This window comes from Eleutherodactylus coqui, chromosome 12 (assembly GCF_035609145.1).
Source record: "Eleutherodactylus coqui strain aEleCoq1 chromosome 12, aEleCoq1.hap1, whole genome shotgun sequence".
Lineage (NCBI taxonomy): Eukaryota > Metazoa > Chordata > Amphibia > Anura > Eleutherodactylidae > Eleutherodactylus > Eleutherodactylus coqui.
This window is the reverse complement of record NC_089848.1, coordinates 106,695,792-106,767,880: the sequence shown is the minus strand read 5'-3', so window position 1 is coordinate 106,767,880 and position 72,089 is coordinate 106,695,792. Positions and strand designations below refer to the sequence as shown.

Here is a 72,089-nt window from a genome sequence, read left to right as displayed (position 1 = left end):
ATGGCGGCTGTCCCGCACTATTCTGTCCCCAGTCGCCACTATTTTTCCCCGTGCGCCATCCCCGCCCTACACCAGCACGTCTCCGGCACCATAAACCGTGCCCTCACCAACGCAGTTACTGGGAAGGTCCACTTAACGACGGACACGTGGACAAGTACTGGCGGGCAGGGACACTATATCTCCCTGACCGCACATTGGGTGAACTTGGTGGAGGCTGGGACAGAGTCAGAGCCTGGGACCGCTCACGTACTACCCACACCAAGGATAGCAGGTCCCACCTCGGTGATGGTTTCTGCGGCATATTATGCCACTTCCTCCAACCCCCCCCCCCCCTCCCTCTTCCGTCACCTCCACCTCTCAATTAAGAAGTGTGAGCACATCGCCAGATGTCTGTAGTGCGCGGCAGCACAGTGGTGGGGAAGCGTCAGCAAGCCGTGCTGAAACTAATCAGCTTAGGTGACAAGAGGCACATGGCCCCTGAGCTGTTACATGGTCTAACGGAGCAGACCGACCACTGGCTTTTGCCGCTGAGCCTCCAACCGGGTATGGTCGTATGTGACAACGGCCGTAACCTGATGGCTGCTCTGCAGCCTCACACATGTTCCATGCCTGGCCCACGTGTTCAATCTGGTGGTTCAGTGGTTTCTGAAAAACTACCCCCACTTGTCTGACCTGCTCGGCAAGGTGCGCTGCATGTGAGCACATTTCCGCAAGTCCACCACGGATGCTGCCACCCTCAGGACACTGCAATGTTGGGTCCAGCTGCCAGAGCACCGACTGCTGTGTGACGTGCCCACGCGCTGGAATTTTACGCTGCACAGGCTTTACGAGCAGCATAGAGCAATTGTGGATTACTAGCTGCAACATGGTCGGCGGAGTGGTAGTCAGCCCTCGCAGTTCTTCACTGAGGAGTGGGCATGGATGGCAGACATCTGTCAGGTCCTCAAAAACTTTGAGGAGTCTACCCAAATGGTGAGCAGCAATGCGGCCATAATTAGAGTTACCATCCCGATGCTTTGTGGTTAGGCCGACACTTTGCGGTTATAAGAGCAGATGGGGGATGACAGTATGTCGCTTGATAGCCAGACCACCCTTACGTCTATATCTCAGCGCGTTTTGGAGGAGGAGGAGGAGGAGACTGCTGCCCACACTGCAGAGGGTACCCATGCTGCTTCCTTCTGATCTGTTCAGCATGTATGGGCGGAGGAGGAGCATCCTCCTAGTGAGGACAGTGATGTGTTGCGTACTGGGATTCTGGCACACATGGCTCACTTCATGTTAGGCTTCCTTTCCCGTGACCCTCGCGTTAGACGCATTCTGGTCAACATGGATTACTGGGAGTACACCCTTCTTGACCCATGGTATAAGGAGAACCTTTCCACTCTCATTCTCGAAGAGGAAAGGGGTATGAGATTGAGGCAATACCACAGGGCCCTGGTGGAAAAAGTGATGCTAAAGTTCCCATCTGACAGCGCTAGTGGTAGAAGATGCAGTTCAGAGGGCCAACTAGCAAGGGAGGCGCAGGGATCAGGCAGCATGTCCAGTGCAGGCAAGGGAACACTCTCCAAGGCCTTTGCCAGTTTTATGGCTCCCCAGCAAGGCTGTGTCACCACTCCCCAGTCAAGGCTGAGTCGGAGGGAGCACTGTAAAAAGATGGTGAGGGAGTGTGTAGCCGATCGTACCACAGTCCTCCGTGACCCTCTGCTCCATACAACTATTGGGTGTCAAAGCTGGACATGTGGTGCGAACTTGCACTGTATGCCCTGGAGATGCTGGCCTGCCCTGCCGCTAGCGTCTTATCAGAGAGGGTGTTTAGTGTTGCTGGGGGGGGATCATCACGGATAAGCGCACCCGCTGTCAACTGACAGCGCCAACATGCTTACACTCATTAAGATGAACAAATGCTGGATTTCCCCAGACTTCTCTTCTCCACCGGTGGAAAGCAGCGGATCATAAAGATTCTTTTAGCTGCAACAGGAGAAAACTGCATCCTCTATCACCCCCCAAAAAAGGGGAGAAGTAGCTTGATATATTTCTCTCGGATCTTACTCCTCGTCCTCGTCCTCCTCCTCCTCCTCCTCCTCCTAAAACAGCATGTCATCACGCTAAACTGCCAATTTTTCTGCGGGCCAAAAAGCTGTTAAAACCAATTTTTTTGGAGGGCTGCCTCCAGGCTCTGTTACACATTAAGCAACAACAAGCTGTATCTTTAAAAATGTTTATGGGTTTCAACTACCCTCAGGGTAAAGCAATTTTTCAGGGGTACACTTGTACTCTTGGTACACAAATTTTTGAGGCCCTCGCATATACTGTCAGTAAACTAATTTTCCATAGCGCCCATCCTGACAGAACACATGGAGGTTGCTTCGCCTCTGCTCCTTGGGACAGGAAGGAGAGTTCTTAAGGACACCTCCCACCACAATCTCCAGTGTTTTCTTCCTGTCTCAGGGGACACAGGGGAGTTCTCTCCGTGCCGGGGAACGCTATGGCGGTACCTGGCCAGCGCCGGCCGGGGGCTTTCCTGCAGGCAGCGAAGGGATCCAAAGCATCCGGAGCCGGCTTCCATCCAGGGCAGTCTGGGGACCACGGGACCCGCAGCAAGTGCAACCACACTTCGGTCCCGACGTCAAGCGCCAGCGCGGCGCCCAGCTCTCAGTGATGACGTAGCACCATGCCGAGCGTGATGACATCAGATGCCTTCCCCTATGAAATAGCGCCAAATTCAAAATAAGAACACCATCGGAGCTACCAGACTCCATCTTCACCACTGAGACACCATGGAGAGTGCAGAAGGTGACAAGGGTATGGCACCATGCGCGAGTAGTCCACTTGGACAACAAAAAAACTGTCAGTATTTTATCTGTATGCCAGATTACGTGGCAATAGCTTCTCCTCTTGCAGGAAGAAGCATTAAAAATAAAAAGTGAAAAGAAGCAGATAAAGAGGTGCACCCTATGCTCAAGGAGGCTGGATGACAGTGTTAAAAAAACAAATTTGTCAAGAATGAACCGCAAAAATTATTAAGGATTAACAGCGGAATCTGCTGAAAGGGATCCGCACCATGGTTTCCGGATCCTCAACCTGGACCATCCAGGAAAAGGGCTCGTGCACTAGTGTACGAGATTTCATCTTCTGAAGCCTCAGATATAGAGGACTCAGATGACGAATCGTCAGAATTCTTGCTACCAGTCCCGATAGAGGACAGCGAGAGAAAATATTATTTTTCTAATCAAGATCTAGACGAACTGATCACAGCGGTAAGAAACACCATGGAGGTGGTAGATGTCCCGCACATGAGATTGGTGCAATATGAAATGTTTGGAGGGCTTAGGGCCAAGCCCAGAAAATGCTTTCCAATTAATGATAACCTTAAAAAATTGGTGACGGATGAATGGCACAAGATAAAACGAGGGTCAGCCATTCCTACAGAACTTGGAGAGAGATTATTATTCTCTTCAGAAGATACTACGCTCTGGCATAACATTCCAAAAGTCGATGTGCAGGTGGCAAAGCTTATTAAGAAGACCTCGTTACCCTTCGAGGATAGCTCCCAGTTAAAAGATCCCATGGATCGAAAAATTGAGGGGTTCTTAAAAGGCACCTGGGATTCAGCGACCACTATACTTGAGGCTAATATAGTGGCAACTTCGGTGGCAAGATCAATGCACATCTGGTTAGAGAAGTTGGAATCCCATCTCCAACAAAAAACTTCAAAAGAAGAAATTTTAGAATGCATCCCGCTAATTAAAAAGGCTACAGCATTCATGGCAGACGCCTCGGCCGAATCCATCAGATTCGCGGCAAGAAATGCGGGACTGGGAAACTCAGCCAGATGAGCATTATGGCTTAGAGAATGGTTGGGGGATACCCTATTTAAAAATGAATTATGCGCAATCCCTTTTCAAGGGGAATACCTATTACCTACCCAAAAGCACTTCATCTTCCCGGAGGGAATCATCACCATCTAGAGGGAGGAGTAAAGGAAAGATGGTTAGGTGGTCATACCAAAAATGGGGGAAGGGGAAAAATTCTGTTTTCCTTCAAGCCCAAACCCAGGTAGACATTGTACGGTCGGAGGCAGACTTGCCCATTATGCAGGGAAATGGCACCAGGTTATTGGTAGTCCCTTGGTTTTGGGGATAATTTCATCAGATTGATCTTCGTATCGGATTGAATTATCTTCCCCCCCCCCACCCCTACGAGATACCAAATCACGTTAATGCAATCCTCTCTCCTTCAACAAAATTTGGAGGAAGGAATCTATAAGTTAAAAAAAACTAGGAGCCATTGCTCCTGTCCCTGTGGAGGAACAGGGTCAGGGATTCTATTCTACTTTATTTTTAGTACCAAAACCTAATGGATCATTTAGGATAATTATTATATTTAAAAGCATTTAACAAATGTCAAAAACTCTGTTTTAAAATGGAAACAATCAGGTCAACAATTCCTCTGATAGGGGCCGCTCATGTGGGGTGTACGGTAGACTTGAAGGATGCCTACTAGAGGTGAGCGAGCATACTCAATAAGGACAATTACTCGAGCGAGTATTGTCCTTAGCGAGTAGCTGCCCGCTCGGAAGAAAAGATTCAGGTGCCGGCGCGGGTGAGCGGTGAGTTGCGGGAGTTCCCCCCTGCTCTCCCCCGCCGGTACCTGAATCTTTTCTTCTGAGCAGGCAGGTACTCGCTAAGAACAATGCTCGTTCAAGTAATTGTCCTTAGTGAGTATGCTCGCTCAACTATCACATACAAATTCATACTTCGTCACAAAAATATCTTAGGTTCGTGGTCCAAATAAAAGGGTTTACGTGTCATTTTCAATTTATCTGTCTACCTTTCGGCATCTCCTCGCCCCTAGGATATTCTCAAAAGTGATGATCAAACCGATCAGCCTATTGCGAGAAAGGGGTATTAATATCATCCCTTATTTGGATGACCTTCTGATAATAGCGGAAGACAAAGACATGATGGGGTCCCACTTAAACCAGTCTCTTAACCTCCTCGCGCATCTAGGTTGGATCATTAATTTTGAAAAATCCAGTCTCATCCCAGACACCTGAAAACTATTTCTAGGAGTTCTCCTGGACTCAGTAAAAGGGGTTTCCTTTCTGCCAGAAACAAAAATTTCAGAAATAATTCTCTCAATCTCAAAATTTATGTTTAATATGCTTTTATTAGGACTTTTGTAGAAATTCTTTACATAAAAATAAACAATACAGACATAACAAGTAGCTAGTCTCGCAGGACTGCTCCATTAAACTAAGAGCTATAAAACTGTTCGATCATACCAAAGTCTATTGAAACTCACATATACTCGGTGCCTAGCTGGCGCCCCATCAGTAGTTATACATTTGACGTGGGTCTTTCCATAACCGGACCCGCCAATGTGCTTAGCCCTTGTAAACAAAAGAAAAAACAAAAAAACAAAAAAAAAAGGAAAACAAAGACAAAACACCACAGATTGAGTAGTTAAGACCACAAAAAAAAGGGAAGAAAAAGCACCAAAAAGAAAAAACACAGGAGCGTACAGACCTAGAATACAAGCAGATGGGAAGGGAGATAGTATGGGGGATAAGGGGGAAAGAGGAAAGAGAAAAAAACATTAATAAATAATGATAAAAATAAAAGGGGGGTGGGGGGAGTTACCAAGGGTAGGTAATAGAGATGAGCGAACGTGTCCGTTACGGACACATCCGCACCCGGACACCGGCTTTAGCGAACACTGCAGTGTTCGCGCGTAAGTGTCCGGGTGCCGCCGGGGGGCGGGGAGATGCGCGGCGGCGCGGGCGGCAGTAGCGGGGAACAGGGGGGAGCCCTCTCTCTCTCCCTCTCCCCCCCACTCCCCGCCGCACCCCCCCGCGCTGCCACGGCGGCCCCCGAACTTTTTCGCCCGAACACCGAGGTGTTCGCAAAGTTCGGTGTTCGGGCGAAAAAGGGGCGGGGCCGAACGTGTTCGCTCATCTCTAGTAGGTAACCAAACAAGCAGGGAGGTGGCCCTTACGTGGCATGCAGGATAAATGTATGACCGCTCTACTCCAATCAGCTGTCAATCCAGGAACCGTGTTTGCGGCCTGACTTCGGGGGAGCCCTGGGGAGGCTTGTCTCCTCACCACCCTGTGATATTCTGAAACTCCGCTGAGTCGCAAAATTCGTTCCATATTGACCAGGCCCGCCTGCCTGGGCTCTCGACACCAGAGCCCTCATCTCCCAATTCCTCCATGTACATTAGCTGATTCAGCTCTTGTATAAATTCCAGAATCGAGGGGGTGATGCCGCTTCGCCAATGGCGTGGAATAACGGCCCTGGCTGCAGTGAGGAAATGACGTAGGAGACCCTTCTTGATCGTAGCAAACGGACCAGGAATAACAGAGAGCAGCGCCAGTTGTGGGGTGACCTCCACCGTGCTGTGGGACACCCCCTCAAACAGTTCAAAAACGGTCCTCCAAAAGGACTGGATGGGCGGGCACTCCCACCAGATGTGCAGCATGGTTCCACGCGCAAACCCGCATCTCCAGCAAGTGTCTGGCACTGATGGGAATATGCGATGGAGCAGATCTGGGCATCTATACCACCTGGAGAGTAGCTTGAAGTTTTTCTCTTGCGCCACACAGGCCAGGGGTAGTTTGTGAGCAAACGTGAATGCTCTCTCCCAATCAGAGCCCTGCAGCTCCAGTGACAGGTCCCTCTCCCACCCCTTGGTGTATTGGGGAAGACCCTGGGTGAGCTTCCCTAGTATAATGCCGTGGATCCTTGAGAGAGCACGGGTGGGGGGGTAGTTTGTAGAAACAATTTTTCAATGGGTTCCATGGGATCCCGGAGGCGACACGACCCCATCCGAGTCCTCCAGAAGGAGGACAACTGGAGGTATTCCAACCATCGTAATTTTGTGTCAGGTCGGGACGCCTGTAGATCATTAAATGATGGGAGGCCCGCTGGTCCCATTATCTGACAGCACCGTGTGTCCTCTTCCTCTCTCCAGCAAAGGAAGCTCTGCTTGTCCTGCCCTGGGGGGAATGCAGGATTGTGGAACAGGGGGGTCATTGCTCCTCTACGGATCACAACATCTCCTCTTGCTGTCAGTCTATCCCATACGTCAAGGCAGTTCATGGTCAGGGGTGTATGAGGAAGAGCCATGGGCCTGTCCTCTGAGGAGATCCATGGCAGCAGGTGTATGTGTGGCCATACCATCGCTTTTTCTAGGTCCACCCATTGTTTCGCACCGGCGTGGTAATGCCAGTCCAGTAATCTAGTAAGAACTGCGGCTGAGTAGTAAATTTTAAGGTCGGGTAAGCCCACTCCCCCCCTCGTCTTTGGGCGAGACATGGTCCGATAGCGGATACGACTATTCCGGCCCCCCCACACAAATCTGCGAAACACACGTTGAACCAGTTTGAAAAACTGTGCCGGGAGTTTAATTGGCAGAGCCTGGAAGAGGTATAAAAATTTGGGGGCCACGTCCATCTTCAAGACGTTAACTCGTCCGAACCAACTCAATTGCTTGGCAGCATAGCCATCCAGCTCACGTGTCACTTTCTCCAATAAGGGAACATAGTTAAGGTGGTATAAGGAAGAGATATCTGCCGCAATATATGCCCCTAAATACTTGATGGAGGTTGCTCGCCATTTGAATTCGAATTGGTCAGCTAGATGGGCTACCTCAGTAGCCGGGAGGGATACATTCATGGCTTCAGATTTGTGGAAATTTACTTTAAAATTACTTAAACGCCCAAATTTAGAAAACTCCTGAAGGATCGCCGGGAATGAGACGCGTGGCTGAGAGGCAAACAATAAGAGGTCATCTGCGTACAGAGCCGTCTTACAAGTCTGGGTCCCGACCTGCAAGCCGTGTATGTTGGGGTTGTCTCGCAGTGCCACAGCCAAGTGCTCCATAACGATGGCGTAGAGAAGGGGGGACAGCGGGCATCCCTGTCTCGTTCCGTTCCTAATAGGAACGGGATCGGACAGGAGGCCATTCACACGAATCTTTGCCGACGGGTTCCGGTACAATGCGAACACCCTGTTCAGGAACTTAGGCCCCAACTCCAACCCCGTCAGTGAGGAACGTAAGAAGTCCCAACTAACGCGGTCGAAGGCCTTCTCCGCGTCCACCGAGAGGAGGCAAAACGGCTGTGATAGTTGTTTGGCCTGACTAATCAGCAGGAGAGTCTTATTGGTGTTGTCTCTTGCTTCCCGACCTTTTATGAAACCCACTTGATCGTTATGTATATGGGCTGGCAAGATTGGAGTCAGCCTATTCGCCAGAATTTTGGAAAACAACTTAATGTCTAGATTAATGAGCGAGATAGGGCGGTAACTGGGGCATAGCCCCGGATCTTTGCCCGGTTTGGGAAGCACGGTAATATGGGCTGTGAGTGATTGTGCAGGGAATGGGGTCGACGGAGAAATTTGGTTGAATGTATCTCTCAGAATAGGAGTTAAGATTTCCCGAAACTGCTTAAAAAAACGGGAGGTAAACCCATCCGGCCCAGGGGCCTTCCCCGATGGCGAGGTCTTTATGGCTTCACTAATCTCCTCCACGGTAAAGTCTGTCTCTAAAGCTTCCCTGTCCTCTTCTAATATGCTTGGTAGGGCCGTCTCGACGATGTATTCGTCGATCTTATTTTCCCGGTTGTTATGGGCCATATCCGCCAAGTGACCTCTTATATTGTAGAGCCCGTGATAGTAATCCCGGAATGCCTCTGTAATCTCTTTGGGGTCGTGTTTCTTGTGGCCTGTACTGTCTAGGATGTGGGGGATGTATGTGTGATTCGACCTGCCGCGAAGATATCGCGCCAGGGAACGTCCACATTTGTTGGCATGTTCGTACGAGTACCGTTTCAAACAGTCACGAAATCGCAGGTATTTCTGGTCAAGGATATGCCTCAACTCTTCTCTGGCATTTAACAGCTCGTTTTGAATGGCTTCTGTGTTCGAACGGCGGAATGTCGTCTCTAGGGACTCGATCTTGGCCAGCAGGGAGACCACCTTGGCGGCCCTCTCGCGTTTAAGGCGCGCCCCGTGTTTTATAAGGACCCCTCTCAGGACGCACTTTAGGGCCTCCCACTGGATTGGTCTGGGTGTGGAGTCCGCAGCATGGTCTTTGAGGAAATTGTCTATGGTGCTGCGCAGGTCATCACAACACACAGAGTTCTTCAGGAGATTATCGTTCAGTCTCCAGGACCCAGACCTCTCCGGGGCCCCTGGGACAGATAATGTGAGGAGGACAGGGGCGTGGTCCGACCATATTGCTGACCCAATGGAGGCAATCGGGTCCCACATTAGGGCATGGTGGCTAGTAAGGATCAGGTCAATACGGCTATGTGTGTGGTGGGCGGGGGAGTAGTAAGAATAGTCCCGGTCTGCTGGGTGAATCCCCCTCCAGACGTCCACCAGTTGTAACTGTCTGAGAGCCTTGTGGAACCTACGTAGCTGTGTGGCTGAGACTGTCGCCCGCCTCGACGTACTATCCTTTTCAGGGTCCAAAGGGAAATTGAAATCGCCCCCTAGTACTACCACCCCCTCTGCGAAGTCCGCCAGCTTACCGAGCAAAACTCTACCCATCTGTGCAGGGCTCTGATTGGGGAGGTACCACGCCGCAAGGGTGAAAAGTTTGCCCCACATTCTGACCTTTACGAAGACAAAGCGTCCCTCCGGGTCGATCACTGTACCCAAGACCTCATGAGGTACTGTTCGGTGAATGGCGATCGACACTCCTCTGGATTTAGTTGTCGGGTTTGTACTGTGAAACCATGCCGCATAGTGCCTATCTCAATCTCAAAATTTAAAAAGAAAAATTATGTATCCATCAGAGAGGCAATGCGGGTTTTAGGGCAAATGACAGCATGCCTTCCCACAGTACCATGGGCACACTTTAGGCCCCTGCAACAAAAAATTTTGCTAACTTGGGATCGAAAGCAATCCTCTCTGGATAAGAAATTTAAGTTGACTGAAACGGTGAAGAGATCCTTAACTTGGTGGCTATCTCCATCTATGCTCAAGAAGGGAGTAAAGTGGTCCCTTTCCCCTTCCATTTCTGTCCATACGGATGCCAGCAGATCCGGATGGGGAGTTGAGGTAGAAGGCAGAATGCTACAGGGTTCCTGGTCAGGTCATACCAGCGCCCGGTCGTCCAATTACAAGGAGCTCAGGGCAGTCTGGGAAACTCTGATCCAAGCAGGGGATGTGTTGAAGGGAAAACACGTAAAAATTCTGTCCGATAACGTAACAACCGTTTCTTTTATCCACCACCAGGGAGGCACACGCCATCCTCCTTTACAACAGATGGCTCAAAAGATCCTATCTTTGGCAGAAAAGAACCTAAAGTCAATGTCCACAATCCATCTGAAGGAGTCCTTAAACTGCGTGGCGGACTTTTTAAGCAGAAAGAAACTAGATCCCGGAAATTGGGCATTGAACACAGAAGTATACCAACACCTCACGAGGACCTATTCACAGTGAGGAAGAATGCAAAATGCCGAGACTTCTTTTCCCTAAATCCAGGGGACCACCCAGTGGCGCTGGATGCTCTATCCCAAACATGGGATATGACCCTGGCGTATGTCTTTCATCCTCTTCCCTTGATATCCAGGTGCCTAGGGAAAATATGGAGGAGTCGGACCACAGAGATTTTCATCGCACCAGCCTGGCTGAGGAGGCCATGGTATCCAATATTGAATTCGCTGGCGATTCAATCCCCCATAAAACTGCCTCTCAGAGAGGACCTTTTGTCTCAGGGTCTAGTGTTCTTTCAAAATATCCGCTGGCTAAGACTAACAGCATGGTTGCTGAAAGGCAGAGATTGAAAAAACGGGGTTTCTCCCATAAGGTTATTAATACCCTCCTAAAAAGTCGCAAAGCGGTTACATCCAATATCTTAAGTTTTACTCTGGGTATAAACCAGATTGTCCTGACGTGAACAATCCAGACTATATAAAAATCCTAGAGTTTTTCCAATCAGGTCTAGAAAAAGGCCTTAGTTCTAGGACCTTGCGGGTGCATACGGCAGCTCTCAGCTCTTTGTTTGACGTTCGCCTTATTGAAAACAAATGGGTCAAAAGATTCTTAAAAGGGGCAAATAAGCTCAAACCCTTTATAAGAAGACCAGTGGCGGCATAGGACCTTAACATCGTACTAGACAGTCTATGTGATCCCTCCCTTCGAACCAATCCGGGATATCTCCCTAAGAAATTTATCCATTAAAGTCGCATTCCTGATAGCCATAACATCAGCAAGGAGAGTCGGGGAAATTCAGGCCCTATCGTGTAAAGAGCCTTTCCTACAAAATACCAGAAGATCGGGTAATATTAAAAACAAGCGGGGATTTTTTACCAAAACTAGTATCCTCTTTTCATAGGGAACAAGAGATAGTATTGCCCTCTTTTTGCCAAAACATTAGTAATACAAAAGAATAGCGACTACACAACCTGGATGTGCGGCGGGCAGTTCTAATCTACCAAAGGCCCCTCAGAGATTTTGGCAGTCAGAGAAATTCTTTGTGCAGTTTCAGAGCTGCAACAAAGGAAAACCCGTGTCAAAAGACACAATAGCAAGATGGATTAAGTTAACAATCTAGGAGTGCTATAAAAACAAAGATTTGACAGTACCAGAAGGGATAAGAGCCCATTCTACCAGGGCTCTTGCCTCAATCTGGGCCAAACGAGGGGGTGCGTCGACGGAACAAATCTGCAGGGCAGCAACCTGGTCAAATATCCATACATTTGCAAAGCATTACAGGTTAGACCTTCAGGCGGGTAGAGATCTAGCCTTCAGACGAAAGGTCCTCCAGGCAGTAGCCTCCCCTTAAAAAGTTGGTAATTTGGTATACCTCCATGTGTGTCAGGATGGACGCTATGGAGACTAGAATTAGACTTTTACCGTTAATTCCTTTTCCATGAGTCCATCATGACAGCACATACTTATTCCCACCCATAAATTGTATATTATACATGTGCACGTAACATGTTCTTCATATTTTCAGCAATAAAGGAATTGGGCCACGTGTCCGTTGGATTGATTTGAAGTCACTGGAGATTGTGGTAGGAGGTTGTCTTAAGGATTCTCCTTCTTCCTGTCCCAAGGAGCAGAGGCGGAGCAACCTCCATGTGTGCTGTCATGATGGACTCATGGAAAAGGAATTAACGGTAAAAGCCTAATTCTAGTCTTTTCTGGGCTTCGTCTATACTATTGGTAAACACATTTTTCAGGTGTTCGCCTATACTCCTGGTGCACCAATATTTCAGGCCTTCGCCTATATTCTTGGCCAAGTAATTTTTCCGGGCTTCTGCTATACTCTTGGTAAACAAATCTTTTCAGGTGTTTGCCTATACTGTTTGGTACACCAATGTTTCAGGGGTTCGCCTACACTCTTGCTACAGAGATTTTTCAGAGGTTCGCCTACACTCTTGCTACAGAAATGTTTCAGGGGTCCGCCTATAACCTTGCTACAGAATGGTTTGAGGGGTTCGCCTATACACTTGCTACAGAAATGTTTCAGGGGTCCGCCTATACACTTGCTACTAAAAGGTTTGAGGGGTTCGCCTATACACTTGCTACAGAAATGTTTCAGGGGTCCGCCTATACACTTGCTACTAAAAGGTTTGAGGGGTTCGCCTATACACTTGCTACAGAAATGTTTCAGGGGTCTGCCTATACTGTGGGTGCACAAAGGCTTTTCCATTGCGTTGTTCAGCTATCTGACATATACACAGAATGAATTGGGCAGAAGTGTGGGCCGACGCCGAGGTCCTGGGTGGGGTGCAACTCTGCCATGTTTGGGCAATCTCTTTTCTTGCTGTTTAATACTGTCCTTGAGTTTCGTGGGCTCGCCTATGCTGTGGGTGCACAAAGGTTTCCCAGCACGGTGCCCAGCTGTCTGGCACAAATACACTGTATGACTTGGGTAGGGTGCAGACGGCTTCCCCATTGCATTGTTCAGCTATCTGACACATACACAGAATGAATTGTGTGGGGACACATGGGTTTCCCATAGCTATGTAACTCACGGCACCTTGGGTCACACAAGGTGGAGGCTGGGACCAAGCCTGGCCCTGCTCACTTGCTTCCCATATAGAGGATTGTGGGTCCTAACTCGGTAACGGTTCCTCGGGCGTATTATGCCACCTCCCCCTCCTGCTTGGCGTCTGGGGATCATTGCTGGTCAACATGTATTTGCTCTCGTGTTACCACAGTTATCTAATACACTGGTTTGGAGCAATCAAAAGAAGCATAACTGAATTAATGAGATATTCACAGCAGTACTAGCATCCGAGTCCACTTTATACCCACAATTGCTGAGGGTGTGGGCAGAGGCCGAGGTCCTGGGAAGGGGGGGGGGGGTGCAACTATGCCAGGTTTGGCCTGTGGAATTACTTCTTTGTGGTTTATGCAGTCTTTGGAGCGATGAAAGGAAGCATAACTGACGGCACATTGGGTCAACCAAGTGGAAGTTGGGACCGAGTCTGACCCTGGGCCAGCATGTGGCATGAGGGCAGCTGAACATTGCAATGGAAAATTTTGTGTGCGCTGTGAACGCAGAGTCGTGCAGAGAGTCGGACAGCAATGCCAGCATGTAACACAGGAGAAGAGGCAGCGGTGTCACCCGACGGCGGTAATTGTCCTTGGTTGCAGCTAGTGTGGTGCTTAGCTAAGATGTGCCAGCGTGTATGCCTTTCTGCTTATGGTCTGTCCCAAGTAAATTGTTAGGAGGGTGACTGCCAGGCTCTTGCCCCTAATTTGGCTTAATAGTGAGACATGGGAGCCTCAGATGCACCCATGCATGCTGCTCCTGCCATTCCCTATCCGTTTCTGTGGTGTTTCCATGACTTTCTGATGTTTTAAGGTGTTTCACACCACCTCCCCTATGCGGAGCATGGGTCATCTTGAAAAATGCTCGAGTTTCCCATTGACTTCAATGGGCTTCGTTACTCAAAAAGAGCTCTTGAGCATTACAAAAAGTTTGACTCGAGTAACCAGCACCCGAGCATTTTGGTGCTCTCTCATCTCTAGTCTGGTCCTTTAAAAGTGAGTGTTCTGGCTAATCAGTCACATCACATACAGCTCTACCATATGTACATCACACACACAAAGAGCTCTACCATATGTACATCGCACACACACACACACACACACACACACACACACACACACACACACACACACACACACACACACAGAGCTCTACCATATGTACATCGCGCGCACACACACAGAGCTCTACCAGATGTACATCGCGCGCACACACACAGAGCTCTACCATACGTACATCGCGCGCGCACACGCGCACGCACACACACACACACACACACACACACACACACACACACAGAGCTCTAGCATATGTACATCGCGCGCGCACACACACACACACAGAGCTCTACCATATGTACATCGCGTGCACACACACACACAGAGCTCTACCATATGTACATCGCGCGCACACACACACACAGAGCTCTACCATATGTACATCGCGCGCACACACACACAGAGCTCTACCATATGTATATCGCGCACGCACGCACACACACACAGAGCTCTACCATATGTATATCGCGCGCGCGCACACACACACAGCTCTACCATAGGTACATCGCGCACACACACAGCTCTACTATATGTTCATCGCACACACACAGCTCTACTATATGTTCATCGCACACACACAGCTCTACTATATGTTCATCGCACACACACAGCTCTACTATATGTTCATCGCACACACACAGCTCTACTATATGTTCATCGCACACACACAGCTCTACTATATGTTCATCGCACACACACAGCTCTACTATATGTACATCGCACACACACAGCTCTACTATATGTACATCACTCACACACACACACAGCTCTACTATATGTACATCATTCACACACACACACAGCTCTACTATATGTACATCACTCACACACACACACAGCTCTACTATATGTACATCACTCACACACACACACACACACACACACAGCTCTACTATATGTACAACACACACACACACACAGCTCTACTATATGTACAACACACACACACACAGCTCTACTATATGTACAACACACACACACACACAGCTCTACTATATGTACAACACACACACACACAGCTCTACTATATGTACATCACACACACACACAGCTCTACTATATGTACATCACAAAGAATAGGTTTTAAGTAAAAACAGTTATGCGCTCGTGGAAAGAGCAAAATGGGGTAAGTCAAATGTAAATGCTGTCCCTCCCGCAAGAAACGGAAAGCATAAATAAAAGTATAAAATGGCACTTACTCCGAAGGAGGGGGGTGTATAAAACAAGAAGCCCCCTCCTCTGTGTGCCGACTCCTCACGGTTCTCACTGTCGTCAATGGAAGTCGCAGGAACCAAGTAGATTAATCCAGTTTTAATATAATAAAAACAGGTTTACAGAAAGGCAACGCGTTTCGGTGCAATATGCACCTTTTTCAAGCCTATTAAAACATATACTGACAGCCAGATTAACTCACATTTATATATGTCAGGATAACATTTTGCTTCTGTGTGCAGCGCCATATTCTGGGTGGAGCTACATAATCCGGAGGGGAGGAGTTTGTGATGATAGGTAGGTTTGTACCACGTGTTCCGTTGGGTGATGTGGCCGTATAGGCCGGAAGTGTTACGTGGCGTTTGTGTGTTTCTAACTTTTATTTTCCTGTGGCGTGGTCACGTGAATCCGGCGTGCCACGTCAACACGAAGGGATTACAGTCAAGGGACTTGGTGACGCGATCACGCTGTTAGTGCGTGTCGCGTCGTTCTGAACGAATCTGTGTAGAGATGGCGCCGGCACGTCTGATGTACGTGCCCCGTCATCACGGAAGGTCCTTGGTCATGTGACCTGATGACGCAACCACGCTGTCAGAGCGTGCTGCGTCATTCTCAAAGGCACTGTATATCGATGTTGCCGGCACGTCAAGCGAACGCGCCGCGCGTGATGGGGGGCCATGTGATTGGAGGTTGCAGTTACGCAATCTCGGCGTCATGCGTTACTATGGTAAGCAGTACGTGGGTTACTTCCCCTGCCTGTTACGTCCCCTACACGTCACATGAATGTTAAATGTGCTCATATTGTTATTGCATTATCTGTCAGTAAGCAGCCTGGGTAATAAACATGTCTAACAAATGTGTTTACAATAAATATGTATAACAATAAATATACAAATGTATAACAGATATTTTTACCATGAATACGTGTCATATACAAACAAGACGCAGGGTAATTTAGAAGAAAGTATACATCAGTGAAGCTGCATCATTCTTGTTCCAATTACTGCATTAAAGGAAAAACAAAAATGGCTATAGGTATAGATTAAAAAGTTACATATAGGGGACCTATTAATCAATAAGTATATAGAATTATAAGATATATCCCTCCTGCAAAAATAGTCACTTATTTGCATGGAAAAGGATATTCTTTTAAAGTGAGTCTAATCCTTCTGATTGGACTTAGAATTATAGCGCATTCTATTTATAAAACGAAAAATCTGAAGAAAGCCACGTTTATGTTGTCACATTCATAAAACCAATCACTATACACCTATACTACTCCGTAAATAAATAGAGACTTATCGGTCATTAAAAACGCATATATTTTATTTATGCTTTCCGTTTCCGTGTGTGTGTGATGTACCATATGTACATCACACACACACACAGCGCTCTACCATATGTACATCACACACACAGCGCTCTACCATATGTACATCACACACACACAGCGCTCTACCATATGTACATCACACACACACAGCGCTCTACCATATGTACATCACACACACACAGCACTCTACCATATGTACATCACACACACACAGCACTCTACCATATGTACATCACACACACACACACAGCACTCTACCATATGTACATCACACACACACACAGCGCTCTACCATATGTACATCTCACACACACAGAGCTCTACCATATGTACATCACACACACACACAGAGCTCTACCATATGTACATCACACACACACACACACACAGCGCTCTACCATATGTACATCTCACACACACAGAGCTCTACCATATGTACATCTCACACACACAGAGCTCTACCATATGTACATCACACACACACACAGCGCTCTACCATATGTACATCACACACACATACACACAGAGCTCTACCATATGTACATTGTGCACACAGCGCTCTACCATATGTACATCACACACACACACACACAGAGCTCTACCATATGTACATCACACACACACACAGCGCTCTACCATATGTACATCACACACACACACACAGAGCTCTACTATATGTACATCACACACACAGAGCTCTACTATATGTACATCACACACACACACACACACACAGCTCTACTATATGTACATCACACACACACACACAGCTCTACTATATGTACATCACACACACACACAGCACTCTACCATATGTACATCACACACACACACAGCGCTCTACCATATGTACATCACACACACACAGCGCTCTACCATATGTACATCACACACACACAGCGCTCTACCATATGTACATCACACACACACAGCGCTCTACCATATGTACATCACACACACAGCGCTCTGCCATATGTAAATCACACACACACAGTGCTCTACCATATGTACATCACACACACACAGCGCTCTACCATATGTACATCTCACACACAGCGCTCTACCGTATGTACATCTCACACACACACACAGCGCTCCACCGTATGTACATCTCACACACAGCGCTCTACCGTATGTACATCTCACACACACAGCGCTCTACCTTATGTACATCTCACACACACAGCGCTCTACCATATGTACATCACACACACACAGCACTCTACCGTATGTACATCACACACACAGAGCTCTACCGTATGTACATCTCACACACACAGAGCTCTACCATATGTACATCTCACACACACAGCACTCTACCGTATGTACATCACACACACAGCGCTCTACCATATGTACATCACACACACACACACACACAGCGCTCTACCATATGTACATCACACACACACAGCGCTCTACCATATGTACATCACACACACACAGCGCTCTACCATATGTACATCACACACACACAGCGCTCTACCATATGTACATCACACACACACAGCGCTCTACCATATGTACATCACACACACACAGCGCTCTACCATATGTACATCACACACACACACAGCGCTCTACCATATGTACATCACACACACACACAGCGCTCTACCATATGTACATCACACACACACAGCACTCTACCATATGTACATCACACACACACAGCACTCTACCATATGTACATCACACACACACACAGCGCTCTACCATATGTACATCACACACACACAGCACTCTACCATATGTACATCACACACACACACAGCGCTCTACCATATGTACATCTCACACACACAGAGCTCTACCATATGTACATCTCACACACACAGAGCTCTACCATATGTACATCTCACACACACAGAGCTCTACCATATGTACATCACACACACACACAGCGCTCTACCATATGTACATCACACACACATACACACAGAGCTCTACCATATGTACATTGTGCACACAGCGCTCTACCATATGTACATCACACACACACACACACACAGAGCTCTACCATATGTACATCACACACACACAGAGCTCTACCATATGTACATCACACACACACAGAGCTCTACCATATGTACATCACACACACACAGCGCTCTACCATATGTACATCACACACACACAGCGCTCTACCATATGTACATCACACACACACAGAGCTCTACCATATGTACATCACACACACACAGAGCTCTACCATATGTACATCACACACACACAGCGCTCTACCATATGTACATCTCACACACACAGAGCTCTACCATATGTACATCACACACACACACAGAGCTCTACCATATGTACATCACACACACACACACAGCGCTCTACCATATGTACATCTCACACACACAGAGCTCTACCATATGTACATCACACACACACACAGCGCTCTACCATATGTACATCACACACACATACACACAGAGCTCTACCATATGTACATTGTGCACACAGCGCTCTACCATATGTACATCACACACACACACAGAGCTCTACCATATGTACATCACACACACACACAGCGCTCTACCATATGTACATCACACACACACAGAGCTCTACTATATGTACATCACACACACAGAGCTCTACTATATGTACATCACACACACACACCCACACACACAGAGCTCTACTATATGTACATCACACACACACACACACACAGAGCTCTACTATATGTACATCACACACACACACACAGCTCTACTATATGTACATCACACACACACACAGCACTCTACCATATGTACATCACACACACACACAGCGCTCTACCATATGTACATCACACACACACAGCGCTCTACCATATGTACATCACACACACACAGCGCTCTACCATATGTACATCACACACACAGCGCTCTGCCATATGTAAATCACACACACACAGTGCTCTACCATATGTACATCACACACACACAGCGCTCTACCATATGTACATCTCACACACACAGCGCTCTACCGTATGTACATCTCACACACACACACAGCGCTCCACCGTATGTACATCTCACACACACACACAGCGCTCTACCATATGTACATCTCACACACACAGAGCTCTACCGTATGTACATCTCACACACACAGCGCTCTACCGTATGTACATCTCACACACACAGCGCTCTACCGTATGTACATCTCACACACACAGCGCTCTACCATATGTACATCACACACACACACAGCACTCTACCGTATGTACATCACACACACAGAGCTCTACCGTATGTACATCTCACACACACAGAGCTCTACCATATGTACATCACACACACACAGCGCTCTACCATATGTACATCACACACACACAGCGCTCTACCATATGTACATCACACACACACAGCGCTCTACCATATGTACATCACACACACACAGCGCTCTACCATATGTACATCACACACACACAGCGCTCTACCATATGTACATCACACACACACAGCGCTCTACCATATGTACATCACACACACACAGCGCTCTACCATATGTACATCACACACACACAGCGCTCTACCATATGTACATCACACACACACAGCGCTCTACCATATGTACATCACACACACACAGCGCTCTACCATATGTACATCACACACACACACAGCGCTCTTGCATATGTACATCACACACACACACAGCACTCTACCATATGTACATCACACACACACAGCACTCTACCATATGTACATCACACACACACAGCACTCTACCATATGTACATCACACACACACAGCGCTCTACCATATGTACATCACACACACACAGCGCTCTACCATATGTACATCACACACACACAGCGCTCTACCATATGTACATCTCACACACACAGAGCTCTACCATATGTACATCTCACACACACAGAGCTCTACCATATGTACATCACACACACACACAGCGCTCTACCATATGTACATCACACACACATACACACAGAGCTCTACCATATGTACATTGTGCACACAGCGCTCTACCATATGTACATCACACACACACACACACAGCACTCTACCATATGTACATCACACACACACAGCACTCTACCATATGTACATCACACACACACACACACAGCGCTCTACCATATGTACATCACACACACAGCGCTCTACCATATGTACATCTCACACACACAGCACTCTACCGTATGTACATCACACACACACACACAGCGCTCTACCATATGTACATCACACACACACAGCGCTCTACCATATGTACATCACACACAGCGCTCTACCATATGTACATCACACACACACAGCGCTCTACCATATGTATATCACACACACACAGCGCTCTACCATATGTACATCTCACACACACACAGCGCTCTACCATATGTACATCTCACACACACACAGCGCTCTACCATATGTACATCTCACACACACAGCGCTCTACCATATGTACATCTCACACACACAGCGCTCTACCATATGTACATCTCACACACACAGAGCTCTACCATATGTACATCTCACACACACAGAGCTCTACCATATGTACATCTCACACACACAGAGCTCTACCATATGTACATCTCACACACACAGAGCTCTACCATATGTACATCACACACACACACAGCGCTCTACCATATGTACATCACACACACACACAGCGCTCTACCATATGTACATCACACACACATACACACAGAGCTCTACCATATGTACATTGTGCACACAGCGCTCTACCATATGTACATCACACACACACACACACACACACACACACAGAGCTCTACCATATGTACATCACACACACAGCGCTCTACCATATGTACATCACACACACACGGCGCTCTACCATATGTACATCACACACACACAGCGCTCTACCATATGTACATCACACACACACACACACACACACACCGAGCTCTACTATATGTACATCACACACACAGAGCTCTACTATATGTACATCACACACACACACACACAGAGCTCTACTATATGTACATCACACACACACACACAGCTCTACTATATGTACATCACACACACACAGCTCTACTATATGTACATCTCTCACACACACACAGCTCTACTATATGTACATCTCACACACACACACAGCTCTACTATATGTACATCTCACACACACACACAGCTCTACTATATGTACATCTCACACACACACAGAGCTCTACCATATGTACATCACACACAGAGCTCTACCATATGTACATCACACACACACAGCTCTACTATATGTACATCACACACACACACACAGCGCTCTACCATATGTACATCTCACACACACAGCACTCTACCGTATGTACATCACACACACAGCGCTCTACCATATGTACATCACACACACACACACAGCGCTCTACCATATGTACATCACACACACACAGCGCTCTACCATATGTACATCACACACACACAGCGCTCTACCATATGTACATCACACACACACAGCGCTCTACCATATGTACATCACACACACACAGCGCTCTACCATATGTACATCACACACACACAGCACTCTACCATATGTACATCACACACAGCACTCTACCATATGTACATCACACACACACACAGCGCTCTACCATATGTACATCACACACACACACAGCACTCTACCATATGTACATCACACACACACAGAGCTCTACCATATGTACATCTCACACACACAGAGCTCTACCATATGTACATCACACACACACACAGCGCTCTACCATATGTACATCACACACACATACACACAGAGCTCTACCATATGTACATTGTGCACACAGCGCTCTACCATATGTACATCACACACACACACACACAGAGCTCTACCATATGTACATCACACACACACACACACACAGAGCTCTACCATATGTACATCACACACACACAGCGCTCTACCATATGTACATCACACACACACACAGCGCTCTACCATATGTACATCACACACACACAGCGCTCTACCATATGTACATCACACACACACACACAGAGCTCTACTATATGTACATCACACACACAGAGCTCTACTATATGTACATCTCACACACACACACACACACACAGAGCTCTACTATATGTACATCACACACACACACACACACAGCTCTACTATATGTACATCACACACACACAGCTCTACTATATGTACATCTCTCACACACAGCTCTACTATATGTACATCTCACACACACAAACAGCTCTACTATATGTACATCTCACACACACACACAGCTCTACTATATGTACATCTCACACACACACACAGCTCTACTATATGTACATCTCACACACACAGCTCTACTATATGTACATCTCACACACCCACACAGCTCTACTATATGTACATCTCACACACACACACAGCTCTACTATATGTACATCTCACACACACACAGAGCTCTACCATATGTACATCACACACACACACAGAGCTCTACCATATGTACATCACACACACACACACAGCTCTACTATATGTACATCACACACACACACACACACAGCTCTACTATATGTACATCACACACACACACAGCTCTACTATATGTACATCTCACACACACACACACACACAGAGCTCTACCATATGTACATCACACACACACAGCGCTCTACCATATGTACATTGTGCACACAGAGCTCTACCACATGTACATCACAAACAGAGCTCTACTATATATACACATCACACACATAGCGCTCTACCATATGTACATCACACACATACAGAGCTCTACTATATATATACACACCACACATACTGCTCTACTATATGTACATCACACACACAGCGCTCTACCATATGTACATCACACACACAGCGCTCTACCATATGTACATCACACACACAGCTCTACCATATGTACATTATGTACAACACACACACACCTCTTCCGTTATCTTCCTGTCACGTGACTTCGCAGCCCGCCCACTTAGGCACGTGGCCGGTCATATGGTGGCGACGTCACGCAGGTCCTTCACCACCCTTGCTTGGGTGATTCACAGTGATTGGTTGTTTGGGTTGGCTGATTCACCAAACAACCAATCGGGTTGCGAATCGAGCAGGAGTCTTGTGGAAAACGTTAATATGCGCCCCCCTCAGGATATAGACGTTCCGCTTCCGTCGTTTCTTCTGTGGAGGAAGTAGAAGCTATGCTTCATGTCCGGGAAGCGGCGGCGCCTGCAGGTATGTACCGGCTGCTGTGTGCTGCTCCTCGGTCTCTGTTGTCCATAGCAACTAATCACATCGCTGTTCTCAGTTTGTACGCGCAGAAGAGGAGATGAAAGCTGTGCTACGATTGGTCGCTATGGGTCACATGTCGAGCTTGTCCCTCCAGTAGTGTCCGCCCGTCAGGCTGCCGGCATTTAGTTCCCTGCAGCAGATATGGCGCCGACGTGACCAGAGGCTTCATGGTGACAGGGCTCGCGGGTCAGAAGTCTGTCACCCGGGGGCACGGCACTGTGTAGTGGCGGCGTGCGGTATTACAGCTCCGTATGCCTCCTGTGACTAGGACTGACGGCGAGCGGCGAATCGTAGCAGCGCCCCACGGCGGAGGGGAGTATTACTGACCGTCTGGCGGTGTTAACCCTTCACTGACCACAGATCAGTGTAGCAGTACAAGCGGCCCGTGGGAGTCCTCCGATCCCCAGGATGTGCTCAGGGGGTCCCCTGGGGTACCTCAGCCCTCACAGGCCAGTAGAGGGGAGCCGCAGATCCCTCCGCCACTAGCAGCCTCACCACCCTAAGGCCTCCTTCCCACGAACGGATTTCCGCCGCGTAATTCGCGGCGAAAATCCGCTGCGTTGCCCGCAGCTATTAGGTTCTATTGAACCTAATAGCTCCATGCTCACGATGCGTAATTCCACCGCGGAATTACGCACCGCGATTTCTCCCGTCCTCACCCGCAGCATGCTCTATTTTCTGCGGGTGAGGACGGGCTGTACGCACTGACGGCTTCCATTGCAGTCAATGGAAGCCGTCCATTCACGCTATCTCCCGCTGTAACCAGCGGGAGATAGCGTGAAAAAACGCTTTCCCGCCCACCGCCGAGCGTCATATGACGCCAAATGACGCGGTCCGGCCGCGTCACGTGACACGGCCGGCCGTGCACGTGACACGGCTGGTGACGCGAGGGCGGTGGGTGGTGACGGGCGGTGACGCGCGGCGGTGGGCGGGGAAGCGATTTCACGCTATCTCCCGCAGGTAAGTATAGGGGCTCTGGGGGGCGCCGTGACGGGCTTCACAGCGGAATATTACGCTGCGGAGCCCGTCACGCTCGTGGGAAGGAGGCCTAAGGGCTCATGTCCACGGGCAAAATGTGATTTAAAATCCGCAGCGGATCTCCCGCGCGCGGATCCGCACCCCATAGGGTGGCTCACAAGTTAAAAAAGGTTGGGCCTCTGACCTACAGTATCTTTTCTGTGATCTGGTCTGTAATAACCTAGATATGATCTAGATGCCCTTTTATGAATGGGGGCATTACATCTGCTTTATGACAATCCATTGGCACAGTGACTAGATGACCTTTAAATGTAAACACGGGTATGGACCTGATTAAACTTGGCTCTTTGAGGGCACATGGGTGTAAGCTAATTTGTTGTCCCAGTGCTCTGTTGTTCGTTTACTTTAAAGTGTTGCGTTACCTCTGAGTTTCTGCTCGATCTTACGGATAGACACAGGTTGCACTCTTGAGATGATGCCCATAGCATCTCCTGCACTATCCTAATTAGGAAAACCCCGACACGAGACTCGCCATGCTTTGTGAAGTAGCCTTGGCAATTCTACCGCCCACCAAGCACCATGAGTCTTTCCCTGTCTGATAGAGGATTGGCTGAAGATCAAAAGTAATATGAGGCTTTATAGGAAAAAAATCCCTAGAACAAGACGTCTTACACCCATGAAACCTCAACGTCTAAGGGCTCATGTCCACGGGGAAAATAAGAAATAAAATCCGCAGCAGATTTTAACTCTTCTCCCGCATGCGGATCCGCACCCCATAGGGATGCATTGACCACCTGCGGGGTAGATAAATACCCGCGGATCGTCAATAAAAGGCATTTTTAAAAAAATGGAGCATGAAAAAATCTGGACCATGCTCCATTTTCGTGCGGGTCTCCCGCGGGCTTCTATTGAAGCCTATGGAAGCCGTCCGGATCCGCGGGAGACCTAAAATAGGAATTAAAAGCATTTACTCACCCGCAGCGGGCCGCGAAGCTCTGCTCTTCCTCACGGCTGCATCTCCCTTGCTTCGGCTCGGCGGATGTGCCCGGCGCATGCGCGCGGCACGTCGACGACGTGCCGGCGATGTGCCGCCGGCGTCAGGAATTCATCCGCCGGCCGAAAATGAAGATCCGTCCGTGAGGAAGAGCAGAGCTTCGCCGCCCGCTACGGATAGGTAAATGCTTTTAAATTGCTATTTTCAGCGCTCATGTCCGCGGGGCAGGAGGGACCCGCTGCAGATTCTACATGGAGAATCTGCAGCGGATCTGATTTTCCCCGTGGACATGAGGCCTAAGGGCACTGCGCTGAGGCCCGCCCGCGGATCAACCAGTAGGGAGAAACTGATGTCAACAAGGCGAAAATAGTCGATTTAGTATCTTTCACCTCAAAAAAGGTGGTTGGATAAAAAAACGAAAATGTCAGCAATAAAAATTACCATCATCCCTCAAACCTGTAGTGACACCGGAGGAGACCTGCAAGCACCCCAAAACTACCGGGGCGTACCAGTACTGCGCCTCCATAACCCCTTCCCACTGATACTCCCCAATACTTGTATCTAAGCAGGGTGTATCCTTAGAACAACCTCTATACAATATGCTAACCAATACACTTGTAGCTAAGCAGGGTGTATCCCCAGAACAACCCCATACAGTATACCAATACACATGTATCTAAGCAGGGTGTATCTGAGAACAATCCCAATACTTGTATCTAAGCAGGGTGTATCTCCACAACAACCCCTATACACCATACTCACCAATACACTTGTATCTAAGCATGATGCATAGCCAGAACAATCCCTACACACGATTTTCAGCAATACACTTGTATCTAAGCAGGGGTATCCCCAAAATAACCCTATGATACTCACCAATACACTTGTATCTAAGCATGATGTATCCCCAGAACAATCCCTATACACTATACTCTGCAATATACTTGTATCTAAGCAGGTGTATCCCCAGAACAACCCCTATACACGATACTCACCAATACACTTGTATCTAAGCAGGGCGTATCCCCAGAACAGGGCGGGGGGGGGGGGGGGTGCATATCGCACCGCACGATTTTACCTCTGTTGTCAGCAACCTCCCCCAACAGTGGCCCTAGTAGTGATAGTGCCCCCCACCACCACACACAGTGGCCCTAGTAGTGATAGTGCCCCCCACCACCACCACACACAGTGGCCCTAGTAGTGATAGTGCCCCCCACCACCACCACACACAGTGGCCCTAGTAGTGATAGTGCCCCCCACCACCACCACACACAGTGGCCCTAGTAGTGATAGTGCCCCCCACCACCACCACACACAGTGGCCCTAGTAGTGATAGTGCCCCCCACCACCACCACACACAGTGGCCCTAGTAGTGATAGTGCCCCCCACCACCACCACACACAGTGGCCCTAGTAGTGATAGTGCCCCCCACCACCACCACACACAGTGGCCCTAGTAGTGATAGTGCCCCCCACCACCACACACAAACACAGTGGCTCTAGTAGTGATAGTGACCAAGCCCCCAGTAGTAATAATGACTTCCCCTCCCCCCAGAGCGGCCCTAACGCACAAGTTTTGTATGATTTTATTGGCAGTGGGAAGTCGCCCTGAGGCGAAGGCAGAGCCCAATCCCTTAGTATAATTGCTGTCTGGACTGGCTGGAGATCCTCTCCGATTAGCGGTGAGACAGGTGTGGCCCCCAGCAGCGCACACCTGCCGAAGAAGCACCTGATAGAACCTCGGATACAGGAGGAGGATCCCACCAGAGACAGGGAGCACAGCATCTGCTGCGGGGGTCGAGAGGAGGGCCTACACCCGACGGGTGACCTCTCGTGGCCCTGCAGTCCGCCACCAGTGGAGATCTGGAGAAATCCCTGGAAGAGCTGAAACGGCCACCTCCTCCAACCCGTCTGACGGATGGGAGGGAGGAACGGGTGTTTCCACCTTCACTGAGATCGGGGAGGGTCCCGCCTCCTGTCCTGAGGGAGGCGGGCTGTCATGGGAGGAAGGGAAAGCTTTACAAAAAAAGTGTGAAAAAGTGACATGATATTAAACCTATATAAGGGTGCATTCAGACGACCGTATGTTGGCTGGTTTTCATGCCCAGCCGATTCACGGCGTGTCTCTCTGCAGGGGGAGGAGGCTGGAAGGGTCGGGAGCAGTGCTCTGAGCTCTCCACCCCCCTGCACTATTTTCAATGAGGAGAGGCGGGACGGAGGTGGAGCTAATTCCCAAAACTTAGACCTGCCTCCTCTCATTGCAAATAGTGCAGAGGGGCGGAGAGGAGGCAGAGAGGGGGCGGGAGCTCAGTGCACTGCGCCCGGCTCTTCCAGCCTCCTCCCCCCTGCAGAGAGAGACGCAGTATATCGGCCGGCGTGAATACCCGGCCGGTATATAGTCGTCTGAATGCTCCCTAAATGTGGTATTGACGTGATCGTATCAGCCCGCAGAATTAGCGGCACTTATTACTTAGACCTCACGGCGAACGGCATAAAAAGAGAAAAAAAAACATGCAAGAATTGCAGATTTTGTTAATCATGTATGTAGAAAAAACTGCATAAAAGCAATCAAAATGTTATGTGTTCCCAGAAACGGGATAAATGAGGACTGGCGCTCACCTCGCGATAAAACGAGCAGCCCTCATAGAGCTCCGTGCGGAGAAACATTAGGAATCTGTAAAATTGGTTGGTCATTAGGGCATAAAACGGGCCGGCCACTACGGGGTTAAGCTGCAGACGGTCGCTCAGCGGCCGATCACATCTTTTATGCAGCCAAAATAGAATCTTGGTTGCTGGCAGTGCGTCTCTCCGTGTGAACGAGGTGCCGCCACCTGGACAACCATAGTAACATAGTATGTGAGACCGTTCATCCAATGAGGCCTATTACCCCCACCCCATGTTGATCCAGAGGAAAGCAAAAAAAAAAAAGAGGTAGAAGCCATGAAATGTCCATCTGGACTCCAATCTGGCAATGGGAATAATCCCCGGATCACCGACCCTCCTGAGTAATCAGCGATATAACATGTAATATTGTAACAATCAAGAAAGACGTCCAGAACCGCTTATACTCTTATATCGTATCACCATATCGTTCTACAGTCTCACTGCTCTTACAGTAAAGAACCCCCTTCTATGTTGTAGAAACCTATCCTCTAGATGTAGAGAGCGCCCCCTTGTTACAGTCCTGGGTATAATAGATGATGGGAGAGATCTCTGTACTGACTCCTACTATATTATACCTCTCTGGGTATTGTAGTCCGCCCATTCCATTTATTACTTTAGTTGTCACCTCTGTACTCGCTCAAGCTCTGATATGTCCTTCTTGAGTTCCGGTGCCCCAAACTGTCCACAATATCCCATGTGTGGTCTGACCAGTGACTTGTAGAGAGGAAGAACAATGTTCTCATCATGCGCCCCTAGACCTCTTCTGGTGCTGAGGGCATATCTCCCCGCTCTATTTGCAGTTGTCTATTTGCGTTTTATATCAAATATTGGTTCAGCCAATCCATTCTGCTCCATTGTCTTCTCTTCCTCCGGGGTGTATACATTGTGCCGAGGGGGTAGATTGGTGGCTTATACTAAGAAGCACATCTAGTCTGCTTGGGGGTTGCGGTCTCCACTGCTTGCTCATGTGGGTAATAAGGGGCGGTGACCCAACCAGGGTCTTATAAATTGCCCCTTATTGCATTGCTTATTTTATGGCCTTTGCAGTAGGATTTTATACTTAAAAGTTGCACCACACAAACGCGTTTTCGTGCAGTGCGATTCATAGGCGGGCTCCATAGGGAAACATGGGCTACAAAACCTCGTAAATCGCAGTAATATTTAGCAGCCCGCATTTTTTTCCCCTCGCAATGTAGCAGCCTACAAAACCTCGCTAATGTGAAGGATCCCATTGGAAAGCATCAGCTTCACATACATGCGATTCGTAGTGCTGTCGCATCGCGAGAAACATCGCACGATTTTGTCACCCGTGTGAAACCGGCCTTAGAGTATAAACAATAAATGTGAAACATTCAAAAACATGCTAATTACTTACTGTGAGCGGCTCATATCATATAGGAATAAAAGACTGAAGGCCCTAGATCTCCACTCACTGGCCCAGAAACACCGAGGAGAATTTATGATGGGGGGGGGGGGGGGGAGTAGAGGCACTGTTTCCACAACTCCCATAGAAGTCAATGGATTAAGTGAGCAGTGCTGTTCCCTCAGTTACAGGAACCGTACAGATTGCTGTGCTTGACTTCTATGGGAGGTGTGGAAAAGCTGTAGCCATGCTGCACTTGGCTATTACCATCCTTTCAACCACTCCTTGCAGGCACTTTCAGGCCCCTCTTCATCTACAGTGCGCTGGAGTGAAGTTTCTTAAGACCAACATTTAAAATGCCGTCCATGTAAACTTCCCCCAAAGTATTTAGAAAGTTTCCGAACTTTTACATTATACCGAAAATATGATTTCCACACAGAACCCATTTCGTCTACAAGCTGCCCGTTTTACTTGGCACCATGGCGGCATTATCTTAGGAGTCGGTGTTTTCTGGAATCACAGCGGATTAGTTAATTGTAAGTTAATGAAATTCCTCAGGAATCCCCATATTACTGCAGGAATTAATTTGTGGACTTTGATCATATAAGTAAAACGTACGATTTCACTGAATATTAATGTGTTACTTCCCTTGCAGCGTTGATAGGTTTGCAGCGCATGGCTTCAAAGAGTCTTCTGGTGAGCCGCATACATACATTAATCAGCGTGTTAACGCCACGTGGCGGCTTCTGGGTCTGTATGATACCGATGTCCATTTATTTGCCTATTTTGGTACGCTTGTTACATAATTCCATCCCCCAGCCTGGGCCAGTTGTTGTCCCAATCATCATGTGTATTCAGATGACTATATTTTGTTGACTTTAACCCCTTCCCGTGCCAGCACGTACATTTACGTCCTGGAGCGTCGGGGTATGTATACAGAGAGGTCGCGGGGCGACCTCTCTGCATACAGCGCGGGCGTCAGCTGTTTACTACAGCTGATTACCGCGGGCAATAGCTGCAATCGACCGTTCAGACGACCATGGCTATTAACCCTTTAAATGCCGCTGTCAATTCTGATGTTCGGGGGGTCCCGTACGTAAAATAAAACTACAAGTTTGGTATCACAGCAATCGTACTGACCCATAGAATAAAGTTATCATGTCGTTTTTGTTGCAGTTTTGTGCGCCGTAGAAACAGGACGCACTAAAAGATGGCGGAAGGTTGTTTTTTCTTTTTTCATTTTACTCCACTTAGAATTTTTTTAAAAAGTTTTTCAGTACATTATATGTTACTTTAAATAGCACCATTAAAAACTACAACTCAGCCCACAAAAAACAAGCCCTCATACAGCGACGTTGATGGATAAATAAAGGAGTTATGATTTTTTTTTTCAAGGGGGGGGGGGGGGATGAAAAACGAAAAGGGGGGTGGAGGGCCGCGTCATTAAGGGCTTAAAGCATGTCTGAGTTTTCACCAAGTTTTCTACAATACCCCACATCCGCCTCTCATTCACTGCTGTTTGCACTGTTTCGGGTCTGTAAGTTCTGATTTTCAGGTGCTCGTCCCCCAGTTTTCTGTTGCTTTATTGTTTGCAATTCACAACCAGGGAAGGACATGTAGCAAGCCTAGAATTCTGCCAGTAGTTCACTGTCTTGACTTCCCATGCCGCAGTGCATAATCTGTGATACCATTAGCAGGGAGGCAGCCTCTGAATGCCCTAATATAACTGAATGTGGCTGTGTTGTGACTAACAGGATGTCACGACTCAACAAACGCAAGAAATCTGTCAGGTTTAACTTTCTTCAGATTGTCTATTCGCAGCAACTTGTGAGTTGCAATGCAACTGCATTCACTTACAGTGTAATGAGACAGACATAGGAGGGCCATGCTGCATTTTTTTGGAAGTGCAACACAAGTTGTGCCAAATTTTGTGTAGTCACAGCCTATACATTTCTCTCCTCCTCCATTTTTTTAGTTGAATGCGGCTCACAACCATCACTCAGAGTTTAATGTGGCTCACAAGTTAAAAAAGGTTGGGCCTCTGACCTACAGTATCTTTTCTGTGATCTGGTCTGTAATAACCTAGATATGATCTAGATGCCCTTTTATGAATGGGGGCATTACATCTGCTTTATGACAATCCATTGGCACAGTGACTAGATGACCTGTAAATGTAAACACGGGTATGGACCTAATTAAACTTGGCTCTTTGAGGGCTCGGGTGTAAGCTAATTTGTTGTCCCAGTGCTCTGTTGTTCGTTTACTTTAAAGTGTTGCGTTACCTCTGAGTTTCTGCTCGATCTTACGGATAGACACAGGTTGCACTCTTGAGATGATGCCCATAGCGCCTCCTGCACTATCCTAATTAGGAAAACCCCGACACGAGACTCGCCATGCTTTGTGAAGTAGCCTTGGCAATTCTACCGCCCACCAAGCACCATGAGTCTTTCCCTGTCTGATAGAGGATTGGCTGAAGATCAAAAGTAATATGAGGCTTTATAGGAAAAAAATCCCTAGAACAAGATGTCTTACACCCGTGAAACCTCAAAGTCTAAGGCCTCATGTCCACGGGGAAAATAAGAATTAAAATCCGCAGCAGATTTTAACTCTTCTCCCGCGCGCGGATCCGCACCCCATAGGGATGCATTGACCACCCGCGGGTAGATAAATACCCGCGGATCGTCAATAAAAGTGATTTTAAAAAAAATGGAGCATGAAAAAATCTGGACCATGCTCCATTTTCGTGCGGGTCTCCCGCGGGCTTCTATTGAAGCCTATGGAAGCCGTCCGGATCCGCGGGAGACCTAAAATAGGAATTTAAAAGAATTTACTCATCCGGAGCGGGCGGGGAAGGTCTCCTCTTCCTCACGGCCGCATCTTTCTTGCTTCGGCTCGGTGGATGTGCCCGGCGCATGCGCGCGGCACGTCGGCGACGTGCCGCCGGCGTGAGGAATTCATCCGCCGGCCGAAAAAGAAGATCCGGCCGTGAGGAAGAGCAGAGCTTCCCGCCCGCTACGGATAGGTAAATTCTTATAAATTCCTATTTTCAGCGCTCATGTTCGCAGGGCAGGAGGGACCCGCTGCGGATTCTACATGTAGAATCCGTAGCGGGCCCGATTTTCCCCGTGGACATGAGGCCTAAGTGTATTTACTTCTGCATCCCAGAATCCGCGGGACGCCCTGAAATATAGCCTGTAATAAGAGATAACTAAAAACTAGGGCTGATCTAATGTAAATATCAATCCAGAGCACCTCTAGAAGGTCGGGGCGATCAGCCGGATAGTCCCAGAGCAGTTAGTCATAAAATACCCTGCTGGGAGGCGGCACTGATGCCACAGATTCCCCACTGCTAACTGCTGGAAAGGTACAACCCCAGAGCAGTAACGTGGCGACGCTGCAGGTAAATCTCCGAACCTATGATATTGTTCCTAATAATGGCGGACGAGGGGATGCGAATGAGGTTATTGCTGAAGGAGGCTGCCTGATCTTCAGACTACATTGTTGTCGTGCACACAGGACTAATGAGACTGTCTTTTGCCCCATTTATCTGGTCTTGTGTGCGTTCCCTGATATACAAATACTGCCTATTTTCACCGTGCGTTCTGGCATTTCTGGTCTACTCGCTTCTTTCCGATTCCATTGTGGATTATGGATATTTATCTAATCTGTCCTTTCTTTTTAGAGGTAGTGATTTGCTCTTCTCCTTCGAGTCAAACGCAATTTGATGATATCGCCACCAGGGGCAGAAGTTCTGGTGTTTGCTCTCTTTTGCTTGAGGTTCTCTAGAGTCGAGCTGTCCTACTGAGTTATCTACCCTTAGGCTGTATATCCAGCTTGAGGTTGCAATTATGGAACTATCCTACTTTAGTCATAGCTGATTTAGGCTACTTCATATGGGCCTGTGAACCCCGCCCCCATATCGCGCTCCCCACTAATTCCCCGTGGATGCGAGGCATTCACCAGCAGCTTCTCCCCGTTACTCCTCTGGGGTTGCGCGTTTCCAGCAGTTAGCAGCGGGGAAGCTGTGGCTTTTTGTGTGGGATCAGTGTAGCCTCCCAGGAGGGTGATTTTTGACTAATTGCTCTGGGACTATCCGGCTGATCGCCCCAACCTTCTAGAGGTGGTCTGGATTTTCTGTTATATACACGATATCAGCCCTAGGTTTTAGTTAGGTTATATTTTAGGGTGTCCCGGTGATTGTGTCTACATTTTGACTCTTCTCTTGGCAGTTCTGTGATACTTCTGTACCTCTGCTTGCATTTAGAAGTGGGGGAACACATTAAAGAAGCCCTCTGTCATTCTTTTCTTTGCGTAGAAAGGGCTTTTGGAGATTGTGATATTGCTTACCTCTCCTTAGGCCATGGATATCTGATTGAGGGTCTTCCGCTCAGGGCTGCAGCCAGCCAGCTGTTTGAAGGGCCACGGCGCTAGGATGAGCATAGAAGCCTCTTCACTACATGCTAGGCACGGCACCGTAAGATTAGTAATGGCAGTAGCTGGTATAGCAGCTCAATCCCATTCACTTGTATGGGGTTTAGCTGCTATCTGGCCACGTCGCGAATGAGCGTGATACCGCTGGCCTAAGTGGAGGACGTAGAGCTCCCCCGAGCACCATTAGCTTCTCAAACAGCTGATTGTCAGGGGTTCTAAGTGGCTGACCCCTGCCAATTGGATATTTATGTCTTATAAGGATAAGTCATCACTATTGAAGTTCTAGAAAACCCCTTTAATTCCAATATAGTGGTATAATTAATGGGGTTGTAAACTACTGATGGCCTATCTGCAATAAAGGATATCCATAATGGATTGGCTGGGGTCTGCCACCTGGGAACCTGTTGCTCAGGTGTTTGCTGGGTCGGTGTGTTCATACAATTAGCTGATTTATGCAGGAAGTGGACAGCTCTGTTCCCACTGCAGTGACCAGGCTTGGTATTACAGTCAAAGTTTCCATTCTCTTCAATGTGAGCTGGGCCTGTAATACCAAGCCTGGCCATTGCAGTGGGAACGGAGCTGTCGGCTTAATGCATAAATCGCTTAAGTGTGCAAGCACACAGGCCCAGCAAGCAGCTGATTGATGGGGGTCCCTACTATTGATGATCTGTCCCTCTGATAGACCATTAATAGTTTACAACTGGACAACCCCTTTAAGTGTCCATTCCCTGTCTACAGCATCACTTAACCTAACTGCAATTTTTACATATTCCTTATTAGCAGTCATTTTGGGAGAATCTTCTTCTCTTTGACGCATTCCCTCTGGTGCGTCCATTCCAAGTTGCTCTATGGCATTGTTACACAGGAAGTGTCCCCCGCCAGGAGATGGTGACAGCGGTAACGCCTAGGGGGTCATCACTGGACTGTCTGTGGGATGCATGTCCTGTGTATTCTCTTACAATACATGTTTTCTGTTTTACAGAGTCGCGGCTCGCCATCGGATCTCCCGGGACTATGCACTGCAAGAAGGCCGTCCCCAACACAACTCACTTTAGAACTATAGCACCAAAAGTGACGCCAAAGATTGTTTCTTCCTTTTCGTCATCCGGTTTTCCTCCCTCCCTGTCTGATGTTGCCGTGCCTGCAGTTAAACCGTTGGTTATTAACCCCCAGAAGTATACTTTGATGAAAGTCGCCGGACATGATGGTACTTTTTCCCTTGTAGCTTTACCACAAGTCACTTCAGCGATGGGGAGCTCTGTAATAAAAAACACTGGTATACCTTTGCAAAAAAATCTCAAATTACCCATTCCAAGGTACCAGCCCGCTCGCAGCAAAAAGTTCCTCAACAAGAAAATGAAGGGCGCATGCAAGCCAAAAACAGCTGGGGCAAATATGCAGGTAAATGAGGATGGCCCTTCTGAAGCTACTACAAAATTAGAGCCCAAGACAGAAAATGCAAAACCCTTGAGGGCAGCAGAAGAGTCTGGTTTGGAAAGCAGGCTTTTCACAACAAGTGGGGTGGAAGTTTGTGAAGTAAATAACTCAAATATTCCTTGTACAGAAAGCAGTCTAAACCCAAGTTCCGCCACTAGAAGCCCCATAAAGTTAATTGAGAAGAGAATTTCTTCATCCAACGGTAGCGGGTCATCAGTTAGATATGAAAGCGCCAAAGTTGTTGACTCTACAAACTCCCTAACGGTGCTTTCTCCGGTTGTATTTGGCAGTCCACTTCAACCTCTCCAATCTGTTCCTAAGGGGAAGTTGCCTATTTTGCCTTATTCAAAAATGAAGAAATCTGTCGCTTCAGAAGCAATCAAAGCAAAACCAAGTATAGGTCCTACTAGCGTACAGACGACGCCATGCGAAGTCCAAATTACTTCTCCTTCTGTCAATGTTTTAAATTTCTCTGCTTTGGATAGTCCACGCCAACCAAATCTAACGTCTGATCCCGGCATCCACATCAACCAGAATTATAGTTTTGCAAGAAAACGGGGGAAGAAACGAAAAACTTACAGTGAGATATTGGGCTACCAAACAAAAATAAGACTTGTTGGAAAGAAGATCATTACATGCAAGGATAAATACAAGGCTCAGGCTGAGGTCGCTGGTAAAAGTGAAACAGCCTCAAAGAAATATCGAAATATAATGCCAAAGCCAATGGGCGAGGTTCAGAGCCTGGCATCGCTGAGCGCCTCCAACCCTTTACTTCATGCAAGTACGGCTGAATGTCATCTAAGAAATAGGTTTGGCAGCAGACTTCACCGGTGGAGGCAAGGAGACCATTCTTTGACTCCAAAGAGTAGTACAAAAGTGTTGTACAAGTGTCATGTGTGTGATCATAGCTTCCAGTTTAAGCATCACTTACAAGACCACCTGAACGGTCATAGCAACAGGAGACCCTACCACTGCCGTCTATGTCGGAAGGCCTACGTGCACTCGGGTAGTCTCAGCACGCACATGAAGCTCCACCATAGCGAGAGCCGTCTCAAGAAGCTGATGTGCTGCGAGTTCTGCGCCAAGGTCTTTGGACACATCCGAGTGTATATTGGACACCTTAAAGAAGTCCATAGAGTTGCTATAAGCACAGAATCTTCCTGCAAACTGGGGAAGAAAAGCCTAACTCTCAAAGCGAGACCTGAAACAAGTCTCTTACTACAGAGGTGAGTACTCCGTTGACCCCAACACCCTTCATAGAAGCCAAGTTATCCACAGGACAGGGGTGACTTTATGATCGGTGGGGTCCAACCACGGCGATCCCCACCATTCTTGTGAGCGTGGGTCTCTAAGGTTTCCGCAGGGATAGGGGGGAACTTTATAGCTCCACATAACCCCTTTAAGAGGATTCCTACCCTGGGGCCAATCCAGAGAATTAGAGACTCATGTCCCCCACCCCCTTCCCACCTATTTCACAATTCAATACAGAAATGGGAGAATAAATTTTGAAGCGTGTGCAGCTCGGGGTGTAAACGGTAGATTGAGAACCTGGTGGCCAATTTACATTCATTAATGGTAGCAACATTGGAAAGGAGGACAGGAGGTGTTACATGGCTTGAAAGTTTGTGAACCCTTCAGACTTTTCCATGTTTCTGCTTATATTTGACCTAAAACTACATCAGATTTTCACAGAAGTCCTAAAAGTAGATAGAGAACAAAATGGAAAAAATGAAACACAAATTTTAGACTTGTTCATTTATTTATAGGAAAATGTTCTGATATTTCGTGTCTAAGTGACAGACTAAGCGCCGGATGAAAAGCGGGTGGCGCTAGGGTATCTCCACAGCCCCATTGAAAGTGAATGGAGCGTTAGTGTGCTTGCATGACCGGCGCTTCGTTTAGTCTCCTCTTCACTGCTGGGTGTGTAGCGAGGAGGGTGGGGTATGCCAGACCTCCATTCAAGATTGGCGGGGTCCTCGGCAGTGAGTTTCCCCCCCCCCCACCTCCACACTCACCAATCGGCAAGTTATTCTCCTCCTGTGGATGTGCTGTGTATGGGCAATAAACTTGTGTTTTTGGTAGAACCCCTTTTGGACTTGTTTACAAAGGTCAGATTTGCCACGGATTTACTATACGGATTCTCCACACGGAAAATCCGCGACATTTACACTAGCAGCAAAGTGGATGAGATTTTCAAAATTTTGTTCCCATGCTGCAAAAAAAAATCTACAGAATCCTGTAGAAATTGACACGCGGAGTGAAATTTAAATCTGCAGCCTATCAATTGTATTGCCGACGATACTGCGGACTCCGCCTCTTCTCAATGAGGGGGTGGACTCTGCACCAAAATCCACTTTAAAAACCGCCCTCCAGATACGAACCAAATGGTGCCGACCCGCTGCAGCAAATCTGCCCGGTGTGAACAGGCCCCATAGTATTGTTGTTCGTAGAAGTCAATGGATTTATTGTGCGGCTTCCTTTACAGGAATAAGAGTGTCTCTACGGAAGGCGATTCTGTTCCCAGACCAAACGATGGGGTCCAATTACAGATCCGATGCGGACGCTGTCCTTTCGTAGCGACAGCCTTTTCTGCTATGAAGCTCCATCTGTTCAGTGTACATGAAGATGAATCTCAGGAGGTTTTGCCTGAAGGAGTCCTGCAGTGCGGACGAGGTGCCCAGGAGGAGGTGGTCGAGGAAGCAACGCATCAATGGAAGTTACTGGATGAAAGCAGAAATGGCGCTGAAGGCTGCGGCTGTCTGGTCAGTACTATGAAGGAGCCGCTTGTTACTCCATCAGCGGACGGTGAGCACCCCCCTGGCCTTTCCTCACAAATCAAGTTCTTTTGCAGAGATCATTTCAACTGCTTGCTTTGTGCAGAAGCTTATAAGAGCCGGCAGGAAGTCTTCCGACACTGGGAGGAGCAGCACAACTGTGAGAATCCGACGCTGCTCTGGGCGCTCTTCTCTTCGCTGCCGCAGAATGAGCAAAAAAACACTTGAAAATCCCTTTTTCTTCACCTGCAAGTTGATGTTAAAAGCTGAAATTGCCGTCTTCTGTGCGCTGATCTGTGGTGACTGCAGAGCCTTTTATTTCTGGGGTTTTATATTGTCGGTTGTGTTCTGATGTTTGCCGCTTTTTTTAGGAGATGAGACATATATAGACACTTATTGTATAGCGATTGTCTTGTGATGGCACATCTGTGGTGTTCTGCCGCTTGTGCAGCGCTACATCGCCTGAGCTCTTATATTATTCTCACAGATGCGATAATCCGGACAGAAAATCTTAACTCTTATGATTTTTGCTACTTAAGATTTTTGGTATAGGCCTAAGAATATAGCGAAGCTCCGAGTCCCACTGCACACCGACGCTCTGCCAAGCCAACGATTGGCTGCCATCATTTCTCGTCACACAGCTGCAATTGCAGGCTAATAGTTTGGCTGCATACAGCCACCACTAGGGGGAGCAATCTGCTTCATAGTTAGTATTGATCACAGCAGGAGGCGTATAAATCTGTATGCAGAAAAAAAACCCTCTAATATTGGCATAGTATTTGCCTATAAATGGGAACATGGAAAAATACTTCTAGAGTGTCACCTATCAAAAGCCAGCTGTAAGTCGGGGTACAAGCTTTTAAGGGGCCGTGTACAAAAACTGAGGATAGAAACCTAACCTCCATAAGGAAAATACGGCCCTGTACAGACAGCTGATTAGGGGGTTTTGCCCCTCTTCAGTACACAGGAGGGTTCTGGTTGGCAGGGTGAGATGCCTGTGAAATGGGGTTACTGCTTCTCCTTTCGGGGAGCACCATAGTGGTGTGGGGAGTCTTCTAGGCCTTCATGGTGCCACCTATGGGAAGGTGGGGAAAGAACCTGGAAACGGTCCATCTGTACTTGGCGATCTTTTCCTCCCAGAGAAGACGTTTCTATTCGCAGTTATATTGCAAGGCCTGGCAAGAGGTCCAACAGGGACTTGTAGGGAAACTACTTTTCAACAGTGGTGCCATGGAGGCATTTTTTTCTCATTTGCATATCTGTTGTGCAGGGAGCATTGCATTTTCTAGAAGACTCTCTATGCCCTTTAAGGCACTCTCCGCGAGGCGTAACCTTACCCCACCCAGACAAACATTGTGCAGGGTAGTTCTCGGCTGTACGGTTGGTACAGCCCTGCCATCCAACAAGGGGTCAAGACTTCTATTCTTGTGATCGGTGGCTGAATCAGCGGTGGAACCTCTTGTGATTGGGCACAATTCTGAATATAGGTGATAAGCAGCGATTCTGAGACCACCCCTTTAATAGAGGGGGTGGTATATCTTTGCACAGCACTTAGTGAAGCCATTTTCATCCCAGACTTTTACGGCATATTCTGTAGATGCACCTTAACCCCTTCCCGCTCCAGGACGTACCGGTACGTCCTGGAGATAGCGCAGGATCACATAAGATCCAGCGCTATCCCGCAGTGGGAGCCGGCTGTCAGTCACAGCCGGCGTCCCGCTGCAACAGCGGGGGGGGCATCGGTGATGCGCCCCCCGCTGTTAACCCCTTCCCTGCCGCGATCTAAGTAGATCGCGGCAGGGAAAGAGTTCACAGAGGGATCACGCTCCCTCTGTGTCTCCGGACGGAACTCGCGATGTCATCGCGAGAGCCTGGCCTGTCGCCATGGCAACAGGACGCCAGACATTGGCGTCCTGTATTGCCTGTGCCTATAATCGCTGTATAAGCGATAAGGCATGGCAGAGCAGTAGCTCTGCCATGCCTTATAACAGCGATCATAGGCACAGTGTTGTAAGTCCCTCAGAGGGACTCAAATAGTATAAAAAAAGAAAAGAAAAGTGTAAAAAAAAAAAGAAAGAAAAATGTTAAAAAAAAATGTAAAAAAACCCCTTTTTTTAATGCTTTTTCTAATATTAGCATAAAAAAAGGGAAAAAAAATTAAAACCCCACATATTGGGTATTGACGCGTCCGTAACGACGTGTACAAAAAGTTGAACACACTTTTTATTTTGTACCATAAAAAGCGTAAAAAACAATGCCAAAAAACAGAGGCAAAATGCTAATTTTTAGCATTTTGCCTCCCAAAAAATGCAATAAAAGTGATCAAAAAAGCCGTACATTCCCCAAAATGGTACCAATAAAAACTACAGCTCGTCTCGCAAAAAATAAGCCCTCATAGAGCTCCATACATAGAAAAATAAAAAAGTTACAGGACTTTGAATGCAGCTATAGAGGAAAAAAAAGATTTCCAAAAAAAAGGGGGTTTTATTGCAAAAGTGTAAAAACCTAAAAAAAATATATAACAATTTTAGTATTGTTACCGTACCGACCCGCAGAAAAAATTTAGTGTCATTTATGCTGCATGATTAACGCTGTAAAAAAAAAAGAATTGATGCGTTTTCTCTCCGTTATCATAAAAAAAATAAAAAAATTTTACGATATTGTCTATGTACCCAAAAGTGGCACCAATAAAAACTACAGCTCACCACGCAAAAAAACAAGCCCTTATACGGCCGCGTCCACGGAAAAATAAAAAAGTTATGGCTTTTGAAAAATGGAGATGGAAAAATACCAAAAAATCGCTTGGTCCTCAACGCCAAAATAGGCCGTGTCATTAAGGGGTTAAAGGTCCCAGGTGGGAAGAAACAAAAAAAGCGCATGTGAAATACATGCAAAAAGTGACCATTTGAATACACCCAAAATCTATATAAAATTGATAGATTTTGGTTGGTGTATATTTTTTTTAATCTAAAGTTGTAGTCCTTGAACTAGGATTAAAGTGTATATCCACCTTTTTGAATACTTTTACATGTGCATTTCATTTACATAAAAAGTTGAATTAGTTTGCACTGATCATAAGTTGTACTCTGAATTGTAACCCAAAGCTTTAAAGGTAGAAGTATATTTAATTGCTACACTGCTTAAAAAAATGAAGAAACTTTTGAAAATGTCACTAATTGATGTATTCAGCTCTTCTGCAGGCCTGTATTTCTCCCATGGTACCCAAGTACACACGACCCGCTGCAGTCATGCGCTGCTCCTAATTAGGGCTCAGATGCGAGTAGCTCACAGGCTTGGTCTGTTGGTATTGGAGCTGTATGTCCAAAACAATAGGATGCCTTTCATGAGGACTGAGATGCTTCTCTTTGTAATGTTGATGCATTGAAACCATAAATCCAGTTGTTACATTGATGGACGTACTTTTATTTTTAGTGCATTCTAAATCAACTGCTGATTTTTTTCCAAGATGAGTCGTGCATGCCACAGCCTTCAGGAACACGCACCGCGAGGCTCCCGATCCTCTCAACGGGCGTTTTTGTTTTTTTGTTGTTTTTGTTTTTTTACAGCTAATTAAGCTCAAGACACAGTAGCTGAAAATCACTTCACGTAAATTTTAGTGCCGTAGAGCCGCAATCTTTTCACGCACCTATACTGCGCTAAAGTTCTTTACGGGACAACTTCCCTCCGAACAGCACTATACTTGTTTATGATGTCCGGGGAGCTGGGGATGTCTTGTTATACTCTCCACCAGGGAAGTCCATGTGGGGTCCGAGAATGACTCTTCGCACCCCCTTGTGCACACTGATCTCCAGCCACTGGCTTTTGACTCCAGCACCCCTGTTTGGATTTTTTTTTTTTTTTAAGCTCCTGATAGTTCCAACGATTATGGCTTCAGCGCTGTCACACAGCAACGACGCTGCATGGAGGCGGAGAGCGTCGATAATCAGCCGGTCGTCCATAGATGAACACTGCTTATGCGGTCCGATTTATTGGCAGGTTTTACACCCTCCATCGTTGGCCGCCATTACTCTGATTACATTCATTTCCACAACTACCTGAAGGATATCGTTCCATCGAAACGGGTTCTAAGACCTTTCTGTAGAGGGGTTTTTGTTTTCTCACCTTCAGAATGGCCGTCACTCTGCTTTTCACTCCGCTTCGTTCCCAGCTAGAACTGCAGTAGCCTATCGCAGGCCTCGATGCTCATGTGCGCGAGAGCGACCCATGACCGCTGAGGCCAGTAATTAGCAGTGAACATGTGAATTCACCGATTCCTGTTTCACCAGGGATTGAAGCAAAGGGGAGCGGTGGAAGGATGCAGTGGAGCTCAACTGCAGGCGCAGTGGAAGGATGCAGTGGAGCTCAACCGCAGGCGCAGTGGAGCTGAACCGTAGGCGCAGTGGAAGGATGCAGTGGAGCTGAACCGTAGGCGCAGTGGAAGGATGCAGTAGAGCTGTACCGTAGGCGCAGTGGGGCTGTACCGCAGGCACAGTGGAAGGATGCAGTGGGGCTGTACCGCAGGCGCAGTGGAAGGATGCAGTGGGGCTGTACCGCAGGCGCAGTGGAAGGATGCAGTGGGGCTGTACCGCAGGCGCAGTGGAAGGATGTAGTGGCTGTTTTTTATTTTTCAAAGTTATTTTAAAACAGGATTTCAATAGATTTTATGATCTATTTCTTGCCAAATTAGGATGCTGTCACATTACAGTTTTTTTTTCTTCGATTTGTCTGTTTTTTGAAAAATGTAGGTCCTTCATACAGATCTCCAATAACTCGCTTGGCGGGGGATATTCCTAAATGTCTCTGCTTTTAGTTTCTGGCATAAAAAGTCACAAGACTTTTCTCAAGGCTTGCTTGCACAAAAACTTTTCGTGGTCCGTGCTGCTGTCAACGACTTTCCTAAAAGGGCTGTGGCTAGTTGGATGGGCATAGCCACCCTGGACCAACTTATTTGTATATAATTTTCCCCTAAACCTGGCATAGACTACTAGAATTGTACGCTAGATCAGACCTGGCATAGATTTCTGTGTAGACGCACGGAGGTGCCAAGATGCTCCTAATACATGAAGAGTCGAGCGTCTCTTTGTATATGGTGTTTGAACTGCCAGTCATAATATATTTCTCCCATAATGTCAAGGAATAACAGGGTTTATGTTATGACTTTGTTTGCTCCAAGCTACAAACCGCACAAGCTGAATGAATGAATGATTCTGTCTAAAGTGCCCTACATGACTGCCGATTGTAATTCACTGAAAGCACAGCGCTCTTGGCGCCCTTTGAGTCTTCGGCGGAGGCTACATGTTGCACTTCGGTGGTTGTTACCCAAGAAATTACTTACAGTAGCAATATAAACTACATTGGATGTTGCCTTTAAAGGGATTTTCCATCTCTTCAAAGTTGATGACCTACAGGATCCACAGGATAGGGCATCTAGAGCTGATTTTTGGGGGTCTGCTGCCTGGGGCCCACGTGGTCATTCTGCACATTGTGCAGCAGCCTGGCATGGTGCCTGCTTTGTGTGCAGCTGTCTGGGGATGGTTTCTGACTTTGCTTTCAATTCCCGGTCATTGTTAGACTTTTTATACAAGCCTTGTAACAGTGCTTTGAAGGAATGCTGCCTTCCAATAGGTGGCGCTGCGGAGGTATTGTTCTATCTCCCTTATTTTCTTGTTTCATACGGACCCCCACCAATCCGCTATTGATGACTATCTGAGGAAACTGTAGGTCATCAGTTTTGAAGAACTGGAGAATTATTTTAAAGAAAAAATAGATGTCCGATAATAAACTAATCTCCCTTAAAGGAGATGTCCCGCGCCAAAACGGGTTTTTTTTTTTTTAAACCCCCCCCCCGTTCGGCGCGAGACAACCCCGATGCAGGGGTTAAAAAACCCACCCGCACAGCGCTTACCTGAATCCCGGCGGTCCGGCGTCTTCATACTCACCTGCTGAAGATGGCCGCCGGGATCCTCTGTCTTCATGGACCGCAGGGCTTCTCTGCGGTCCATTGCCGATTCCAGCCTCCTGATTGGCTGGAATCGGCACGTGACGGGGCGGAGCTACACGGAGCCCCATAGAGAAGAGGAGAAGACCCGGACTGCGCAAGCGCGGCTAATTTGGCCATCGGAGGCCGAAAATTAGTCGGCACCATGGAGACGAGGACGCTAGCAACGGAGCAGGTAAGTATAAAACTTTTTATAACTTCTGTATGGCTCATAATTAATGCACAATGTATATTACAAAGTGCATTATTATGGCCATACAGAAGTGTATAGACCCACTTGCTGCCTCGGGACATCTCCTTTAAGGACTAGTATGAAAAAGATCTGGCTGCTTCTGTCCACAGTTTGTGAGCGGTATGAAAGCTCAGGCCCATATACCTTAATAGGCTGTTGTGGCAAAGCTCAACCTATAAACAATAGCGGCAATGTTTATGGAGAAAAAAGCAGCCATGTTTTCCTTAATCTTCTACAACCCCTTAAGAAGGTATTTTTCTCCTCTAGCTGTTTTCCGCTTGTCGGACTTCTCTCCTGCTAACTGAGCGTGCGAAAGTACAAGATCACATCTGACCAGTGTTTGTCATTGTATTTATATTTGTGCTTTTAAGCCATTGTTGAGAAAGGGTGATAAAATGTCCTTTTCAGATTTAAATTTTGTTAATAAAGTTATATAAAAATGTATATTTTAATATACTAAAGTATGTTATTTGGTGTTCAAAACACGTATCCACTTTGTGGTTTTGGTTCATAATTGTTTATTGTAGTCAACAACTTAAGACAATAAACATATTTTGACTTTTTTGAAAACTCCTTTAGTGTATATCAACTAGCTGTTGAGAGAAGCATTGCCCCCCCCCCCCCCCCAACCCCCCCAGCACTCTTGTTCGTGCAGGTGATGTGTGAGCATTAGGTATAAAGGAGAGGATCACACAGGGGATCCCAGAACAAAAACTGTCACCAACTGTAGAGCTGACAACGGGGTCTGATGGGGGGGGGGGGGGGGGGGGATGTCGCCGGGTGTCGAGCCGACAACGGGGTCTGGCGGGAGCGGTGTCACCAACCAATCAGTACTGTCATCGCAGCTTCTGGACCTTCCAGAGTCCACTGTTGGCCATGTTATTGGGACATGGAAGCCATCCGGTGTGTGCAGTGCCGCTACGTTCAGGGAGACCTTGTAAACTGACAGAATGTAGACAACAAAGCCTTGTAGGAGCTGTGAAGACATCACACACATCATCTTCCCTCGCTCAGGGTCTCACAGGCCATTGGAACATGCATTATCACCAGAACCATCCATAGGGAACACCATGTGAAGGGTTGCCATGGACGAGCGGTGGCACACAACATCCCAGCAGTGAATGCACAGCGGCACCTGTGATAGTGCTTGGAGCGACGGACTGTAAGTGAGTGGAAGCAAGTGTTTGTGGATAGATGAATCGCAGTACAGCAACTCACAATCAGATGTCAGTACTTGGTTGTGGTGGTTGTCTGGAGAGTGGTTTCTACGTGATTGCAGCATCCCATCAATGAGGTTTTGGAAGAGATTCTCGTATGGTGGTGGTGGGGGTGTTCTGCTGGGAAGGACTGGGGTCATTGGTTCTAGTGAAATTCAACCTCAACACAAATGGGTACAGAGACATTGCAGACAATGTGGCATCGCCTCCCCTGTGGTAATACTGTGTTACAGCTCCGTGTCTCCACCAACATGGCTGGGCACCATGTCATACGGCACGCAGTGTGGGGGAGCAGAACGTCTGCAAACTTCATTCATAAAAACATAGTATGTAAGGCCGAAAAAAGACATCTCCATCTAGGTCATCCTTTTAAACACCAATGTTAATCCAGAGAAATGGGGGGGGGGGGGGGGAACTCTCAATGAGAGAAACTATTTTCCTCATTCAATGGAAAACAAAAAAATCCTTCCCAACTGCAATCTGGCTATCGGAATAATCCCCAGATCACCGACCCGTCTGAGTAATCAGTAAATATAACCTGTAATATAACACTCAAGAAAGACGCCCAGAAGCTCTTATATCGTATCATCATCACCGCGTCCTCAGGAGAGAGTTCCAAAGTCTCACTGCTCTTACAATAAAGACCCCCTTCTATGTTATAGAAACCTTTCCTCTAGATGTAGAGAGCGCCCCCTTGTTACAGTCCTGGGTATAATAGATGATGGAGAGATCTCTGTTCTTAGAGGGTGCTCTTCATACTATTACAGTCCTCACTGACCATAAGCATTTGGTTTATCTGGAGTCCGCTAAGCGCTTGAACGCACGTCAAGCCACGTGGGCATTTTTTTTTTTTCATGTTTCAATTTTGTAGTCACATGTGCCAAGAATGTCAAAGCTGATGCGTTGTCGCGTAGCTTCGGGGTTCCCGAGGTAGAGGAGCCTCAGCCAGAGAGTATTCTGGGCCTGGGCATGGTGGTTGCCGCTCTTACGTCTGACACCTCTGCTTTACTCCAGTCGGCCCAGCAGTCGGTTCCCCAAGGCCTTCCGGAAGGGAGTCTATTTGTACCCCATGCCTTGCGGCTCCTCATATTGGAGGAAGTTCATTCGTTGGTGTTGGCTGGACATCTAGGGGTCCAAGGCACCCTGGAGCTGTGTGGCCGTTTGTATTGGTGACCACAAATGTCTCGGGACGTCCGGGAGTTTGTCAAGTCCTGCCCAATCTATGCTTGAGGTAAGAGTGTACGGAGATGACCTGAAGGCCTGCTTTGTCCTTCCCGTTCCAGAGAGGCCATGGATCCATCTGTTGATTGGATTTTATTACCGACTTGCCCAAATCCCAGGGGTGCTCGGTCGTCGTGGTGGTAGTCAACAGGTTTTCCAAAACGGCACATTTTACTGCTCTTAAGAAGCTTCAGTCCGCACCTGAGTTAGCCATCATATATTTGTCAGGGAGATTGTGCACCTGCATGGGGTCCCTGAGGATATTGTTTCCAACCGGGGAGTCCAATTTGTTGCCCAGTTTTGAAGGGCGTTTTGTAACAATATCTGGATCGGATTGTCATTTTCCTCTGCCTTCCACCCGGAGTCCAATGGGCAGATGGAATGTATACACCAGGAACTGGGTCAGAACCTCAGAATGTATGTGAGTGATTGTCAGAGTCTCTGGGTCAATTATTTAGCGTTGGCTGAGTTTGCTATCAACAATCATACACATTCAGCATCTGGGGTGTCTCCGTTCTTCTGTAATTTTGGATTTAATCCCAGGTTCTCTGTGGCCTTCCCCTCATCTTCTAACAATCCGTCTGCTGACGCTCAGGTTCAGGACCTACAGGAGGTGTGGGAGAAGGTGCAGGGCAACTTGGAGCGGTCCCGGGATGCGGTGCTGAGAAGGAGTAGAGGTACACATACCATTTCTGAACCTTTGTCTATGGGCCAGTTGGTGTATTTGTCCTCAAAGAACCTGAAGTTAAAGGTTCCTTCGTTGAAGCTGGCTTCCCGATTTGTGCGCCCTTTTCCTATCACTAAAGTGATTAGTCCGTTGGCATACGAGCTGGCACTGCCGGACACGTGGAGAATCCACAAATCGCTCCAGTGGTGGCCACCTCCGGTCCGCCCATTCCACTTGTAAAGAGGAAGAACAATATTCTCATCATGCACCCCTAGACCTCTTCTGATGCCCCCATGATCCTATCTGCCTTGGCAGCAGCTCCCGGACACTGGTTGCTCCAGTTAAACTTAGTTATAATCCTCCAAGTCACTCTCCATGTCGGTGTCCCCACTAAAATGTGATTGTTCCCAGCAAGAGAAACCACATAATCTTGTAGATATGATACCTTTAAATGGCTAACAAAAATACATGATGTAATAGCGAGCTTGCGAACCTCTCGGGCTCTTCGTCAGGCTAAAAATGGAATAGATCTAAAGAGGCATGACTATTTATACACACTTATGCATACTTATGACAAAGCACAGACAGGGATGTGATTGGTTTGCACTTAAAAGGAATACTGCAACAGAAAAAAAACCTTTTTTTCTATGCACTGATAACAGAGTGAAAGTTTTATGGTCGCTAAATTACTGTTGCTGTTTTTTTTTTTTTACTAGGCCAGCAGTCTTATCTGTGCAATAAATGTCTCACACTTCCCATTCACGCATAAATCCTGGGGAATAATTTAACCCACTATTCAGTGTGTCAAAAGTTATCAATTTATATTCCCAAATTCTTCTATGGTTGTGCGACTTGAAACCACCCTTCAATATCAGAATTCTCATATCTCCTATGTCAGGGGTATCAAACTCATTTTCACAGAGGGCCACATCAGCCTTATGGCTGCCTTCAAAGGGCCGATTCTAATTGTAAGACTATATATTAAAAGTGACCCCCATAGTGGCCCAATTGGTAATAAGGTCCCCCATAGTGACCAGTGGCACACAATATATTACAATATATATATATATATATATATATATATATATATATATATATAATATATATACACACACATATACATACACACATACATACACACACACACACAGGCACACACTATTATTATATGTGTGTGTGTGTGTATATGTATATGTATATATATATATATATATAAAGGCGCATACTATAAGTATACATGCACAGATGCACACTATTCTACACATATACGCACATATGCACACTATTATACATATACGCACAGACGCACACTATTATACACGTATACACAGACGCATATCATTTTACACATATACGCACAGGCGCACACCATTATACACGTATACGCACAGGCGCACACCATTATACATGTATACGCACAGGCGCACACCATTATACATGTATACGCACAGGCGCACACCATTATACATGTATACGCACAGGCGCACACCATTATACACGTATACGCACAGATGCACACCATTATACACGTATACACACAGGCACACACTATTATACACGCATACGCACAGGCGCACACTATTATACACGCATACGCACAGACGTACACTATTATACACTTACACGCTCACTATTATACACTTACACGCACAGACGCACACTATTATACACGCACACACAGGCGCACACTATTACAGACGTATATGCACAGACGCACAATATTATACACGCATACGCACCAACGCACACTATTATACACGCATACGCACCGACACACACTATTATACACGCATACGCACACTATTATACACTTACACGCACACTATTATACACTTACACGCACAGACGCACACTATTATACACTTACACACAGGCGCACAATATTACAGACGTATATGCACAGACGCACACCATTATACACGCATACGCACCGACGCACACTATTATACGCACAGACGCACACTATTATACACGCATACGCACAGACGTACACTATTATACACTTACACGCACACTATTATACACTTACACGCACACTATTATACACTTACACACAGGCGCACAATATTATACACTTACATGCACACTATTACACACGTATACGCACAGGCGCACACTATTACACACGTATACGCACAGGCGCACACTATTACACACGGATACGCACAGACGCACACTATTATACACGCATACGCACCGACGTACACTATTATACACACAGACGCACACTATTATACACGCATACGCACCGACGTACACTATTATACACTTACACGCACACTATTATACACATATACGTACAGACGCACACTATTATACACGTATACGTACAGACGCACACTATATGCTCCCCCACTCAGCGTCTGCTGCCGCTGCCAGTGACTCTGGCTCTCTGCTGCTGTGGCCGCAGACAGCTCACTCCCCCGCTCAGTGTCTGCTGCCAGTGATGCCGGCTCTCTGCTGCTGTGGCCGCTGACAGCTCGCTCCCCCACTCAGTGTCTGCCGCTGCTGCCAGTGACGCCGACTCTGCTGCTGTGACTGCTGACAAACGGAAAGAGAGGGAGTAACTCCCACAATCTTTTTGTGTTAGCTCGTCATTCTTAAACCATGTTTCGCTATGGCTCCGCTGAAGTGTATTAATTCGCCTGACAGTTTTTGTTTCATTTGTGGTTAATATACAGTGTTGAAGCAACAGCTGAATATTACAAACTTTGTGAAAAAAAGTTTACTTCACATACTTCGGACTGAAACGTGAAGATCAAGATAAAGTTTGGGTGCCTCATAAAGTGTACAAACGGTGTGTTGAGGACCTCCGAAATTGGTTCAAGGTTAAGAAAAAAGCTTTCTGTTATGGGATTTCTATGGTATGGCCAGAACAAAACAACCATAGTGACAACTGTTACTTTTGTTCATGCGATGTGAAAGGGTATAACTTGAAATGGAAGCATTCCATTTCATACCCCAGTCTTTACTCCCATCCCCCATGGCACAGATATACCAGTATCCAAGAGCCCTGCTACCTTGAAAGAGATACCTAGCTCCGATGAAGGTGGAGTCATACCTCAACCTGATGTCGAATCAAGTTCTGACTTTGAAGATAATACCAGACCAATTTTTTTTTCCCAGGAGGAGATGAATGATTTGGTAGGAGACCTGAATCTTCCCAGAGATGCCACTGAGTTATTCGGTTCAAGGCTCAAAAGCAGGAATTTATCATTGCCATGAGTGTCTTTTTTATGGTTCAGACATCGTGAAAAGGAGTTCGTTCCTTACTTTGCCCAGGAAGACAAGTTGGTTTATTGCATCGATGACGAAGGTTTGATTGGTCAATTAAAAATCCAATATGATTCAACACAATGGCGTCTTTTCATAGATTCTTCAAAAAGAAGTCTCCTAGCAGTTTTGCTCCACAACTGCAGTTTTTACGCTTCCATCCCTGTAGGTCATTCCGAACACTTAAAAGAAACCTACGAGAACTTGAAATTGGTTCTTTGTAAACTTAAATATGAAAACTAAGGTTGGCAAATGTGTGGGGATTTAAAGGTCTTGTGCATGCTGCTCAGGCAACAAGCTAGATATACCAAATAGCCTTTTTTTCTGTGTCTATTGGACTGTCGAGACTGACAAAATCACTGGACCAAGAAGAGTTGGCAGCCGAGGGGGCTCAGTCAGTCAAAAAAATGGCATCTGAGAAACTTTGGTACCTCCACATAAAGTTCTTCTACCACCTCTCCATATAAAATTGGGATTGATGAAGCAATTTGTGAAATCACTTCCAAGAAATGGAGAATGTTTCAAATATTTGGTCACCAAGTTTCCAGGCCTCTCGGAGGCCAAATTAAAGGCAGGTATGTTCATCGGACCAGACATTAGAAGGCTTATAGCTGATTAAGAGTTTGTCAATACCATGATGGATTCTCAAAAAGAAGGATGGATCGCATTTAAAGAGGTGGTAGAGAGATTTTTAGGCAATAAGAAAGATTCTGACTACAAAAAGGTCGTTGGACGAATACTGAAAGCATCTCAAGCTTTAGGTCGCCTTATGAGTTTGAAAGTGCATTTCCTCTAATCCCACCTTGACTACTTTCCTGAAAATGTGGCAGCTGTGAGTGAAGAACCTGGTGAACGATTCCACCAGGACATTAAAGAGATGGAAAGAAGATACCAGGGAAAATGGAGCATTCCAATGATGGCAGACTACTGTTGGATGCTTCAGAGAGACGTTCCAGATGCGACTCACAAGTGTAAATGTACCAAGAGGAGCCTCACAGGGAAGAAGAAACCATTTTAGTGTTTTTTAGTGAGCTCGTCTCAGTTCAAAAATTATTTTCATGTAAAATTTGTAATTAAAAATTAATTTTATAAGTTTTTTTTTCATTTATTTTGAGGTATTACCTTAGTTAACATAGATAACTGAATTGTCAGGAAACGTGATGTCCTATGACAAAACAGAGGCCATTTTTGGATTCAGCGTACCAATAAATATAAAAATTACGTGGAATAACCAAAACAGCTCTTAAATTTTTTTTTTGCAGACCTGTGTACTCGCTCCACACCCGTCACTGTAGCTTATATGACTAGATCTCAGTTGTGATGTCACAATAACTCAACTGAAACAGTTGTGATGTCACACTAGTTACCACACAGAGAACTGTGATGAAAGCCACTTATGATGGCACAACACCTTACCCAACAGAAACCTTTGCGACATCACAAGAGTTAGATGACCATCACAGCAGCTCACAAGACTGAAGCACAAACATCCGGTAACCTACCTTCCTGAAACTTACTTCTGGTGTCACAGTGATTACCTGACAAATACATAATTGTGGTGTCACAGTAGCTTATCTGGTATAATCCATTGGTGATGTCACAGTGGTCACCTGACTGAAGCACCCTTGTGATGTCATAGCAGTTTACTTATTGAAACCCACTTGCACTATCCCAGTACTTACACGGGTGCAGACCCCAGCAAGTGGAGTCCGAGCCATGGACCATCTCATTCATCTGTTGCAGCCCAGCGCTAATTGGGAGAAATAGCTCCTTATATGTGATGCAACAAAAAGTAGGAAGTGCTGTTCTCATGGTATAAGTGGCCCTTGTCTGCAGGGCCCCTTTGGAGCTGCACAGGTTGCCCCTATGGTATATGCTATCCTATCTAGACATGATCATCTGTGAGACGATGCCTCTGCTTTCCTTGTTTTATGGCACCAGCTATTTGCCTTTTTTTTATTCTTCTGCACAGTTAAGCCCTATGTCGTCCTGTGAATAATAAATGATGATAAATAATGAGCGCTCCGTGCGCCGACTGGCACGTAACAAGGTACAGCATTCCATAATGAGCCCCTGGGGGCCACGTGTGCTGCGCGCCAACTGCAGCCATTGTCTCTCCCATGTCAAGAAAATTGTTATGTCACTTTGTGTTCTTTTCTTCACAACAAGAGAACTTTAGTTAAAGCTGAGTTCCTACAGTTACAGATGAAGTAAATACCAATCAGCTGCCTCTGCTATCACTTGCAGGTTACGAGTTGTATGTGACTTTGCCATTATAATCTAAGTCGTGTGAAGTGCAATTTGCCGCAACCTATCTGAGATTTGCCTATTTAACCTCCAATCACAGCTCTTAAACAGTAGAAAAAAATGGGAGTTTTCCAGCAGCTCCGCGCATAAAAGAATTTAAGGATTAAAAAAGCATCATGGGTATTTGAAACGCCTACATGTTTCGAGCAGTAGCTCTTAGTCATGGCATATCTTATGACCGCTCCACTAACCACAGGCTTCACTGATCACATGCCGTTCATGGCTGCCAAAGCCAGTGACTGGGTGAGCGATCACATGGACAATGAACGGCACGTGATTGTGACAGCGTCTTCCCGGACTGCAGGCCATTTAGTAGGGTTCTCTGAGTGTAAAAAAATTTCCAGGTGGAAAGTAAAAGTGTAAGAGAAATAAAAGACGTATACTTCCGATGCCCCTGCCAGGGCAACCATGTGGTCTGTGGTCCATGGTCCACACTGGTCCAATGCTAGAAGAGACTGTAGAAGTCATGTGTCATTCATCGCTCACCTGGCTTTTATGCACAGATGCCTGTCGAGGCTAGTGATTGGCTGCAGTGACACGTGACCTCAGCAGTCTCTTCTGGAATTGACATGTGACCTCGGCAGTCTCTTCTAGGCAGGGACCAGAGTGGCACGCTGCACCCGGGGGCCACCAGAAAGATCAGTATATGTTTTCTTTTAAACCCATTATATCTTCCCTGGCACTTCTTTTACATTTCTTAGAGGTGGTGAGTTTGGCTTATTCTTTTATTTTTGACCACTCTCTGCACAGAGAATTTTTTTTTAGTCCCGGAAAACCCCTTTAACACGTTTCGCCCTTTGTGACTATTGAGAGACTTTTAACATAAAACTCCTCATCATTCTTTCACAACTACAGTTAGTTTACCACATGGGGTCACATAAACACTGAAGCATATACCTGCAAGAAGGGCCCTTATAAACCCTGCTAATATGGTAGCTGTGAAGTCTCACACAGCCAAATTATGTCTCTGAACTACGATGACCACTAAAGCATATGGTCAAGGGGGAAACATGGTGCAACCTGGAAGTCATTTTGGACATCTGCAAAGTCTTTAGTCTCGGTTTCCACCGGATGTGACTTGCTATCCACACATTGAGGGTCATTAGTCTTTGTAGAGGGGTCATACAGCTTGGCCATACAATGTTAGCTGTTGTCACTAACCTACTGGCTACCAAGTCTCCGACTGTTTAGAGATGCCCTAGAGCAGGGGTGTCAAACTCCTTTTCACATTAGACTTATGGTTGTCTTCAAAGGGATGATTGCAATTGTCATAGTGGCCCCAGTAATACTAGTGGTCCCTATAGTGGCCTCAGTAGCAATAGTGACCCCCACAGTGGTCCCAGTAGTAAAAGTGACTCCCATAGTGGCCCTGGTAGTAAAAGTGACTCCCACAGTGGCCCCAGTAGTAATAGTGACTCCCACAGTGGTTCCAGTAGTAATAGTGATATCCCACAGTGGTTCCAGTAGTAATAGTAACCCCCCCCCCAGTGGTCCCAGTTGGAATAGAGACTACCATAGTGGCCCAAGTAGTAATAGTGACCCCCACACACAGTGGTCCCAGTAATAATAGTGACTCCCATAGTGGTCCCAGTAGAAATATTTAAGAAAAAGAGAATGTTAAAAATCCTGGTGTGAAGGCGCAACACTCTAAGCTACTAGAAGATTAAGGTCCAAGATGCGATAGTGAAAGCACTTCTTTTTTATTATTTATCAAAATAAAAAAACAGCAAGTAAAAATGTGTTTTGGAGACGAGCCCCTTCATCAGTTCGGCTGGATTAGATACTGAGTGATATGTACAAATAAATAGTGGAGGAGTGATTAACAAACAAATGGAAGAGAAAAGGGGGGAGGGGAAAAACAAACAAAATTCATATGTATAATGAAATCTTATGAATGTATCAATAAATACGATAAATATAAAATAAGAACATAAATATGAACAGTGATAAAATATAAATCTAAAAGAGAATGTAGTCATCCGATACATGTAAGAGGACATCATTTATACAGAGCAAATATCTGTTATAAAATAGGATGAAGACAAATCAGGAGTTTAAAGGGGTTGTCCCGCGCCGAAACGGGTTTTTTTTTTTTCCAATAGCCCCCCCGTTCAGCGCGAGACAACCCTGATGCATGTGTTGAAAAAAAAAACGGATAGTACTTACCCGAATCACCGCGCTCCGGTGACTTCTTACTTACCTTGCGAAGATGGCCGCCGGGATCTTCTCCCTCGGTGGACCGCAGGTCTTCTGTGCGGTCCATTGCCGATTCCAGCCTCCTGATTGGCTGGAATCGGCACACGTGACGGGGCGGAGCTACAAGGAGCAGCTCTCTGGCACGAGCGGACCCATTCAACACGGAGAAGACCGGACTGCGCAAGCGCGTCTAATCGGGCGATTAGACACTGAAAATTAGATGGCACCATGGAGACGGGGAAGCTAGCAACGGAACAGGTAAGTGAATAACTTCTGTATGGCTCATAATTAATGCACAATGTACATTACAAAGTGCATTAATATGGCCATACAGAAGTGTATAGACCCACTTTGTTTCGCGGGACAACCCCTTTAAGAACAATCTTGAAAATATCAATATAACAGCAGATGGACTGAATATCGTGCGGTCGCTTCCGGCTGACCAGAATGACTACAGGATTAAAATCAATGTACAGCCTGATGAGAAATACAATATAATTTCTCCTCCCAAGAGGGTGCATATAGAAGTGTGTATATATATGCATATGCATACGCATGTGAAAGTGAGGAAAACCGTCTATTGGAAAGCTAGGTCGAAATTGTGTGCATCTACAGCATTGGGTTCATGGTAAGGAATAAAGTTTGAAAAAAAATTTGCAAACAGCAAAAATAAGAAAATAAAATTTAAAAAAAGCTCATCGACAGGATGCGGGGGGAGGAGGGGGGAGAGAAGCCACAATTCCAAAGTTTTTTGGATGTGCCAGAGGTCCTGAAAATGAAGATTTATCAGATTAGGGATGATATATGGATGGTATATGGCAGAGGATTCCAGCGGGGTAATTCAGTGCAGGACCGGGGTAACTTGAACTGACCATTGGAACATACTAACTGATAAAGTTGTACTAAGATAGAAAGGGGAGGGGATTGATGTGGCAATATAGGTTATAGGATGCCAGGGGATAAGAGAGAAGTCTGCTTACCTGTATGTGGCAGGGTGACGGGGAGGAAAGAAGTGCTTTAGCATGGGAGCTGCAGGAAAGTTAGGGGTATAAATACCTGAGAGAGGGCGGGGAAAACAATTCCATGTTCATTAATTGGCTTGACTAAAAAGAGGCGGGGTTACGAGGTGCAAAAAAGCACAACATAGTGATCATTGGAGATTTAACCCATCCAGACATTTGTTGGGAATCTCTCAGGTAAAAGTAATGGATCCAACAAATTCTTATGCGCTCTTGCTGACAAATTTATCTTCCAGATGGTAGAAGAGAAAACAAGGGGATCTGCTATCTTGGACCCAATTCTTACCAACAAGGAGGGAATGGTTGAGGAAGTAGGGGTGGCTGGGACCTTAGGAGGCAGTGATCATGCTATCCTTGGATGTTGGATAACAAGAGGAGGAAGACCTAAGAAGACTCAAACCTCAAGGATGGATTTCAGAAAGGGAGATTTTAATGAACTGAGAAAGAGGATAGGAAGAATCCAATGGCTGGATTTTCTTAAGGACAGAAATGTCCAAGAAGCTTTGGAAATATTGTGAAATGAGATTCTCAAAGCACACTCGTTAACAATCCCTAAAAGGAGGAAGAATGGGAAGCATTTAAAGAGACCCGGATGGATGAACACAGAACTTGCACACATGTTAAAAAGAAAGAGAAATATGTTTATCAAATGGAAAAAGGGGGGAATATCTAAGGAAGAATATAATGGAGTCTGCAGAAACTGTAGGACAAGTGTCAGAAAAGCTACAGCTAATAATGAATTGAGGCTTGTAAAAGAGGCCAAGAGCGATAAGAAAGGATTTTGGGGGTCAAAAGAAAAGTCAAAGATGCTATTGGATGCGTACAAAATGAAAATGGTGAATTGCTTAAGAATAGAGATGAGCGAGCACGCTTGTTTAGGGCTGCTACTCGAGTAGCAGTCTTATCGAGCAACTGTGTACTTGCCCGAGCAGCATGCGGGGAAAGGGGAGGGGCGCGGGGTCCAGCGGGGGGAGAGAGAGAGATCTCTGTCACTCTCCCCCAGGTCCCTCCAGCTCACCCCTGCTGCCCCCGCACTTAGTTACTCAATAAGTAGCAGCCTTAAACGAGCATGCTTGCTCATCTTTATCCTTAACTAATTCACCGTTTTCATCTTGTAAGCATCCGATAACATCCTTGATTTTTCTTTTGACTCCCAAAATCCTGTTTTATCGCTCTTGGCCTCTTTTACAAGCCTCAATTCATTATTATAAAAATGACGTTGAGAAGGCTGAACTTTTAAATTCCTGTTTTGTATCTGTTCTCTCTCAGAAAGTAGATGGAACATCAACTGGTCTTCCCGGTTCTATTGTGGGAATACAAGAATGCAGGCTATTTATAAGCCAATAGATAGTGAGGGAACACTTAGCTAACTTACATGAAGTCAAGTCTCAAGGTCCAGATGAATTACACCCTAGGATACTAAAGGAAGCAGTAGAGGTAATTGCTGAACCACTTGCTGGAGTCTTTGAAAATTCCTGGAGAGCAGCAGAAGTCTCAGAAGATTAGTGAAGGGCAAATGCTGTCCCTATCTTCAAAAAAGGGAAGAAGGTGGACCCAAGAAAGTACAGGCCTGTGAGCCTGACTTCTATACCAGGGAAGATCTCTGAACATATTATTAAACAGCATGTATGCAAATACTTGGATGGGAATGGAGTAATTAACCAGAGCCAGCATGGGTTTGTAACAAACAAGTCATGCCAGACGAATCTAATTTCCTTCTATGACAGAATCACTGACTGGGTTGATCAGGAAAATGCGGTGAATATAGTATATCTTGACTTTAGTAAAGCATTTGACAAAGTATCTCATACCATACTCATTGAAAAAATGACCAAATATGGGATTGACAAGGCAACTGTTAAGTGGATTCACAACTGGCTGAGTGATCGTACTCAAAGAGTGGTCATAAATGGCTGCACATCCAAGTGGAAGAATGTATCAAGTGGGGTACCACAAGACTCAACATTTTTATAAAAGAGGAGGGAATTAATGGGAAATTGATCAAATTTGCTGATGACACACAGCTAGGAAGGATAGCTAACACTAAGGAAGAGAGGGAGAGGATTCAAAAAAATCTAGAAAAGCTTGCACAGTTGGTGGCGACTAACAGAATGGTATTTAAAAAGAAAAAATGCAAAGTCCTACATCTGGGCAAGAAAAATGAAAAAAAAAAAACACATACAGAATGGGAGGAATTGGGCTAAACAGCAGCACATGTGAAAAGGACTTGGGTGTACTAATAGATCATAGACTGAACATGAGCCAACAATGTGATGCAGCAGCTAAAAAGGCAAACACAATTCTGGGATGTATTAAGAGAAGCATAGAGTCTAGATCACATTTGGTAATTATCCCCCTCTACTCTTCCTTAGCCAGACCTCATCTGAAATACTTTGTCCAGTTCTGGGCACCCCACCTTAAAAAAGGTGGAGCAAGTTCAGAGAAGAGCTGCCAAGATGGTGAGTGGTCTGCAAATCATGTCCTATGAGGAACGGTTAAAGGATTTGGGAATGTTTAGCTTGCAGAAGAGAAGGCTGAGAGGAGACTTAACAGCTGTCTACAAATATCTGAAGGGCTGTCATAATGCAGAGGGATCAGCCCTATTCTCATCTGCACAAGGAAAGACAAGAAGCAATGGGATGAAACTGAAAGGGAGGAAACACAGATTAGATATTAGACATCGAGAGGGATCAATGAGTGGAACAGGTTGCCACGGGAGGTGGGGAGTTCTCTTTCAACGGAAGTCTTCAGAGGCTGGTCAGACATCTAGCTGGGATGATTTAGTGATCCTGCCCTGGGCAGGGGGTTGGACCAGATGACCCTGGAAGACCTGCTGCCCTGGAGGTCCAGATGGCCCTGGAAGACCCAATGAGCCTGTAGGACCATTCCAACTCCAACTTCAATTCCAACTAGGATTCTATAGTAGCCCAGTAGCAAGAGAAACCTCCTTATTGGTCTTTGGCTGGGCAACATTCCTTCAGGCTCTCCAATCATCCAAGCTCCAGCTCAAGCAGTGGCAATGCAGAGTCTGTGACCACTGACCTCTCCCCTCAGTTTCCGATCTGCATACAAGATGGGGCACACAGACACCAGGGGAGAGAGAAGAAGTCAGTGGTCATAGACACTGCACTGTTGCCGCTGGATTAGAACTGGAGGCTGGGTAAGAGGAACGCCTGTAGGTATTCTGCATGGTTGGTAGACCATGTGAAATGAGGTGGCGGGATGGATTTGGCCTGTGGGCCTTGTGTTTGACATGTGTGCCCTAGAGAGATCTGTGTCCATGTTGATGACACATGTAGCTCTGCACATTGATGTTTTTATCTTCCAACAGGATTTCCAGAATTATTTCATATATATAAAGTGTACGTTAATTTTCAGCAGCCCAGGTACTCTTTGGCGGCTGCTTTGCTGCTATTTGCACTAATCTGAACTGTATCATTTCAGTTTGCCATGTAGATTTTCCTAGTTTTCTGCTGCCATGCTGTTTGATTCCACTTACAGTGTGTGTGTAGGGGGGCATTAGAAGCCGCCATTCTACTGGTACTGTACTGGCCGGGATTTCCTCTCCCACATGTCCTATGTTGCTCCAATCAGCTGCAAGACAGTATGTGACCGCCCATCCGCTGCATGTAGTAACTGGCAGTGTCCCCAAGTCCCTGTTACTAGGGAAGCCAAGAGAGTGTGGAAAGGAGACCCCGGGGGGGGGGTGCTTTAAATGTGATTTTCAGTGGACAAAAAAACAAAAATTAGTGCATGAGTAAGGGGGAGGTACTGCCCACCCTCCCCCTTACAGAAGAGTAGCCAACATCAATGCATAGCCCACCCCTCCATTCTGGTACTCGCCCAGGAGAGGAAGCGAGGAGAGGCAGAAAGCCGACACCAGCCTCAGAAGCTCTAGCAATCATCGTATGTTCCCCTTTGCCAGTGTAGTGACCTGAAGTTGTCACTACAAAGATTTAGAGTGTAATGATATTTTATTAATTAATTTATATTCAATTTATTAACATTGCTAAAATGTAGTCAGTGACTGGAGAACCAACAAGCCCAAAACCCCAGAAGCAGAGTGTAGCCTGACTCTGCATCCTAGTACAACGGTCTAGCCCTGAGCTCTATGCTTCTGGGATGACACACAACCCATATACCCACCCAGTTCTGGAGAAGGCAGTAAGAGTGACAGAGTTGTTAGAAGTCAGTCATAGAGTTCTTAAGAAATAGGGCAGCGGTGAAGGAAATGTGTAGCTGAAAGAGAAAGAAGAAGAAAGCTAGGAACAAGAAACAGAAAGAATAAGGAAAAGACAGTGACAGTTACTACCCTACCATCTGAGGCCTTAGTCAGGCGGGCGTTTTTTCGCGCGATTTGCAGATCGCATGACGGATGCGCATCCGCAAATCACGTGACCGTTGCGCGCAAGTCGCCCGCAAATCGCCCGAAAATCTGCTCCTAGCCGCGTTTCATTAGAAACGGGCCGGAGCTGTCCAGCGCATTGCATTCAATGGAGACGGCAATACAGCCGCCTCCATTTAAAGCAATGCGCTGCGGGCGAGCCCGGGATGAATTGTCGGTAAGGGCTTAAATATATAAGCCCTTCCCTGCAATGCATCCTAAAATGTGTTAAAATAAAAAAAAATTGTATACTCACCTTCTGCAGGCAGCCGGAGCTCCGCCCGGCCGTCCTGCAGTGGGTGTGAGGGGGGTGTGAGTCAGACCTGCCCCCTGATTGGCTCAGCGCTGAGCCAATCAGAGGCATGCCTCACTCACACCCATTCATGAATTCATGAATGGATGTTAGTCAGACCTGCCCCTGATTGGCTCAGTGCTGAGAGGCAGCAGCCACTCACCCATTCATGAATTCATGAATGGGTGTGTGAGTGTTTTCAGCCTCTGATTGGTCAGGGCTGTGACCAATCAGAGGCAGATCATTCAGCAGGCGGGGATTTTAAAGCCCCGCCGACTGAATAGTGCCAAGAAGCAGTTCAGGAGAACTGACAGCGGCCGTGGCTGGACTCCGGCTGCAGCGGAAAGGTGAGTATACAATTTTTTTATTTTAACACATTTTAGGATGAATTGCAGGGAAGGGCTTATATATTTAACCCCTTCCCGACAATTCACCCCGCGCACGTCGGCAGCCCATTGCTTTCAATGGAGCGGCTGTATTGCCGCTCCATTGAATTCTGTTCAAAATATTTTTATTCGCACATTTTTACTGGCATCAACATACATCTGTCATTTTCTTATGGATTTGTATTGACTTGCAGTTTCACAGACAAAGGTAAATCAATTCTTTGCATTGCAAAACTTTGGCTATGCGTCTTTTCTTTTCTTTTCCTTCCTTCCTAATCAGGCAGTTGAGTACTGCCCTAACTTATCAAAACTTAAACTGTAACAAAAACATGATTGACAGACAGGGTGGTATAGGATAGATGGGGGTGGGGGGGGAGGGGCGGGGTTAGGCTTATATGGGGAGCTGGAGGCGGTGGATCTCTGGAGCATGATTTGAAGTGATAGAGCCCACCCCCGGGAGGAGCCACTCTCAACTTCCGGGAGCTTTCTGGGGTCTACCAATGTCTTCTACGGACGACCCGTAGCTACCCAGACCTTAAACCGTTCAGAGGACCTGAATGTGGTCCACGTCTGCCAGGTATGGTAGAATCCTTCCTGAGTTTCGCCCTCCTCCGCCCCCAGTTCATCGAAGCGCATGAGGTCGTTTATTTCTTCTACCCACATCCCTCTTGAGGGGGGAGTCGTGGATTTCCAGAGTCTGGGGATGACCCTTCTGGTTGCAAGTATGAAGAATCTAAGGACACTGTGTTTAATACTTTTGATAGTTCCTGGGAGGACTGAGAGAAGGGCCATCTCCTGCGTGAGTCTGAGATGTGACTTACAGATATGGTTATATAGGTCAATAGTTTCCTTCCACAAGTCCGACACTCCCGGGCAACTCCACCAAATGTGGGACATGCTCCCTATGTCCGCGTTACATCTCCAACAAGTTGGTGGTGTCTGGGGGAAGATTTTATGCAGGTGGTCGGGGGTTTTGTACCATCTAGACAAAATTTTGAAATTTAGATCTTGTGCTTTACCAGCAGAGGACATTTTGTGACATAGTGTCCAGGCTCTCTCCCAGTCCTCTCTTGGTAGGCTGTGACCTAGTTCCCTCTCCCAGGCCTCCATGTATCCAGGGTTTTGGTCCTCTGTCTCTCGATTCAGCATCAGCCTATATATGGATGAAATCATGTGTCTCTGTGTGTTTGGCGACATGGCCATCTGCTCAAAGGGCGTTAGCGCGCCCGTTAGGTTCACCCGGGGAGCCAGGGACCCCACAAACCCCCTCAGCTGAAAATATTGTAGCCAATAGCCAGGACGGGATCCTCTCTCATCTATGAGCTCAGTAAACGGTTTTAAATTCGTGTTGGACATTACGTCTCTAATTCTTGGTAGTGGCGACGTGTGTAAGCCTAGTATGGACGTGCCCTCTAACGTTGTCTTGAATTGTGGGTTTGTTATGAGAGGGGTTAGAGGGCCTGGGGCTGTAACCATGCCTTTTTTTTGCCCGAACTCTGTCCATGTCTTGAGTAACTGACCTACAAACGGGGAGATGTTGGGGATCTCTTTTATAAGATTAGGTGGGATCCATGCTGCTCCTCGTAGGGTTCCCGGGACCAGTGCATGTTCCGCAGCAACCCAGAGCTTATGACTGTTATCTTTAATTAGGTCTAGCACACAGTTTGAGAGGCAGGCTTTGTGATAGAGGGTGAAATTAGGCAAGCTCAGGCCTCCTTTTTCCTTTTGTCTGGTGAGGAGCGAGAAGCGCATTCGTGGCTTCCTTCCTCTCCAAACGAACGCTGTAATGAGGGTTCGAAGCCGTTTTAGGTAGTAGTTTGGGAGTTTCACCGGGACTGTCTGACATATGTAGAGGAATTTCGGTAGCGAGTCCATTTTAATTACATTGACCCTGCCACTCCAGGACAAGAACAGTGAATTCCATTTGTTAAGGTCCTTTTCAAGTTCTGACAGGAATGGGAGGAAGTTGAGTTTAAAGATTTGTGTGGTGTCTGCCGGGAGTTGAATGCCCAGGTATTTTATCGAGGACCGTTTCCATTTGAATGGGAATTGTGCCTCTAATTGTGATACCTCGGTCTGCGGCAACGTCACGTTCAGGATCTCTGATTTTTGGGTGTTTACTTTGTAGTTGCTAACTTCGCCGAAACGTTTAAACTCTTGTAGAATTACGGGGAGTCCCACTCGTGGATTGGACAGGTAAATTAGCAGGTCGTCCGCGAACAGAGCCATCTTGTGCTCAATGTTCCCGGTCAAGATCCCTCTAATTGAATCATTTTGACGGATTGCGTTAGCTAGCGTTTCCATGGTTAACACATAAAGAAACGGTGAGAGTGGGCAACCCTGTCTGGTCCCGTTTGTTATTTGAAAGGCGTCCGACAGGGAGCCGTTTACCCTAATTCTAGCTGAGGGGTTTCGATATAGAGACATGACTCTGTCTTTTGTTTTCGGTCCCACCCCTATTTTGTCCAATGTGGCCGAGAGGAAGGGCCAGCCGACCCTGTCGAACGCCTTCTCAGCGTCGACCGCCAGGAGACATAACGGGTCACCCCTGACCCCTGCTCTGGCCATCAACGAAAGGGATCTAAACGTATTGTCCCTGGCTTCTCTGCCGGGGACAAATCCTACTTGTTCTCCATGTATCAACCGCGGTATGGAATATTGTAATCGTGTGGCTATCAATTTTGCAAATAGTTTTATGTCTATATTGAGAAGTGATATGGGTCTGTAGTTGCCGCAGACCGAGGCATCCTTCCCTGGCTTTGGAATAACTGAAATGTGGGCCATTAAGGATTGTGTCGGGAATGGGCACCCTCGTTCTACCGCATTAAAGGCTCTGAGAATTAGGGGGGAGATTTCTCCTCTGAAGGTTTTATAAAAACTGGCTGTAAAGCCATCTGGGCCGGGGCATTTGCCCACTTTTAGTTCTTTAATGATTGTAGTGAGCTCCTCTTCACTAAAGTCTTCGTCTAGACTCGCTGCCTCCTCGGTTGTCACTCTTTTGGGGGCGTTTAGGGTCAAGTAGGCCTCAATTTCGCCATCTAGTCCCTGGGTGTCAGTCTGTGTTTGGTCTCTGATGTTGTATAGTTTAGAATAGTATTTTTTAAATTCTCCCAATATGTCTGTTGTGGCGTGCACGTGTCTTCCGCCCTCTATCCTTATTTTGGTGACATGGGTGGGGGACGATCTAGGGTGGAGGGCTCTGGCTAACCAGCTTCCACATTTATCTGCATATTCGAATGTCCCTCTACGAAGTTTGTCTCTCTGGGCTAATGAACGTTGGTCGAGGATTTTAAGTATTTGTTGCCGTATAGAGGAGATTTCGGCTTTAAGTACGTCGCTTTGGGATTTTTTGTTGTCTTCTTCTTTGGTTTGTAAATTTAAAATAAGCGTGCGTAGTTTCGCTGAGTTTTCTTTTTTAAGTCTGGCACCGTGCGATATTAGGATTCCCCGGACCACGCACTTTAACGCTTCCCACTGGACTGGGGCTGGTGTTTGGTCGTTCTGGTGGTTCGCTATGAATCCGGTTATTGCATCCTTAATGTCTGAGACACAGAGGGAATCACGGAGCAGGTTGTCGTTAAGCCTCCACGAGGTGATTCCCGCGCGGCCTGGGCGTACCGAGAACCCACCGTACACTGGGGTGTGGTCTGACCAGATAAAGTCGCCCAGGGAGCACCTCGGGGAGCAATCCAACAGACTCTGCGAAACTAGGAGCATGTCTATCCGTGAGTACGTGTTGTGTACTGCCGAGTGGAATGTGTAGTCCCTGTTCCCCGGGTGAAGGATCCTCCACAGATCCACCAAGTGTAGGGCGTTTAGTGTTTTTTTGAGTCGCTGTAGTGCTGATCGGGGTACAGAGGTCCTACCTGATGAAGAGTCTATTTCTGGGTTCAGTACCAGGTTCCAGTCCCCTCCCAGGATAATTTTGGATCCGCTGGCGAATTCGGCCAGGTTCTTTAGGATCTTGGTAGCCGTTGATACTTGTTCCTGGTTGGGAAGATAAATATTAGCCAAAGTATACATCATATCAGACATTTCTATTTTTAGAAAGACAAATCTGCCCTCTTGGTCTGTTGCGGTGTCCATTACATTGTATCTAAGGTTTCTGTGTAAGGCTATGGACACCCCTCCCGCTTTCTTTGTGGGGTGTGGGCTGTGGTACCAGGTGGGATATAATTTGGAGTTGCATGCTGGGACTTTGTCTGCTCTAAAGTGGGTTTCCTGGAACATAGCTACCTGAATTTTTTTCTTATGAAGATGGTAGATTATCTGACCTCTCTTCTGGGGGGAGTTTAGGCCCCTGGCGTTGTATGTGCTACATGTCAGCTCAGCCATGGTTGTCTTCAGTGGAGAACCGCCTTCTCGTAGAGCCCCCACCGCCCCCAGGTTTGGGTCGGGAATTGGGAAAAAAGGGGGGGGGGAAACACGTGAGGTAAATCAAGAAAAAACAAAAACAGCAATAAAAACAAATAACTGGTGGCAAACTGGTGTTCTATCATATTCCGATAGTTTGCGAGGGCTAACTTTGCCATCGCTTATGCTATAGTAGCAGAAACTAACAAATTTACGAGCTTTCGCTCCAAACCCCTATGACTTTAAACATGTTGTAGTGAGTCTGATTCCCAGAACCCCTTAGACCCCAATAAACTCGCCTTCCCCTTTGCAGCTTTGCCTCGCTCTGCCAAACAAGCGAAGTGGTGGTTAAGTGTTCTTTTCAGGTTGGTTTTCCCGACTTGGATTTCTGAGGTTCCCCAGTCTCCTGGGGTCTCTCTCTTCGTCGACGCGATCTGCGTTCCACCGTCTGCCATTCGGTTCTTGGAGGTGGTGTCGGCAGGGAGGTTGATTTGGGCCAGTCCGGTAGGGACACAAGTGGTAGCTCGAAGGTCCCCAGGAAATTAGGTAGGTCTCCCAGGCTTCGGAATGTGGCTGTTTTACCTCCCTTGCTGGCGTGAAGCTGAAATGGGAATCCCCAGCGATAGATGATTTCTTTATCCCGCAATAAAGTAAGTAGGGGCTTCAAAGCTTTTCTTAGCTGGAGGGTCCGCCGTGATAAATCTGTTAGGATCATTAGTGGGGTACCTTTGTAGGAGAGGTCGCTCTTTTTTCTAGCTTGGTGGAGGATTTGTTCCTTCAGCTTGTAGAAATGCACCCTGCAAAGGACGTCTCTTGGTCTGGTCGGGTCAGTGGACTTGGGTCCCAGCGAACGGTGAATTCTGTCTATCTCTATTTCTGTGTCCGGCGGTCTCTGTAGCAGGTTGTTAAAGAATTCTCTCGCCCATTTGTCTAACTGGGCGCTGTCAATTTCCTCTGGGAGGCCTCTGATTCTTAAGTTGTTCCTTCGGTGCCGGTTCTCCAAGTCATCGATCATGTTGTATAGTTCGGATATCTGGTGGGAGTGCTGGGTGAGCTCTTCGGCGTGCTCGTTCATGGTATTAGTAACTATCTCTTGCTCCCCCTCAATCTCTTCTAATCTCTGACCTAGATGCCTTATATCTTGTTGTAAGGCAGCGATGTCGTTCTTGTGGGATGTTTCCATCTTCTGGAAGAGGCTGTTAATTTCGCTTTTAGTGGGGAGGGCTCGCAGGTGTTCCCTCCAGTCCCATTCCCCCGGGGAGTCGTGTCTCGGCGGTGCTGGGCACGTTACTCTGCTCGCACTCTTCTGCTTCGTGCTCGCGTGTGGTGTGGTGCTTATGGCGGGCAACGGGGAGGGGGGTGCGGAGTCTTCTGCGCTCGACCCTTCTGAAGCGCTAATCACGCTTGCAGGCTCTCTTCTCCCAGGGCCGCTTACTTCGCCCTTTCTCTGTGTGGGTCTCTGAGGCTGGGGGGGCTGCTGGACATGGGGGCCACTTCCTCCTGCTGCAACGTTTTGTGCAGCTCTCTCTCCCCTGTGGTCAGCTTGCAGGGTCTCTTCTGTCTCCCTGTCTCTTGTGTCTTGGACTGGGGTGTGGGACTGTCCCCTTTGGGTCTTGGGGCTGTGTGGTGTGGGAGAGTTGTTCCTACCCCAGTCTGCTGCCGGCTCCTCTGCCCCTGCTGCCGCCCGGTCCGCCTGCATCCTCCTCTCAGCTGCTCCTGTTTGCTGGGGTGCTGAGACTGCTGAGGCTTGTTTCTCCGGCTCCGCGCTTCCAGCAGAGCCGGCACCCGCCGACACTTCCTCCACGTGCGCTGCCCTCTTCATTGCCGGCGGCGCCATCTTGCCTGCTGCATCGCGCTCCCCGCTGTCTCCCGCGGCTCTGAGGAAAGCCGAAAGTCCGCTCCCCTGTCGGGTCGGCGTCTTCCTGGCGTGGTCCGCTTTCTTCCCCTTCACCATCGGGCCGGTGAGCGATGTCCTGGGGTTCTTTTTGGGTCTGGGATTGCTGTCGGGGCCGGGAGCGAGGTGAGCGCACGTCTCACTCGCTCATCTGCTAGCCACGCCTCTCCCCCCGCTCCATTGAATTCAATGGGAAACATCGTTTGTCTTCTATATGTTCTCAATGGGGTCGGCACTGCTGCCGCCGGCCCCATTGAGCGCATATACAGAAGAGAACAGGAATCGCAGATCGCAGATAGGTGCGATCTGCGATTTTTTGTTCTATAATTTATCGGACGAGCGCATAAAAAGCGCTCATGTGTCCGATACCATTGCAAAGCAATGGTTTTAAAAAAATCGCCGGACGCATGCGCAAATCGCGGCTAAAAACGCCTGTCTGACTAAGGCCTCAGAAAAGAGGAAAAAGGTACCGGATGTGAGGTATTATACCGAGAGCAGTTTCACCATTGTCAGATTTGAGGCATTATACCGAGAGCAGTATCGGCAGTGTCAGATACGAGACATCATACTGAGGGGAGGGGGTAGTATTTTGGGGTCTAAATTCAATGTTAGAGGTAAGCTGAGCTCAAGAAATTAACATTAAACCACACAGCATGGCATGTAATCCAAAGTACCGTATTTTTTCGTGTATAAGACGCACCCCCTACTTTCCCACACAAAATTAAGAAAAAGTTGATTTTAAACATAAAACAGTACATAGTAGTATATAGTAGATAGTACTGTTCTGTGTTTAAATCCCACTATACTCACCGGACAGTCCTCTCTGTGCTGCCCGACAGGTCTCTGTAGCTCTTCACAGCACCCCTGTTGTCTCGTGAGAAATTTCCGTTTACAGTTTGCTATGGGGACCAAGCACAGGAGACAGAAGACCGTCCAGACAGCACTGAGAGGAGATGGCTGGCGGGTAGACTGTGTTGTATGTATATACTGTATATGGGCTGGGTGTGTAATGTATATGTGTGAAGGTGCAGGCATACTCACCATCTATTATAATTAGAGATGAGCGAATATACTCGTTTCGAGTAATTACTCGATCGAGCACCGCGATTTTCGAGTACTTCCGTACTCGGGTGAAAAGATTCGGGGGCGCCGGGAGGCATGGCGGAGCGGGGAGTAGCAGCGGGGATCAGGGGGGAGCCCTCTCTCCCACTCCCCGCTGCAACCCCCCACTCACCCACGGCGCCCCCCGAATCTTTTCACCCGAGTACGGAAGTACTCGAAAATCGCGGCGCTCGGGCGAAAAAGGGGCGTGGCCGAGTAGGTTCGCTCATCTCTAATTATAATTCATTTATTACCATTGATAAAAAAAAAAACATAAACATGCAAGATAAGGAATTTAACATCTAAATTGCTGAAGGAAAAGCAGCACAGAGCAATAGAATCCTACATGAGTAATTTCTCAGAATACAAGGGTACTGTAATTATAAACAATATTTGTTTAGAGAGAGAAAGGAGAACAGGGCGCAATGACCCGAGACATTCAATCTAGGGCCTTGGAATGTTCTAATCATCAAGGTACCTTCTTATTTGTCAATACATTTTAGCAAAACTTGTTAAAGGAAAAGTACAAAATAATTGACACAGTAGATGGCTACTTGCTCACAAAATTGCAGAACATGGAATCATATTCATTTCACTAACAACGGTCAGGTATGAGGCATTATACAGCGAACAGTATCTCCAGTGCCAGATACAAGGCATTATATGGAGAGCAGTAGCTCCAGTGCCAGATACAAGGCATTATATAGCAGTATCTCCAGTGCCAGATACAAGGCATTATATGGAGAGCAGTATCTCCAGTGCCAGATACAAGGCATTATATGGAGAGCAGTATCTCCAGTCTACACACTCTGGTTTCTCGATGCAAAGGAGGACTGAATGGTATTTGGACATTACTTTGTTTTGCCTTGAAAGAAGAAAGGTGAGTATGTTTTTTTTTTAAATCACCTTTTTTTCATGTTTTTCAGGGAAGGGCTTATATGTAAAGCTCTTCCCTGAAAAATAATTCAGGGGTACCGGCAATACAAGTGCAATACAATACAGCAAGTGCAATACAAACAACACAGCGTACTTGGTACCCCTAGAAGGGCCAATTAAAGCCACAGGATCAGGTGGCCAAAGGTGCGAGTGCCAATCAATTTGCAAACTCCAGCTGCTAACCCCTTACATGCTGCGATCAATGTTAATCAGGGCATGTAAAGGGTTGACAGTGGGGGGATTCTCCCTCAGTGACGTTGTCAGCCCTTCGCCATGTAATTGTGAAGGGCCATCTGGCAACCAGACGACAGGCAATGCATATTAACAAACAGGAGACGTGGCAGCATTAGTGGCTGTAGAAACTTCCAAAGATCCTCTTATTCTCCAATAACACAGAATACAGGCTATGTGTTGGTCCCCAATTGGACCTTTGTCAAGCTCACAACGCCAAGTGAAACCACAGTTTAAATAGCATAGACTGCGCATGGAACCCCCCCCCCCCATCCCCAATCTCCGTTTACTGCCAGAGGTATATAAATACATATAAACCATTTACATTCATAACCACATAGCATGCATCGTTTAGACCTGTCCGCTCCAAGCATCTGGTAGTACACAGCAGCACAGTAAGGTATCGCACTCGCATCACCAATGTTCCACTGCGCATGCGCGGGATGTCCCAGTTCATGCGGCAGGACCCATCAAACATTGTATTATGCCTGCGTGTAGTAAATAGTCCCATATGCCAGAGACATTGCTGAGACCCTAATGTTCGGTTTGCAACAATCTCCATAAAGGGGAGAGGTCTTTAGATCCTTCTTTGAAATAACTATTCCATCAGGGAACATTTTTCATGTGCCTCTAACTTGGTGGTGAACTTTATCACATGCCCCTGTGGTCTGGTGGGCGAAGCCACAACGGAGGTTCATTCCTGCATAGTTAAGCACAAATCTACTATTTGTACTAAGAACAAAGACCTACCGCTCTCTTAATGAAAAAAACCATGCTGTGTGCCAAGTAACATTTCGTGTCCCAGCGCCCCCTAGGGGAGGCGATAGAGTATCACAAGTGTAAAAGAGAGCTTTACAGGATTTACGAACTTGACACCAAGGGGTTAAACCAGGAATACCATTTTATGCCCTATATTTAATCTTGTTGTCAATATAATCTTTGTACAGGATGCATCGATTAGGATTTTTTTTGCACCTTGTATATATTTCTAATATAATTTTTGCTTGTCTATTTGTTTTGTAGGTTTTGGGTTGCAGTCTGTTCGATTTGCCTGTCCCGCACCCTGATGGACACCATATTCTCTTTAGATTAGCCACTTAATTATTAATTATGGAGCATTATAAATTCTTTTTTACTGTATGATTTAGATTTAGTACATAATTTGGGTCTTTTTTTTACTAAATGTGAATATATATATATATATATATATATATATATATATTAGTGGCAAGTTGGGGTGTGCTTATCACGGGATTGCTGACCTCTCAGACAGGAAAGTCACCACCACACGTGCAGAAACACTTCATGAGACATGGATTCTCTTTAAGACTGGCACCTGCCAGCATTTATTTCACAGCAAACAGTGTATACAAACACAGTCCATATGCAATCCTGGGTTCACAATCCACAGGGTCCTGTCACTAACCCCTCCTGGGGCGTCGGGAGGGCGTCTTCCTCCGTCAGATGGGATGACAGGCCCAACTGGTCCACACTGGACCTCAGCTTGCAGCCTGTCCTGCACTGCCAAGCCATAACTTCCCCCTTGCTTCTGGCAGGAACTGGCTTAAATGCAACCTTTTCCTGCCACACCCATCAGGTGTTATCCCTAGCTACAGCCTGATCCTGTCTACAGCCCTCTACAGGGCTCTTCAGTGTACTGCACTACTACTAATATTTTATATATATATATATATATATATATATATATATATATATATATATACACACACACATATCTAATTGAACTACATACATTTAGTAGAGGAGCTCACAATATGGGAAAGTGACTACTATCGCAAGGCCTCTTTTTGTTCTAAAATGGCTTTATTGCTCCTCAACATCAATATTTATTACTTATTTTAGGCTT

At 46.8% G+C, this 72,089-nt stretch overlaps 1 protein-coding gene across 1 annotated transcript; it reads left to right on the top strand.

The window, feature by feature from the left end:
- The first annotated feature begins 23,744 nt into the window (after positions 1–23,744).
- ZNF438 (zinc finger protein 438) lies at positions 23,745–44,345 on the top strand. The gene is made up of 3 exons (XM_066585359.1): positions 23,745–23,818; positions 35,287–36,967; positions 38,227–44,345. The coding sequence occupies exons 1-3, from the start codon at positions 23,785–23,787 to the stop codon at positions 38,741–38,743; spliced, it is 2,232 nt and encodes a 743-aa protein (XP_066441456.1). The 5' UTR covers positions 23,745–23,784; the 3' UTR covers positions 38,744–44,345.
- The last annotated feature ends 27,744 nt before the right edge of the window (positions 44,346–72,089 follow it).

Excerpts from the sequence above, each read along its gene's own strand:
- ZNF438 (XM_066585359.1), top strand. The coding sequence starts at position 23,785 with ATGCTTCATGTCCGGGAAGCGGCGGCGCCTGCAG. Across the intron at positions 23,819-35,286 it reads GGAAGCGGCGGCGCCTGCAG|AGTCGCGGCTCGCCATCGGA; the intron begins GTATGTACCGGC and ends TCTGTTTTACAG. Across the intron at positions 36,968-38,226 it reads ACAAGTCTCTTACTACAGAG|GAATAAGAGTGTCTCTACGG; the intron begins GTGAGTACTCCG and ends CTTCCTTTACAG.